This window comes from Pinus tabuliformis, chromosome 3_1, assembly GCF_031772625.1.
Source record: "Pinus tabuliformis cultivar Carrire ecotype Pingquan chromosome 3_1, CPIR1, whole genome shotgun sequence".
Classification (NCBI taxonomy): domain Eukaryota; kingdom Viridiplantae; phylum Streptophyta; class Pinopsida; order Pinales; family Pinaceae; genus Pinus; species Pinus tabuliformis.
The window spans coordinates 494638579-494710667 of record NC_142301.1 but is presented as its reverse complement, the minus strand read 5'-3'; the positions used below and the strand labels follow the sequence as shown (position 1 = coordinate 494710667).

General features: G+C 38.7%; 1 protein-coding gene across 3 annotated transcripts; it reads left to right on the top strand.

Annotated features, from left to right (window-relative positions):
• Positions 1–15310: 15310 nt before the first annotated feature.
• On the top strand, positions 15311–66170 carry LOC149187964 (ABC transporter A family protein). 3 transcript variants are annotated; one of them, XM_089411518.1, is made up of 3 exons: positions 15311–15623; positions 15934–16032; positions 65289–65694. In XM_089411518.1, the coding sequence occupies exons 1-3, from the start codon at positions 15495–15497 to the stop codon at positions 65301–65303; spliced, it is 243 nt and encodes an 80-aa protein (XP_089267644.1). In that variant the 5' UTR covers positions 15311–15494; the 3' UTR covers positions 65304–65694. The 3 variants fall into 3 exon arrangements, with proteins under 3 accessions (XP_089267644.1, XP_089267643.1, XP_089267645.1); XM_089411517.1 differs by lacking the exon at positions 65289–65694 and adding an exon at positions 65936–66170 and having other exon boundaries at positions 15314–15623; XM_089411519.1 differs by having other exon boundaries at positions 15334–15623; positions 65616–66170.
• Positions 66171–72089: the final 5919 nt, after the last annotated feature.

The following is a 72089-nucleotide window of genomic DNA, read 5'->3' as shown; positions in this document are numbered from 1 at the left end:
TGCCAATCCACCACTTTTGGAAAGCATCCTGCATCAACATCATGCTCAACAAGTCGTCCCTTGGAACCTAGTCAACACTTGTGCCTATGGTGAAACCTTGGGCTATTACCATTCATGCATGCTAATTGAACGGTAACTCTCTTGCCCAATGCTAGAGGCACTCACTTTCCCACCCGGGGAGCACTTCGGGCCTTGATGCTCGCTGGGTCATTCTCCCTAGCCACATTTTGTGGCCCCTAGTCAATACTTGACCTATATATATCATGACCTAGGGAGAATGTCTACTCCTTAATGCAACAACATCGAGATTCCCTCTCAATTATTCCAAGCTTGTCCCTGAAGTATAGAAACTTCCCCCTGGGAAGAGGCTTGGTGAGAATGTCAGTGGAATGTCCCCAACCTACTCGTTTGTAGAGATTCAATAAAGCTTCACTGCTCCCTTTTGTACCATGTCTCGGATGTGATGATACTTGATCTCGATGTGCTTTGACCTATCAAGAAAAAATGGATTTTCTAAAGCTTCACACAACTTTGATTGTTGCAATGTATCACTGTCGGATCATGCACCTTACCAAGCAATCTTGCAAGTAGCTTCTGAAGCCATACTACTTCACAACTTGCTGAACTAGCTGCAATATATTCTGCCTCTACAATGTTAAGTGCAACAAATGTTTGTTTTTTGCTCATTCAATATACCATAGCAGATCTGAAACTGAAACAACATCTTGATGTGCTCTTCCTGTCTTCCGCACTCCCTGCCCAATCAGAATATGAGAATCCCTACAGTTGTACTCCATCGTTTGAGACATATCTCAAACCATAATGGTATGTGCCACGTAGATGTCCCAATGGATGCTTTGCTGCAATCCAATGTACATGCCTTGGTTCCACCTGGAACTTACTCAAAGTGTTTACTGCAAATCAAATGTTTGGTTTGGTATTAACCATACACATCATTGAATCAACCAAACATCGATACATAGAGGGATCCACCAAATCTAACTCATAGTCTCTCAACTTCTTTAGGTTTGTCACCATGGGAGTAGACATGGACTTAAATTCCATCATTCCAAATCTTTGAAGGATCGTAATGATATACTTTCCTTGACCAAGAAAGATCTCTCCTGGCTTCTGCCATATTTCCAATCCCAAGTAGTAATGCATCAAGCCTAGATCCTTCATATCGAACTCAACAGTCAACTGCCTCTTACACTGGTCAATGAGATTCTCTGCTCTTGTCATAAACAAGTCATCAACATGCAATAATAAAATCACAGGATCACCTCTATAAACCTTGTAGTAAAGGTTTGGATCAACATCACTCTTGGTAAAACCAAGACTCAATAGATATCCATCAATTTGAGAATACCAAGCTCGAGGTGCCTGCTTGAGTCCATACAAGGCTTTCTTCAGTTTGCAAACATGAGTCTCCCTCTCATGTACCTCAAAACCTTGAGGTTGTTCTATGTACACTTATTCTTCAATCAACCCATTGAGGAAAGTTGTCTTCACATCCATTTGATGCAATTTCCAACCCATAATAGAAGCAATAGAAATGATAGTTCTAATAGAAGTGTACCTAGAAACCAGAGCAAATGTTTCCTCATAATCCTCTCCCTCTTTCTGGGAGAACCCTCTTGCTATGAATCTTGCCTTGTACTTCTATATGTTGCCATCCATTATATGTTTGATCTTGTATATCCACTTGGAAGTTACTACTAACTTCTCTTCAGGTCTTGGCACAATATCCCACATGTCATTCTTCATGATGGACTAGTATTCCTCTAACATGGCATCTTTCCAAACTTGTTTATTTGTTGCTTCCTCATAGTTAGATGGGTCAAAATCAATGATACGACTCGTCAATTCAGCGTATCCTAAGTAGTTCTTAGAATGCTTGGTTTATCTAAATGTGCTACGAGGATTTGCATGCCCTTCTACTTCCTGCAAAGTACTTTGAAGCTATGCATGTCTCTTCTTAAATTTTGGAACAACAACCTTGGGAGGGCCCATTGGATCATTTGGCCTTTTTTTCTCTTCCTGAGGTTTTGAAGAAGGATTCACTAGTTCAGAAGGCCTTGTACCAACATTCTGAGGAGTTTCATGTTCTTCATCATCATCAACATCCTTGCATTAGAGAATTTTTGAGGTCAAAAATGGGCCTCAGAACAAAAATGTACAACCAAAATCAACTTTATAAGAACCAATAGAATTGAATATGATGATGTCAACCATGGGGGACGATTCACCATTTTTGGAGTAAAAAGGCAAAATGATAAATAAAATAAAAAATGAAAAAACTACTTTTTTCGACTTGTATTTTGAACTTATCTCCCTATGAATTTACTCAAATTTTGAGCGGGAGCACTCGTTAGATGCATAATTTAATTTTGCATCCAAGGAATATCCATGTTGAATACTTTTGACAGAACCCAATACACGAAAAATGAGAAATACATGAAAAACATGATTGCAATCATTTTTTCATGTATTTCTCTTTTTTTGTGTAGCAAGACCCATCAAAAGTATTCAACATGGGTAGACTTTGTATGTGAAATTGAATTTTGCATCCAACAATGCTCCCTCTTGAAATTTGAGTAAAATCGTAGTAAAATAAGTTGAAAAATAGTTTTTTTCTTCTTCTTTTTTTCACTCCAAAATTTGGTGAAATAATCTAATCTTATTTTATTCTTTCCATTATTATTTTATAATTTTACTTTAGAGGCCCATTTTAGAACTCAAAATTTCTCTAATGGATTTCCTGAAGGTTGCATATAAAGATAACGTCTCCACTGATTTCAATCTTTCGTTGACTTGGAATATAAATTCTACAAGCGTTCAATGTCTCACTATACCCAACAAATGTTCCCTCCTTTCTAGAAGGCTCCAGCGTTGACCTCTTCTCCTTGGGTACATGAATGTAAACATGAAAACCAAATATTCTCAAATGCCCAACCTCTAGTTTCTTACTCGTGAAAACTTCTAGAGGAGTCTTGAATTCCAAAATACACTGAGCACTTCTATTTTTCTCATAAACTGTTGCCTTGGATGCTTCTCCTCATAAGAACATGGGAAAATCTTGATCACGGATCATTGCCTTGGAAGCTTCTACAATAGTTCTATTCTTCCTTTCGACAACTCTGTTATGTTGAGGGTTGTAAGGGACTATTAACTCCCTCTTAATGACAACTTCTTTGCAAAAATCAATGAGTTCATTGGAAGTGTATTCTCCTCCATTATATGATCTAATAGTCTTGATATTTTTTCCTGTCAAGTTATCTACCTCAACCTTGAATTCTTAAAACCTGTTAAAGACTTCATATTTTGTCCTCATGAAATAGAGCCAAGCTTTTCTGAGAGAAATCATTAATAAATGTCACGTATTACAAGAAACCACTCAAGGAAGGTGTCATTGTGATTGGTCCACACACATCTGAATGAATTAGTTCCAAGATTTCCTTGGATCTGTTGCCACTGCTTGGAAAGTATCCCTTGGAATTCTTGCCAAGTGCACAACCTTTGCAAACTCCTTCATGTTGTACTTGGAGTTCTGGAAGACTTGTAACAACATTCCTTAATACTAACAAAGCCTTATAATGAATGTGAGCAAATCTACAGTGCCATAATTCACATAGATTGGTGTCATTGAGTACTAATGCTTGAGTTGACTGTCCAAGGAGTTTATACAAGCCTCCTTCTCGAACACCAATTACTTTGGCAGAATATTTGCTAGAGCCCTTTTTACAAGCAAGAACCTATCCATCAACAAATGCAACTCTATATCCTTTATCTTCTAAATATGAAGTAGAGACTAGGTTCTTTTTCAAACCTAGAAAATACAATATGTCATTTAAATAAATATTTCTTGCGGTTTCCAGCTGAAATGATGTTGACCCAACACCTTTGACTTCATATTTTCCGTCATCACCAAGCTCCACCTTAAGTGTTGACTTATTTTCTTCCAATTTTGTGAGACCATTGCGATTACTTGTCATATGTTTGGGGGCTCCACTGTCTACCAACCAAATATCATTGTTACTTGTAATAACACTTGAAAGAGCTGAAAATAAAACATAATATTCTTCATTTTCATTCTTGAATTTCTTTTGACTAGGATGCTCATCATCAATGGCTGCTGTAGAAGCATGTTGTTTGCCCTTTCTTTTCTATCATCCTTCCTTTCAGTACATTGGTTTTACAGTGACCAAACTTGTGGCAATGAAAGCATTGAATTTTTTATAAATCTTTCTTTGCTTGATCATGATTAGGAGCAGGTCTCCTTCTTGAATTTCTTTTCTGAAATCTTCCAAAATTCGTTCTTCCTTTACCATTCTTTGCATGGGCTGCAAAAGCTTGAGATTCACCATCTAGAGGTCTTTGAATATTTCCCTTGGATATCAATCTAGATTATTCTTGAGTACATGAGGTCCATATTTCCTCAAAACTTGGAGTTTCCTTCCTGCCACAAATACTAGATGCAAACAAATCCCATGAGTCAAACAAACCATTAATTATTGTAGTCACAAGTTCTTTATCATAAATATTTTCATCAATTGCTTGAAGTTGATCTCTTAATTGAGAGATCCTAATGAAATATGAAGCCACAATATCATTTCTTGTCATTTTGACATCATAAATCTCATTCTTCAAACTCATTACTTGACTAATGTTGTTGATGGTATATAATCCAACCAGAGCATCATACATCTTCTTTGAGGTGTCAATATTTGAGACATATGGAATCAAATGATCTTTGATAGAATCCATAATAATACTCATGGATGTGAGGTCATCCTTCTTGTATTTTTCTTTCTCTTCATTATCTAGAGGTTCGATAACCTTCTCCTTCACAAGATCCAAAACATCATTCTTTGCAAGAATAAGATCAATCCTTGTTTTCCATGCTCCGAAGTTGTAGCACCTTCCAACTTGTTTTCTATTTTAGTATAGGAACCCATGGCCATGGATCTAGTTGAAGAATTAAATTCGTAGAAGTGGATGAATTCAAAAGTGATCTCAATGTCCTCCTCCCTTCACCAAAGCTATGATACCATTTCGATTTTACAAACACAATAAATACAAGCACTTATTTCTAAAACTAATAATTTTCCAATGATATGGCAATTATCTTTAGCACTTCCATCAAATCATTAAGCAATTATACTTTAGAATTCCGACCATAAAGCATTAGGACAGTAAAGAGCACAATGAATAATGATTCATAAAGACAACACAAGATTTACCCTAAGAAAACCCACTTGGGGGGAAAACCCAACAACCTTTTCCTTCAATAAATTATTCAATTCAACAAGAGATACAACTGATCTTTTCTAGTAAAAGTAAAGTCAAACAAACCAACAAGAGAACCCTAGTCAAACTTGGTTAAACTGCCTTTTTATCAAGTCAAAATGATCCAGGTGGATATTGGTGGCCACCTGCCAAGTCCACTAGGACCCCCACCATTGTTTCTCTTAGCTTTTTCAGTTTCCTTAATTGTAGCACAACTTACTATTTTTAGCAGTTTTTCGGGTCCTGAACTTCCAAAGCTGTTTTGAGGCCCTAAACGACATTTTTTTGGGAAAAATTGGAGTTTCTCTTCCCAAAGTTGTAGTTCTCGTATAGATCTTTCTAACGAGATATTGTGTGCATCAAACGGAGATCATATGCCAAAGTTACGACCCTAGGAAGTTGATGTACCAATTTACCCAAACGGGGCCCACAGTTTTACGTTTCATCTTCTAGGGTTAGGTTTTTGGATGTTAAGGGTTTTCCATTGTTTCTCAACAATAAATAGGCCTTCGAGCCTCATTATAAGAGAGTTTAGAGGCATGTAGCCGCCACATCTCTTCTCAGAGATAAGCTACCATCGCCCTCGCTGGTTTATTTCCATTTCTGTTTGTAAGCATATTTCAGTATTTTACATTAATGAAATGAAGTATTATTTCCGCTACATCTTTGTGTTTATGGTTATCTCTGTAATTTGTTGCGTTCCTATTTAAATCCGGATCAGTGGTATCAGAGCGGTTTGCTTTTTTTCTCTGTTTTTCTTTGTATGTCCCCAACAAGGTCGGGATATAAGAAGTTAGGGCTTGAACTGGTCGAACCTTTGCAAGACCAGCCTCACCAATCCTGACAGCCTCCCATGGCGGATGAAAAGAAAGACGAGGGAGTAGGAGATCCTATCAAAATCTTGCTCAAAGAAGCCCTCAAGCGACAAAGGAACGCGATGATGGACAACTTTGCCCAGATCCTTCAGCGACTACCCAGAGGCGACGCATCAGCTTCCAGCAGCTCCTCTAGAAATGCCACGCCCTTTAAGGTACAAGTTAATTTGGAAATTCCCATCTTTGAGGGTCAAATAAAAGCAGATGCCATAGATAAATGGTTAAATCTACTAGAGGGCTATTTTTCTATTCATGATTTTTCCAGTTGGGAAAAGATTATTTTCGCTCTTCTCAAAATAGCCCCCCACGTCAAGGACTAGTGGGAAACCTACTACGAGCTGAAGAATGAAAGTACAAGCTCACTATTTTCAGCCGCACCCACTTGGGATTCATTCCAGGATGCCATCAAGGAGCAGTACTACCCTGTCGGAAGCTATGAGGATCAATACATAAAGTGGACCACATTGCAGCAAGGAAGGGACCAAGACGTGCCGGAGTTTACCAATATTTTCCATACCCTTCGCACAAAGTTGGGTATAAAAGATTCGGAGCAGCACTTGGTACTCAAATACCGCGGCTGCCTGCACAAGTACATCCAAGAAGAAAATAGAATTCTTGAACATCCCCTCGCTCGGCACGGCATACCGATATGCCGTCAAGGTCGAGCAAAAGTTTAAACAGAAGAAGCAAGAGTTTGGATTTGCGAATTTGAAGCAAGGGAAAGGTGCCCCCAAACTGCAGAACAAAGGACAAAGCCGAGGCAGGATGGCCTAAGACAACCCGTCAAAGCTGCAAGCAAAGAACAGCGCCGTGAAGCCGAAAAAGGACACAGGAAAGTGGTGTGAGTTCCATAAGAGCTCCACTCACAACACAAGTGACTGTCAGGCCAAGCAGTCACTGGTGGCTAAGCTAAAGGTTTCAGAATCAGATGCATGTTCCGACTCTAAGTCAGAACCCAACAAGGGGAATGACAAAGGGAAGCAGATTATCGATGCGGAGCTGAACGCCACCATTGCCACCACGAAGATACATAAGGAGGAACCCGAAGATCCAGAGGAGGAGGAGTGTCTCTTCCACTCCCAGATGTGGGTAAAGGGTTTCCCACTACAGTTCATTGTCGACAGCGGGAGCCAAAAGAACCTCATTTCGGCAGAGATTGTGAAGCGGTTGGGCTTATCGACCACAACACATCCACAACCGTACACCATCGGGTGGCTTCACCAAGGATGGGATCTTCGCGTGAGCTAGTAGTGTCGCCTTCCATACAACATCAAGCCCTTCACAGATGAGGTATTGTGTGACATTGCTCCCCTTGAAGTTTGTGATGTATTATTAGGACAACCATACTTGTGGAAACGACATGCTATATATGAATCAAGGCCCCGTGTTGTTATTGTTACATTAGGAAATAAGTTGTACAGGATACCGGAGGTAGCACCACCTACTGCCATCTCTTTGGTTACTACAAAACAATGTAGTAAGCTCATTTCCAAAACCGTGAAATTTGTTTTCCTAATGATAAACCCTCAAGGAAAGAAGAAAACGGTGGCCACGACCTCCAGACAGGGCCCCTCCGCACGACAACTACAGATGGACAAGGTCGTGGAGGAGTATGAGGACATCTTCACCTCCCCTGCAAGGGTTCCTTTGCACTGTCAGGTCAAGCACTCCATCGATCTGACCCCAAGTGCACCGCTGCCTAATGGACCAATCTATCGGCGCCCCATTCTGGAGAACGATGAAATCAAGAGGCAGATTCAGGAGCTGCTGTAGAAAGGTCACATCCGTCCGAGTTCATCGCCCTGTGGGAGCCCGATCGTGTTGGTATAGAAGAAGGATGGGACTTCGAGACTCTGTATTGACTATCGGGCGCTAAACAAGATCACTGTCCGTAATAGGTACCCGATCCCGTGGATTGATGACTTCCTAGACCAACTAAAGGGGGCAAAATATTTCAGCAAGATCGATATGAAGTCAGGATATCACTAGGTACCAATTGAACCCTCTGATGTGTGGAACACTGCCTTCAAAGCCAAGGAGGGCCTTTTCGAATGGTTGGTTATGCCTTTCGGATTGACAAATGCTCCTGCAACCTTCATAAGGCTAATGGATGACATCTTGCGGCCATTCACCAACTCATTTGTAGTGGTATACTTGGATGACATCCTGATCTTCAGCCGGAGTTGGGAAGAGCACCTCCACCACATCCGACAGGTTCTCCAAACACTGCGACAACACAAGCTATGTGCCAATTTGGAGAAATGCACTTTTGGCATGACCTAGGTTCAGTATCTGGGATACATTATTGATGAACAGGGGGTGCATGTGGATCCAGCCAAGATCCAAGTCATTCGGGATTGGCCATCTCCAACCACTCTGACAGAGCTCTGCAGCTTTCTAGGTGTTGCCAACTTCTACCGCAGGTTCGTGTTGGGGTTTTCTCATATCACTTGGCCCTTGAGTCAAGTCACCAAGGGAGGAGCGAAAGCAAAATTCTTTTGGTCTGAATCTCAACAGAAGGCATTCACAGAGTTGAAAGATCGCCTATGCACGACACCAGTGCTCACGTTACCAGATTTGCAACAACCATTTGAGGTCGAGACAGATGCCTCTGACTATGCTATTGGGGCAGTCCTTACTCAACACGGGCATCCAGTGGCATATCACAGTGAGACACTTTCAGACACAGTCCGGAAGTATCCCACTTATGAAAAAGAGATGTATTCCATTATGCAGGCCTACCAACAATGGAAGCATTACATTTTGGGGAAGGAAATGGTCATCCACACAGACCACCAACCCCTGCAGTTCATACAGACCCAAGGGAAATTGTAGAATGATTGCCATCAGAAGTGGTCTGCATACCTGCAACAGTTCCATTTGAATATCAAGTATAAGAAGGGTAGCACCAATAATGTTGCAGATTGCCTCAGTTGACCACCGATCATGGCGTTAACCATCGTGCTCAACTCTTGTGGGCATGGGACTTCTGATTGGCCACTTCTCTACAAAAGCGACCTAGAATTCGGCCACACATACCAGACACTCTTGGAGGGTCAACATGTTCCAGATTTTCACCTCTAGGATGCCCTGTTATGCCACCTGGGTCACCTTTGTGTTCCTTCAAGTGAGCGTGCCAAGATGATTTGGGAAGCACACTACAGTCGGGTTGCTGGGCATTTTGGGGTCGAGAAAACGGTGGCAGTACTGCAAAAGTATTTCTATTGGCCGAATCTTCAACAGGATGTTGGGAAGTACATCAGATCATGCACTGCCTGCGCCATTGCCAAACTAACCATCAAGAAGTAAGGCCTCTATACCCCGCTGCCTACCCCTAGTCGACCTTGGGAATCCATCTCCATGGATTACATGTCAGGCCTTCCTTCCACTAAGCATGGAAACAACTGTGTTTTTGTGGTCGTCGACAGGTTCTCGAAGATGGCCATTATGGCAGCCTGTAAGAAGAATATCACAGCAGAAGCCACTGCTAAACTCTTCTTTAAACGAGTGTGGGTGCACTTTGGGATCCCATAGTCTATCATCTCAGATCGGGATAGTCGGTTCCTCAATACATTTTGGTCTAGTCTCTGGTCAATGCTGGACACCAAACTCACTAAGTCCACAACCTTCCATCCTCAAACTAATGGCCACACAGAGGTTGTCAACAAGATGATTGTACACATTCTGCGCATGTACAACTCAAAGCATCCACGCACATGGGACGAGAGCCTCCCCTATGTTTAGCACAGCTACAACCGAGCTCTTCACAGCTCGACTGGCCACAACCCTTTTCAGGTGGGCTTGGGATTCCAACCATTATGTCCCATTGATGTGGCCATGCCATTTGCAGCTACTCACACAGATTCGGCTCATGTCCAGTCCGAAACAGATAAGGCAACCAGCTTCATTGAGCACATCCAACATATTCGCCAGCAGGTCCATGACATTCTGAAGAAATCAAATGCCAAGTATAAGCAGCGACATGATCAACATCGGGTGCCACACAAGTTTCAGGTGGGCGACAAAGTCTGGTTGCATTTGCAAAAGGAACGCCTTACCGAAGCCTATTGGAAACTGAGACCACTCCGATATGGTCCTTACACCATTACCAAGGCTGTGGGAGATAATGCATTTGAGCTCAACATTCCCCCATTCCTTGGCCTGCACCTAGTGTTCAATGTGGACCGCCTTCGGCCATACTTTCCACCATTACTAGACACATCCGACATTGCAGAACAGCGCACACCCACAAAATTAAATCCAGATTGCATGGAATAAGCTGCAACTGATCGGATCATGGACACATAGATCAAGCACACTCGCTAACAGAATATCCAACTATATCGAGTTGTCAAAGCAGGCCAACTCCTTCACCAGGGCAAGTGGCTCACCAGGGACCAAGTTCAGCAAAAGTTTCCTCATCTCATGGAGGAACTCAACGCAATGGGGACCATTGCTTCCTAAGGGGGGAGGAGTGATCCAGGTGGATATTGGTGGCCACCTGCCAAGTCCACTAGGACCCCCACCATTGTTTCTCTTAGCTTTTTCAGTTTCCTTAATTGTAGCACAACTTACTATTTTTAGCAATTTTTTTGGGTCCTGAACTTCCGGAGCCGTTTTGAGGCCCTAAACGACGTTTTTTGGGAAAATTAGGAGAAGCATGGGCCCGTGGACCGATGTTGCTCTTCCCAAAGTTGTAGTTCTCGGATAGATCTTTCTAACGAGATATTGTGCGCGTCAAACAGAGATCATATGCCAAAGTTACGACCCCGGGAAGTTGAAGTATCAATTTACCCAAACGGGGCCCACGATTTAGCGTTTCATCTTCTAGGGTTAGGTTTTTGGATGTTTAGGTTTTCCATTGTTTCTCAACAATAAATAGGCATTCGAGCCTCATTGTAAGAGAGTTCAGAGGCATGTAGCCGCCACATCTCTTCTCAGAGATAAACTACCATCGCCCTAGCTGGTTTATTTCCATTTCTGTTTGTAAGCATATTTCAGTGTTTTACATTAATGAAATGAAGTATTATTTCCACTACATCTTTGTGTTTATGGTTATCTCTGTAATTTGTTGCATTCCTGTTTAAATCCGGATCACAAAATGTTACCCAATAGACTCAACATGGTCTGCTCTGCTAGGTTCGAATTTTAGCCTCCTCCCACACTAAAAAACTCAAATGTGCTACCAGATATACTGAGAAACTTGTCCACACATGCAAAATCAATAAAGAGAGAAAGACACGCGTGTGAAGTGAACAGAGATAGAAATACAGGCGTGTGAGGTCAAACCAGAGAGAGAAGATGTTGGATTTGTCTTCCTCCTTCTTGTCCTTTTTCTCCTTCGCTTATATTAGAAGATGTTACGTCTTGTGTGATTGAATGGTGCCAAGAGGAGGTCGAATGCCATATATATAGACTTCTTGGGAGGTCGAGCAGGTGCCACAACAAGGAAGGGACGACTTGATCATGTGGAGGGATGGATTGACTTTCTTAATGCCTAAAATATTAAACATAAAAATTCAAATTCTTTCTTTTAAAAATGTCATGAAGAACGTGTCTTGAATTTATCATTATATATATCTATATATATATATATATATATATATATATATATATATATATATATATATATATATATATATATATATATATATAATGATAAAATGTCATGAAGAACATGTCTTGAATTTATCATTATATATCTCTCTCTCTCTCTATTTCAAGGGCTAAATTATAAAAATATGAAGACTGACCATAGCTACAAAAATCCAACACCATTGTCATCTCTGTGTTCTATAGCCTTTGGCCAATATTTTTCTTTGCTTGGGATTTGACTCTGTCATTTGAATTCTTAGGTCGGAGTGCACTAGAAAGCATGCAATTCTTCGGGGGTATCTTATCTCATGGTGGGCAAAGGTTGTCTCCTCTCTATGTGTTTCGTGTTGTCTTCTACATGGTTTGATTGCCTTGGAATATGACAGTTGTAGCCCCCATTTCGATTTGCCAAGTCCTCAACAACGATCACAAAATAATAACGGGTTTCTCCCTACCTACAATTTGTCAATGTGGGCCAACAAAGATAAAATTCTGAGAGCAGGGGGTAAAATTGGGTACAACAACTATTATCAACAAATTGAATCCCTTTAATTGGAAATCATGGATACAAATTGGAAGTTTCAACAGCATATGTCAACCTCCATCAACCTTATGGAATAAATTCAGGCTTTGAAGGATAATTTAGCATGTCAAACTAACGAGTTGGATGGTCTTCGTCAGTAGATTGAAGATCTGAAAATGCAGTTCTTTGCCAGGGTAAATCAAAATTCGAATTCCAGTGCTTCTACTCGACATGTTGGCAGAGCTTTGCCCAATATCAAATAGCCTCCAAATGATGATCTCCATCTTCCCCTATGATGTATTCTCACTGTAAATGTGTTTTGTTGCTAGGTTAGTTTTGCAAGTTTTACTCATGTTGCCTTACAATAGTAGTCATATTTCAACATGGCATTTTTGAAATATCAACAAGCTACTCCTTAGAGGACCCGCTCTTAGAAGCATATATGTAAACATCTTCCTGAGTAACTATTGCATCCAGGCGCATATTTTAATAGAAAATCTACTCCTTTTTGTAAAAAAGAAAGTTGCCAAATCTTTTGAACCCAAATTTCCATTAATCTCCTTTTCATTAGAGTCGATGCCATATGATGAGAAGAAGAAACAATATAACTTACTTCATGGTTGTTCTCCAATTTCTCTATGAAATGGAAGGGTTACAATTTTTAAATTATTTTTCCCAATGAATAAACTGAACATAGAAAACAAACATCTCCATATCAAAAGGGGGGGCCAACCCCTCATACATTTGGATTCATTGCCACATGGCCTAAACATATTACAACAATAGGAAAGAATTAGGATTTCAATAAATAAAAGCTTTATGTTATGAGATGAAAAACTTGTATTCCGAAATTCGAAATTTCATATATCAAATTGATATATAAGCGAAAGCTTTATATTCATAAATTTGAAATCCCATATATAACTACAATATGGTTTTAAATTAAATTATTATTATTATCAACCTAGATCCATCTTAATTCCGGTTCTACCAAATAAAAAGAGGATCAAATAAATTATTATTATTTTTTAATTTGACTTATTTTGACTAAGTCAAAATGTTAAACATTACATCTCCCTTGTATTGGGCAGGAGAGCCCCAAAGTAATTATTATTACTAGCCTAGATCCATCTTAACTCTGGATCTACCAAGCGCTGAGAGGGGCCAAATCTCTTTTCACTCTTAAAGAGGTTTGCATATTAAGAAATTTGATCGCTCTCGACGCTTGGTAGATTCGAAGTTAGGAGTTAAGATGAATCTAGGTTTGTTTAATTCCCCACTTTACACAGGCTATATTGCACATGGATACCGTGGGTTCTCAATACCATGGGTCAGTACCATGGAACATTTTTTATTTTTATTTTATTTTTATAGGATTATTTCTATTTTTATTTTATTTTGATCGAGTTAAAATGTTTACATTACATTTTTGTTGTTGTAAGCAAGCGTGTTTAGATTATATTAACTGAACAAAATTTAAATATTGTACAATCATGAAATCTAACTCTACCTCAGAGTGAGGAAACAAGAGTGTATTATGAAAAATTCTCTGCTCCTGGGTGGGGAGACTAGAGTTTACACTGTCCATAGAGTTCAACATATGAAAGATAGTGATAATTAAATCACAGAGGACTGAGCCTCGCAGTGCCTTAGCGGAAAACTAAAGGACAAGGGTAGTGGCAAACTGCGCCACAATTGTGAGTTTCTCTGTGGCAAACTAGGTACACTTAGGCAAAGTAGAAAGAGAGTAGTTGCATTGGTGATCATTTAACCAAAACACGGTCTCTCTGTAAGCTATGAGCCAAAATGAGAATTCAATTACCAACCTGTTGCTTGTCATGTCGTCGGAGGATAGCGAGCATTGTTGTGGAGCCACATCATAGTCGAGTTGGAGCCTTTGTGAGCCTGGGTGTTGCCTTGAAGCTGCACTATGCTGGGGTCCTTGGGGGTCTCCTCCAGGAAGTAACATCCGAATGGGTTGGGCGAAGGGGGGAGGTAGGAGGAGCATAATTCACTGGAGGAGGAGGAGCTGTGCAAGGGGAGGGAAAGGACACACTGTCATGAGGGGAGTGCAAAGGGGACATAGCGGGGGGTGGGAGGTCGGGGGGTAGGTAATGTCGAGATTGTTGGCCAGTCTCTTCAGTGAGGAGGAGTGACTGAAATGCTCGAAGAGCTCCAAAATCCAATTGGTTTCCTTGGCCTTGTCCTGCTCTTTGTCCTTCAACAATTGAGCCAGGAGATTTCAGAGAGCCAAAAGGGACATGTGTGCCCTGTGGGTCTCCTCTTCCTCCATGGCAACTACTTTTCGGCGAATGTGATCGGGGAGATTGTGGTCGAAGAGGGTGGCTATGGAGGCGTCGTCCAAAGTTGTTGGGGGTTGCCCGCGCCCTCTGCCACGGTCGGGGCGATGTCCCCTACCTCTGTCACTGCTCATGAATGCGATGCAGGGGTTGAGCGCTGCAAAATTGTGGTCAGGTGGAGTAAAGTGGAGAGTAGAGGATGACAAGCAGAGGAGAAAAAACCGAGAGGCCAAACTATTGTAGAGAATGAAGCCGTAGAAGAGTAAGTGGTTTGTGCATTTCAAGGCAGAGGAATGAATGTCAAAGTGTGTGTTGGTGTCTGCTCTCTATTGAGGGACATTCACCATGTGCCAGACGCTGTCAAAAGGAAAAGGTGATCTGCCTCTGGTCACCCAAATCTAGGAGTTTATATTACATGACATTAATCTTTTTATTTAATTTAAAGTTTATTTTTATGTAATTTGACATCGTTAAAATATTAAACATTACATTACAACATCTCTAGTATACTAAATTAGAAAGTACCTCTAAACACATTTTTTTTTTTTTTCATTTAATTTATTTTGAATAAACCAAAATATTAAACATTATATCACCCCATATTTTACTTGGAGAACCCCTGTAATAGCAATCATAGTGAGCTGAGCCCGTCTACGAACAATTATTATCGACACTACCAATCAATCGAATTCCCATTTGAAAATAAAAAATTCTCTACATGGTTAACTTCGGCCCTAAGAGTAGCGAAGTATAAAATGAAAAGTGCTCTATGTGCTTAACTTCGGCCCTAAGAGTAGCGAAGTATAAAATGAAAAGTGCTCTATGTGCTTAACTTCGGGGCTTATAGAAACGAAAAACACAGTTGAATTACTGTGAAACCTGATCCAGAGCAGACCGTGTAAATAGCGAACAATGGGTATAGGATACGTGTTTAGGGTGCGAGCGGCGTCATTTTTTGCAGGAGCCGCAACGGCTTCTGCTTTAGGTTTATACGTTTTACACGGAGACTATCAAACCAGCCATCAAATTCTTTCACAACAGGTAAGTCAGCATCACATTACATTTCCGCATACTATTTCTAAAACAGGGTTTCATCTTCTTCGCATTCTTCTCATTTTAGATTTTTCTTTTGGGTCGGTGTTGGGTACGTGATTCGAAGGTCAAACGTTCAATTTCCTTACCAGTAGAACCTATCATTTATCCACTTAGTGAAAATAAATTTAACTTTTTTGCAAAAAAACCTTAATATTCAGGGTAACCAGGCCCATATGTCATTTCATTTATTCAATAAATTTTTTCTGAATGCTATTTGCAGTATCTTTTTAATATTCAGCGAAAATGTTGTTGCCAGGCTAAGGAATTGTTTAATACCCTCGATGGTCGAATCTCAGAATTGGAAAAGCTGAAACAGAATGCAGCATCATCATCTCACCAACAGCCCTCTGAGCAGGTATGTATAAAGAGGTGATTGAATGAAGCGTTGACTCTATTTATTTATTTTAGACATTTTTTAAAGGTTATAGATGACCTTGTCCTGGAAATGGGTACATGGCTTCGTGTACTTTTGACCTGTACAAGTCTTGCAAAAATTATGTCCGACAAGGCACGAAAATATTGAACATCGGGCAAATTTGGTAAAATATTGAAAAACGGGGCAAAATTCATCTGAGCAATAAAACTTATAAATTTATCTGGGTCCTGGGACGAAATCAGTAACGAAAAAAATAGAAATGAAGGACAGAATCGATTGTATAGCGAAGTTGACGCTGCTTTAGCCATTTATTAGGAAAAGTGATGATTATGTCTTTGAATGTGCTGCTTCTTTTAAATTCAAGAGAAGCATTACAATTGGCTCGAAAAGGTCAAGCATTATGGGCAAGACAGCACTCTGGCGAACTAATGACAACAGGTTATTTCATTTGGGCAAATCATTGCAGTTGGCCTGAAGAGGTCAAGCGCCATGGGAAATACTGTTGTCGTTCTGACTAATGATAATAGGCTCTTTCATTTGGGCAAGCTGTAGAAACAGGTGGGTACTATTCGCTTAAGCTCACTTTGTACTTGCACTTGCCCAAACCACTTATTCGTATCTCCATAGAAATTGAACTTTGGTGGATGGCTTCACATGCTATCATCTTCATTGCTAAACCACAGCTCCATGCCAGAAAAGTCGACGATTAATCAGTTAGCTTGCAATTTATTTAAGAAAATCATGATTTTAATGCGAACAAAAGTTCACTTATATTTTGAAACCAAGTTCCTGATTTCCATTTTCCTAGCGATTATCTTCTAATTAATTGCCTATTTTTGCAACCTTGGCCTGTCCTCACACTTAAATGATTTAATGGGATGGACTAATGGTGCTCACATATGATGTAGCCAAATTAGGGATTCCATATTCATTATTTAAATCCTAACTCATCCTTTCTTCTTCCAGAATTAGAGGAAATTATATATTTATAGTAATGCCTAGATACTATATCTTGTTGGGTCCTCACATTTCCGCTTATGATCAAGACACAAGTTGAAATTGCAACTTCTATCCCAGAACTACACTAAACTTGAAGAAAACAAGTGTTTATATCAAAACTGTTATCTGTTGGATCTTTGGTGAGGAAATTGTCCAACAATTGTAGAAAATCCTATATTGCTACCATTTGATTGTCTGTTGGGTATATGAAGGTGTTGGCTAGTGCTTTCCTGTTTTTTCAAGAGGACTTCAGTCTCCAAACTTGAAGAGAAACTCAGCCTCTTCTTGATTGTTATGTCAAAAGTGAAGGTAATATCCAACAAACTTGCTTCATCAAAGTGTGCTTTCTTCAAGATTTGTCTAGGGTTTACAAACCCTAGGACTATCAGATATTCCAAGAAGGGGTTACATTCTAGCACAAGTGTTATAACTCTTATCTTCTCAGCTCGCTCTCTTTCTGGAGCAAATTTCAATCAAATTGATAATGTCTCAAACATTTGAAGGGAAAACTGTGTCATATACTAATCTGTTCTGGTAATGGTTAGAGTCAAGCAACGACTTCATTAGCATATCTATTATAATTACAATAGAACAATGCAAAACATCCTTTGAATCTCTGACAAGAACCCTTAGTCACACATGATTTTTTTCATAGTAGTCCAAGGTATATAGCATTAAAGTCTGCAATTTCAAAACAATACTTCTGTTAATGGACACATGTCTTATAGTATGATGCAACTCAGGTTCGAACAAAGACATCAATCCAAACAATCTCTTTCAGGTCTTCTAGGGTTTTACAAAATCCTAAGTTTATCATTTGTTTCAAGAATGAGAGAGCCTTTTATCACAGTTTCTTCTGACTCAGCATGTACAAGACATTTTGTTAAGAATTTTATTGGCAACATTTTCAGATCAGCCTTCTTTAGGTGTCTTGACTTTATTAGTAACACTATTCTTGATTCTGCTTCTAGATGGCCTTTTGAACCAGATTCAACGCAGTCCTTGGAGGCTGTTCAAACAAGTCTAAAAGAAAGTCCTTGTCTAGGCACTCATACTTTACTAAATATTTCCAACGTAACATACTACTTTCTGCAACCAGAAACGATATCCCTCTTCACAGGCTTGTACACAAACATCGACCCAACATTACCTTATCTTACCTCAAGATAAGATCATCAAATTTGTACAAATTTTTCTTGCTGTAGCTGATATAGATAGAACACCATAAGAGGATCGAATATGCTATGGAGATCCATTCCTTAGAATTGAAGTTGTCAACATGGTTATAATGACAAACAAGGAAGTCCAAGTGAATGAATAATAATCCTTTGACAAAATATTGCAAGACTTCCATAGAACTTGTTCTATAAACAGTCTTCAATTGAAATTGTTTTTTGCAAGCATTGAATTCTCCTTTTATCGGACTTCACATGGAAAGACTTCCTGTCTGCTCATGTCTTGAGGCTCTTCAATCTTCCTTCAACCTGACTAAGGGATTTTCAGATCTGAACTAGGACTTTGACCCTTTCTCTTAGACTCTCCGCCGAAACAATATATAAGGTTTTCCTTTTATTTATCAGATGATATCATCATTGATTTGTTCTCTAGAGCAGAATAGAGTGTAGATTTTTCTAGGGCACAAACAAGAAGGCAGATCCTGGCCTGCTTTTGGAATATTCCTTGTGCTTCTTTGGACTAGGGCTTCTAGGTCTAAAAGTGGCTTCTTCTTCAAGGCTGTCCTTTTCACCATAGCTCTGATACAATGTTGATTTTTCAAGGTCTTCTAGCTTATAATTACTTCTAATGATTTTTACTTTAAATCCTCTTGTATTCACATTTCATCATTAAGCAATTACATAGAAGATCTTCAACAGTAGAACAAAAATTGACAGTAGGATCATAAAGAGAGCCAAACACAAGAGACAAAATATTTTATCCTGGGAAAACCCGCTTGGGGGAAAAACCCAACCACCTTTTTCTTAGAGAAATCATTCAATTCAACAAGAGATACAATCAGAACTTCCAGTAAAAAACAAAGTCAAAATGACCACAAATATACCTAGGTCAAACCTGGTCAACCAGAGACAAATTCGGCCTCCTGCCTGAGGAATCGTTCTGCTGCTGCCTCAGGGAATTTTGGTCTGCTCAAAGATGGTCTGCCTAGATTTGTTCTGCCCAGAAACTTGACTTTCTCTTTCACTTTGATCTGCTCTTATCTGACTTCTCCTACACTTGAACAGAAGTGATCTGAATTGCCTCTTAATTGATGAAGTCTAATGAGTATATATAGTAAATGGATGAACCTGAATAAGTGGGTCTATAAGGGCAGGCCTACATGATATTTCTGGAGCCAAAAATTCAATTTTAAAAATTCAAAATTCCATCTCTTTGGAAGCCGACATGAAGAACATGTCTTACATATATTTGAAGGGCTAAAACATTTAATTATGAAGACCGACCATAGCTTCAAAATTCAACACTAGGTGACTGTTCCAATATAATGCATGTATGACCACCATATAAGGAACTGTACGCTTGCCCTCGTAAACATTTCTATTGTGTTTCACCCAAGTCCCCGAAGCCACCACCAAAGGGATTACACGAAACTTTTTCCTAGCTGGCCTCTCTATGAAAGATTTCAAGCATTTATCTACCAACAATTGTTCCCACAAATTCAAATTTGTAGAGTTGACCAATGCCTCTACCTGCTGCCAGACTTGTCTTGTTAAGGACAATTTACAAATAAGTGTGTAGTGTCCTCATTTGTTTCACGAGATAATTTATGATTCCCTGGACCTTCAAAACTTTTATAGATCATTTTGGACCAAGTAAGTACATGATTTTTTAGGATCAACCATAATAGGAGAATGCATTTTAATGGAGCTTTAGACTTCCACAATTTTTTGAACCACCAATTTATCTTGACCTCCTTATTTGCTTTCAATGATTGGTAACCCAATTGTGTAGTATAATTTCGCACAGAGGGTTGAAGACCCATACTGGCTCATCATCCCAGGACCCAAACCCTGATCCTGATATATCACCAATCTTAACATATTGATATATGTCAATGATTAAAATATGTTAAAGAGTAGAGCTTATGTTAGACTATGAATTGTTGCCTTGGTTCAGGAATTTCACCAACACTTTGCATGCAAACTACATATCCTTGACTTATAGATTTCTACAAACACTATTCAACTGACTTCATGTCTTTGGTATATGAATTTTTACAAACATTTTGTATGGAAACTTCATGCTTTTTACACACCTTTTTACAGACACTTAGCATGAGAACTCTATAATCCAAAAACCAAAGAGATTTCGTGAGCTTGATCGTGGTAAATGCATCAAAGTGATTGAAAAATAAGAATGTGTTAAGTGTGCCCATGAGTCTGCCATTAACTCCCTTGAAAACCCTTAAAAAAATTGTTATTTCATACAAAACATGCAAATAAAGCAACAAAGAAAAACGTCCTCGAGGCCACAATAAATTCTTTTGAAACCCTTAGAGTGAGAGAATCTGAAACATTGCAACAAAAAGAGTGTGAAAATGAGACAGATGTTTACCTCAAGAAGAATGTGTGTGGTTTCCATGGACTGCCCTTTTTCATGTGCGAATCGGCTTTGCAAATTTTGAATAGAATCACACCTCTAACAGTTAATAAAATGCCCCAAAAAACCCTTAAGAGAGACTCTTCAAGAACCCCAATAACCTTACTTAAAAAAAGAGTGGAGAATTGCAAGAGAAAACAAGAAGGAATGAATAGTACTAAGAAGATTGTGATGCTTTTGCCTCCCTTTCCTGCAAAATAAAACACATATTTTTGTGTGGAAAACCTCCATTGATTTTCAAATAATAGCAAAAGGGATGATGGTAAGAACAATTAAAAAACCTTGATTTTCTAACCCTCTCTCCATCTTCTTTTCTTCTCCACATTCTCTTCTCATGAAACTAATAAGAACCTGTTAATTTTTAGGAAACAATGGTATGTTCTATACTTAGAGCAATTTTACTTCAATTTCTTTATTAGCCCAATATCAATAACCCGTTTAGCAATCACATTAACATGATCGTAAAATGCAGATAGGACATAAACAATAACAATAGAAGACTAGCCAAGACAAGAGGACACAAGATATGGCACCAGCCAGGGACAAACCCCAATGTGGGGAAACCCTTGATCAATTCTTCTTATAATTCTCCAAAAGTTCAGCAGAGAGAGAGTACAATGTATAATATTCACTTGCCCAATTGCAGTGAAAATCTGATCAGTCAAATAGCAGAAACATAAAGCCCTAACCAGAAAGTCAACACTGGTCAACAGGGCATAATTCTTCCTCAATTCAGCTTGGTCAAACCCAGTCAACTTCGGCCTCCAATAGCAAGTCTAATCAGCCCAAAAACAGTGCGAAAAAGTCTAGTCAAACATGGTCAACAAAAGTCAACGCTCCAACCAGCCCTAGCACAGTCAACGCTCCAACCAGCCCTAGCACAGTCAACACTCCAACCAGCCCTAGCACAGTCAACGCTGGTCAAATAGAGGTCAGATTGCCTCGGATTTTGTGCCCAGAACTGCGGCCTGCTCAAACAGAATTCCTCCACCCAAAACCACACTCAAAATAGGTCAACGGAGTCAAAAACAACCTCTGCAATTTCAGTCAACTCTAGGCAACGACTGGAACAGAAAACCCTTCCTTTTCCTCACACGTGTGGAGAACAACCTCTGAATTTCGTACCCAATCAATGAAGGAGAGAGAGAATTGTCAGTGAGTGAAGTGTTCAAATGAGGAGGAGGCGCCATGTATTTATATGCAAACGTTGAGGATGAATAGATGTGACTGTTGGGCTTTTGAACCTACATGATATCGCTGGCCGACCTTGACAATTTGTCCATAATCAAAATAAATTCATAATTTCATTTGTACATGTCAGAATGAGATGATTTTTCGATCAATTCTACACCTCTCGGAGAGAGGAATCTAAAAAAAATATGAGCTGCCTCACATGAGCTGTCCAATGTGAAGTTTGGCCCTAGTTGCCAAAATTAACAGAACCAAACCCTAAGAACACTTCTAATATGCCCTCTAATAAAATTTATTTAATTATATTTTGTGACTTCAAATTCGAAAGAAACAAAAAAATTTCGAGTTAGGTTAGTTCAAATGTTCCTTTTTTGCTAATTGTTAACCTTACTATCTTTTTATGGTTAAATCATTATGAAATGCCCAGTGTTTCTTGCCAATTGCTTGATTTGTAAATGTTAATAGTTTTTTTTTGTTTGGTTTTTTGTTTTTAATTTTTTCTTCAAAATTTTTGTGTTATTTTAAATGTTGCTTGTAATTTATATGGTTATCGTTTTCCATGAGTTATATTTTTATTATTGCTTATTTTAATTACCATGTGGTAAAAAAAGGGAACTTGTAATTTTATTTTTTCAGCGTGATGAGAACAGGCCTAAGGGTACTACCATATTGACTAGAAAAAAATATAGCATAAATGTTAAAATTGGCAACTAGGGCCAAACTCCATGTGGGTCATCTTATTTATGGCAGCTGATATTTTTCTTGGATCTCTCTCATCGAGAGGTGTAGGATTGATTTAAAGATCATCTGATTTCGATAAGTATTCATGGAGTTATGAATTTATTTGCGTTATAAGACAATTCGTCAAGGTCGGCCAACAACCAAATAAACCCCACATGTGCTCAACGTTTTAGTATAAATAGAGGTGGCCTTCAAGTCATTTCAACACACTTGGGATATCTTCCTCTCTCTACTTGTCTTTGGGTTTTAGTAAGAGGAGAGATTCTAAGGAATAACATTGCCCTGATCTAGAGGGCAGAAAGCCGGAATTGTCGAAAATGCTGGAACTATCGGAAAAAATAGAATTGCCGGAAAAGCCGGAAAAGCCGGAAATGCTGGAAAAGTCTGAAAATCCGGAAAAGCCGGAAACGTTGGAACTGTCGGAAAAGTTGGAAAAGCGGAAACTGTCGGAAAAGATGGAACTACCAGAACTGCCAGGAACTGTCGGGAATAGCTGGAATTGCCGGGAATTGCCGAAACAGCCGGAGCATTTGTCTCCGAAGGAGAGCAGCATGCAAGGGATAGGTAACTAACATTGGGACAATTGTATGGTACTTAGCAACAAATACACCAAGCATGCAATGTTACAGCTAGCATGCAAGGGACAACTAGCATGCACCAACAAGCATGCTAGGGACAACAAGCAAGCAAGGTGCAACCAACACATAGGTCAGGATGGCAACATGGTGCAGCAATGGCGCATAATGCAGTACAGTGATGGGTACAATCATGATTAATGAAGCGTGATGAGATGAAACATACTGATGATGGGTGCAGCATGGTGGAGCGCAATAAGGTGCAGCATGATGATGAAATGCAGCACAACAATAGGTGAAGGAGTCACCTTGCAGAATTAGTTGAAGCAACATGTCTTCAACTGATCTCATGTATCATCTTCTTAGAGATGATCTATGCTCTTATCTAGATAAGTCAAAGTGTTGACTTCTGTTGTAAACGTACTATTTCTCTCTCTCTCTGCTGAACTATTGAAGAACATATAAGAAGAATTGATTAAGGGTTTCCCCACATTGGGGTTTGTCCCTGGCTAGCGCCACATATTGTGTCTTCTTGTCTTGGCTTGTCTTCTGCGATTTATGTTTATGTTCTATCTGCAGTTTACTTTAACGTTGATGTGATTGCTAATTTGGAAACGATATGGAGCTAACTGTGAAAATTGAAATAAATTGCTCTTAGCATAGAACATACCTAAAATTAACATTGAATCGGAGCTGAGGTGAAGACAATGCCCAAGCAAGAGTGAAAGAGCAATCACCAAAGACAGTTGGGAAAGGACAAAAGGATCAGTGGATTCCTCATCCCTCTTCAAATTCACCGGGTGAAGTCGAAGCAGAGAATATTATCAGAATGGCAGAGTGAAATATGGCCTACCTAAAGATCACTTCATTGGAAGACCGGATCTCAGGGTGGAAGGAAAGGCAGATAACTAGTTTGGCCATTATGCGAAGGAGTGTCCGAATGGCAGGGACACATCACTTGATGATGATAACAATCATTCCAGGGACATCTTCAATGATCAAAGGAATGACAGATAATGCAGGTCATCAAAGGAAATGGCCGACTCTTCATAGGAAGCAAGGAACCCCAGGTATGAAGAATCAAATGTTGTTTTTGATAAGATAAAGAAGCGTTATCTTGTATTGGCCCTCTCCTTCAGATTTTTTGGGAATCTGGCTTATTGATTGTAGTGCTTCAAGGCACGTCATCAGATAGATGGGTGCACTCTCTAATTTGGTAGAGATGGAAACAATCGCAGGATTATACTTGGAGCCGATGCCACCTATCATGGAAAGGGTGTAGGGAATGTTACCCCTCAATTGAATGAGGGTAACTCTATTCATTTACAAGAATTTGTTTTATGTACCTAATCGCAAGAAGGACCTGGTGCCCATCTCGGAAATGGAAAAGGTTTCAGGGTGGCATTCATTGATGGAAAGGTACGTGTTAAAAGGTAGAATTTTCAAAGATACCTTTTTTCATGGGTTCAGGGTTGGCAATTTGTATCAAGTTGCAGGATGGTCCATTGGGGATCATGTCAATTGACATATCGCATCTATAACACTGGAGGTCTACCTATGGGGCCCTACCTGATGTGAGTCAAATGGTGATAGGGATGTCTGAATTCAAGTAGAGCATGAAGGTACATGTCTGAGATGTACCGAAGGAAAATCTTATAAGGGGACCATTCCCCTCATGCAGCAGGTCCACAGGTTTGGAACAACCCGAGGAGTTTGAGATTCATGATCGGGAATCTCATGTATACAGGTGGAAGAAAGCCCTCTATGGCTTGAAGCAAAACACCCTGGGCGTAGTATGAGAGGATTGATAGCTGTCTGATGAAGCTGAGATTCACTAGGAGTGAAACCGATCCAAACCATTACCCAAAGGTTGTGGATGATAGACCTCTCATACCGACACCTTATGAGGATGACCTATTTCTGACAGGTGCAGACCCTCTCATTTGCAGAAGTAAGAGGGAGTTGGATTCCGGATGTGGAATGATAAACTGCAAGCTTGTGACTACCTTGAGGATCTTAACTTTCAGAAGTTATATGGTAGTGATGTCGGACCAAATTTGGGAAATGCCTCTGAGTTTCATAAACTCATTCGTGTTGATGTTCTTGGTGAACTTCCGTCCGGACATATGTTTTGCAGTTAGCATGGTGAGCTCATATTTGGTTGAGCCTCACTAGATTGGTGCCAAGAATCTTCTAAGATATCTTTGGGGCACAATCTCTCATGGATTGAGATACACTGCGGGAAATATGAAATTGCATGATTATTCGAACGCTGAGTGGGCAGGCAGTGTGGAGGATCACTAGAGCACTTCTCAGTGCTGGTTCTCTTTGGATTCTGCTTCGATATCATGGATGAGCAGGAAGCAGAAATCGGTTGCTATAAGCACCGCCGAGACTGAATACACAGCTACGAGTATGATCTCGTGTGAAGCTACATGGTTGCAGAAGCTCTCAAGTGAGTTGTTTGTACACGTGATGAATACCACTGTGATTCTCTGTGACAACCAGAGGTGGGATTCGATTATTGAGGAATCCCGTATTCGATGATTGCTCTAGTAGATAGACATCAGATATTGCCTTATCTGGGATATGGTAAGTCGATGAGCGAGGAGGCTCCATCACATTGAGACTGATGTACAGGTTGTAGACATTTTTTGTCAAAGCCCCGGGGAAAGGTCAAATCTGTAACTTTCCCGAACGACTTGGAGTCGTTGAGAGACCTTCTTATAAGGGTTCGACATGTTGCATGCATTGAGCTCTGAGAGCTTTGGGGGGCTTGGGGTACTTATTGGAGCAACATACGACCACAGGGCGACTCACCCTCCCCTGGTGGTGTGCTACGGAACAGGATGATTCATTTTCTTGTGGGCCAGGATGATTCGTTCTCCTATGGCTAGGATGATTCGTTCTCCATGGCGACTGTGGAACATGATGATTCGTCCTTTGTGGCGACTGTGGAACAGGATGATTCGTTCTCCTGTGGGCCAGGATGATTCGTTTTCCGTGGCGACTGTGGAACAGGATGATTCGTTCTCCTGTGGGCGAGGATGATTCGTTCTCCGTGGCGACTGTGGGCTAGGATGATTCGTTCTCCGTGGCGACTGTGGGCCAGGATGATTCGTTTTCCTGTTGAGGCATCCTACCCATGCAGTCTGGGACTCATGGGAAGTACCTCTCATCTGATCAATGAGCAGGGAAATGAGGATAGGGACCATAGTAGTTCTATCGATGGACGCATCGTTGTATCTACCGTAATCCCTATGCTAGGATGACCTCCATTGATCTGGGATCAGTATGAGTGGTTTGAGACACTCTCTTGTGATATTGATTTGGGATCAATAAAACTGACTTCGGGTCAGTAAGAGTGATGTGACACACTCTCTTCAGATGAAATTGACTTCGGGTCAATAGAGAATGGTATGAGACATTCTCGATCAATTCTTCTTCTTCATGGTTCAGTAGAGCAGAGCAGAGCAAAGCAGAGCTCAGCAGATCAAAGCAGAGCAGAGCAGTGCAGGGCACTGATGGCAGAGATAGTACAGTCGGACATATGGATCAGTGGATGGAGTTCTCCCTAGTTGAGAGGGAGTGTTAAAATTGGCAACTAGGGCCAAACTCCATGTGGGTCATCTTATTTATGGCAGCTGATAATTTTCTTGGATCCCTCTCATCGAGAGGTGTAGGATTGATCTAAAGATCATCCGATTCCGATAAGTATTCATGGAGTTATGAATTTATTTGCGTTATAAGACAATTCGTCAAGGTTGACCAGCAACGAAATAAACCACACATGTGCTCAATGTTTTAGTATAAATGGAGGTGACCTTCAAGTCATTTCAACACACTTGGGATCTCTTCCTCTCTCTACTTGTCTTTGGGTTTTAGTAGGAGGAGAGATCCTAAGGAATAACGTTGCTTTGATCCAGAGGGCAGAAAGCAGGAACTGCCGGAAAAGCTGGAAAAGCAGGAACTGCTGGAAAAGCCGGAACAGCTGGAAAAGTCGGAATTGCCAGAAAAGTTGGAAAAGTCGGAACTGCTGGAAAAGTTGGAACTGTCGGAAAAGACAGAACTGCCGAAAAAGCTGGAAAAGCCGGAACTGCTGGAAAAGCCAGAAACGTTGGAAAAGCCGGAAATGTCGGAACTGCAGGAAAAGTCGGAACTGCCGGAAAAATCGGAGTTGCCAAAAAAGCTGGAACTGCTGAGAACAACCGGAATTGTCGGAACTGCCGGGAACAGCCGGAACTGTCGGAACTGCCGAAACAGCCGGAGCATTTGTCTCCAAAGGAGTGCAACATGCAAGGGACAACTAAATAACATTGGGACAGTTGTATGGTACTTAGCAGCAAATACACCAAACATGCAATGTTATAGCTAGAATGCAAGGGACAACTAGCATGCAACAACAAGCATGCTAAGGACAACAAGCATGCTAGGGACAACAAGCAAGCAAGGTGCAGCCAACACATAGGTCAGGATGGCAACATGGTGCAGCAATGGCACATCATGCAGTACAGTGATGGGTACAGTCATGATTAATGAAGTGTGATGAGATGAAACATAGTGATGATGGGTGCAACATGGTGCAGCGCGGTGAGGTGCAACATGATGACGAAATGCAGCACAACGATAGGTGAAGGAGTCACCTTGGAGAATTAGTTGAAGCAACATGTCTTCAACTGATGTCATGTATCATCTTCTTAGAGATGATCTATGCTCTTATCTATATAAGTCATAGTGTTGACTTCTGTTGTAAACGTACTATCTCTCTCTCTTTGCTGAACTATTGAAGAACATATAAGAAGAATTGATCAAGGGTTCCCCACATTGGGGTTTGTCCCTGGCTAGCGCCACATTTTGTGTCTTCTTGTCGTGGCTTGTCTTCTGTGATTTATGTTTATGTTCTACCTGCAGTTTACTTTAATGCTGATGTGATTGCTAATCTGGAAAAGATATGGAGCTAACTGTGAAAATTGAAATAAATTGCTCTTAGCATAGAACATACCTAAAATTAACAATAGCAAGTCAACTATAGTTAACCATGGTCTTTGTAGTCAGTGGCATAAGGTCAAAAGACAATGTTTTGTGGCCGTACCAATTACCTCTAGCACTTATAGACCATGCAATCAAGCGGTGTAACTCTATATGCTGTAGGAATTTACATGGTAAGTTCCTCAGATAGAACACCAAAGGACACCGCTCACAAAAAGATCACAGATTAATACACCAATAATCTTGATGTCGTTAAAACCCTCAAAGAGGAAAACAGTGCACGACCTGAGCCAACAGAACCACTTTAGATAATCTATTAATAAAAGAAAGAAAATTTACATAAGCTTCTCTCATGAACGGTCACCCTACAAATGACCCTCCATGCTCTTTAAGTAGAGATCATGGACCAATCGGGTGTTAAGCCACGTATCAAGTGTCGGTAATACCGAGGAGAGAATGAACTGTTGGATCATTTCATGTCTAGAACATATTGTGACTGTCGAATTGTAAGTTACAAAAATACATAGTAAGGAAACACACTTTACCTAACTCTACACTAAACCAAGTTATACTTAACTATTTCCTATGTGTCGGAATATTCTAACATCCCCCCTTAAGAATAACTTGGGATAGGATTGAAGGATGTACAAATATGACACAATAGGAGAATGAAGGAGGCATTAGAACCATCCCCTTAGTGACAACTTCCTGAACTCCAACCATAAATCGAAGTTTAGTAAACTTCGCCTCTGTGAGAGCCTTTGTAAATGTCTGCAACTTGATCATCGGTTGAACAATATTGCACTTCAAGAACATGGTCATGAATGAGCTTTCTGATGAAGTGCATGTGTAGTTCAATGTGTTTGCTGCGCTAATGTTGGACTGGATCTTTGCATAGTTTAATGGCACTTTGATTATCACACCAAAGTGTAGTCAGATGCTGCTGTTGAAAGCCAAACTCTGACAGGATTTGATGAAGCCAGAGGGCTTCCTTACTAGCTTCTACGGCACCACAATACTCTGTTTCTGTTGTAGAAAGAGAAATGGCACTTTGTTTTTTGCAAGCCCATATAATAGGTCCAAAAACAAGAGTGAAGACATAATCTGCAGTAGACTTCCGATCATCAGGGTTACCAGCCTAATCGGAATCAGTGAAACCAACCAATAGAGGAGATGTTTATGCACTGTAATGAATCCCAAACTGAACTGTACCTCGAACATCACGAAGTATTCTTTTAGTTTCTTTCCAATGACTTTCATGTGGGTTTTGCATAAACCGAGCAATAAGGCCAACAACAAAGGAAAGGTTGAGATGGGTATGGGTCAGATACAAAAGTTTTCCTACAAGCTGATGGTATAAGGTAGCATCAACTTCAGGGGAAGTACAAGTGACTGAAAGTTTGGCTCCAGATCAAAAGGGAGAAGGGGCCAGATTACAGTCTTCCATGTGAAAGTGGCGTAGAAGATCACAGGCATACTTGGACTGGGAAAGGGAAATACCTTCCTTGGATTGCAAGACTTGAAGACCAAGAAAATAATGCAAGTGTCCTAAGTCTGTCATTTCAAATTGCTTTTTAAGGTTGGACTTCACATGGTTTATAAGGTTGGGATCACTACCAATAAGGATAAGATCATCAACATAAAGAACAAGAATGATAAGGGACTTGCCCACTTTCTTGGTGTAGACAGTATTGTCAGAATGATACCTAGAAAAGCCAGTATATAAAAGAAAGCTATCCATTTTGGCATACCAAGTCCTAGGGGCTTGCTTGAGACCATAAAGGGATTTCTTAAGTCGACATACAAGGCTGGAGTCTGTTTGTATAAAGCCAGGAGGTTGTTCCATATAGATTTCTTCATGCAAGTCCCCATGCAAAAAGGCATATTTAACATCCATCTGATGGACTTCCCTTTTGAAAGAGGCAACAAGGGAAAGAACAAGGCAGATAGAGTTCATTTTGGCAACAGGGGAGAAGGTTTCAGGATAGTCAATGCCTTCAACTTGTGAAAAACCCTTAGCAACAAGACGAGATTTATGTTTATCAACTTTTCCATCTGGTCCATACTTGGTTTTGTAAACCCATTTACATCTAACAAGTTTTCGTCCCTTTGGAAGAAGAACAAGATCCCATGTATCATTTGCCAACAATGAACGATATTCTTCATTCATAGCTGCGTCCCAATCTGGATGGCTTGAAGCTTCGGCAAAGGTGTCAGGATCAGAATTTGCTGAAGCTTGAGCCAGTGAAGAAGAGGCTTTATCGAACTGAGAACGTGTATGTCGCTGATGTGTAGGATCACCTGCAAGAGCACCTGTTGCATCCCGAGTAGCACGGACCCATTTTGGAAGCTGAGGAGCTGAAGGAGGATCCTAAGAAGGTGGGGGAGGATTGTCATCCTCACTATCATCATCTGAAGAAGAAATATTTTCAGAAGTAGAAGGGATAGAGAGAGGTGGCACATCCGCCGAACTAGGCTTGTAGGTCGATATATTTTCAACAAACTTTACATCTCTTCTAATGATAACATTTTTGGACTTAAGTGGAATAAGTCTATATCCATTGAAGCATACAATTAGCCATTTCCTTTAAGGTGCGATTCTTCCTTTCAGCGACACCATTTTGTTGTGGAGTATATGGAACAATATGTTGCAATTGAATTCCATGCTTAGTGCAAAAGTTGATGAATTTGTTGTTAACATATTCTCCGCCATTATCAGATCTTAGCTTAAGAATTTGATTTCCAGATTGTTTCTCAACAAAGGCCTTAAAGGCCAAGAACATGTTAAATACTTCACTCTTGAGTTTTAAGAAGTATATCCAAGTGCGTTCTGAGAAATCACCAATGAAAGTTAAGAAATACTTGTAGCCAGAGAATGAAACAATTGGAAGTGGACCACATAAATCACTATGCACAAGTTGTAAAGGGGTTGAGGCGTGCCAAGAGGCACATTTTTCAAAACTATCATGAAGATGTTTTCCGAGTACACATCTAGAACAAACATCATCTCTGCAAGATACCATAGGAAGACTTGTCACCATATTTTCTTTACATAGATTTTGAAGGGAGCAATAGTTTAAGTGACCAAATTGCTCATGCCAAAGTTTGCTCACTTCATCATTATGAGCAACAAATACCGAGGGAAGAGTTGATGACCCAAAGTTGTTAAACTTATACAACCTTGTAGAATCATCAGCAATGCCAGTAGCTAAAGTCTGTCTATGATCTCTTAGGTCCTTAATTACAACATCATGAGGTGAAAATTCAACGATTTTACCTTCACCTGAATGAGTTATCTGATATACAGATAGAAGGTTGCAGGATAAGGTTGGAACACATAATACGTCATTAAATTGACCATTGTCTAGATGAATAGTTCCAATCCCTACAACACCAAGAGATCTATCATCACCAACATATATATTTTTGGTGTCACAATCATTTAAAGAAAAAAACATGGCTTTGTTTTTGGCCATGTGATAAGAAGCTCCAGAATCAATGAGCCACTCATGAGAATGAGAAGATACATCTAGTGCATAACCAGACCGAGATGCTTGACAACCACATGTAGAAAGTGCTATTCCTGAAGATGAAGTTGAAGTTGAAGAATGCTCCAAATGGATGTTATGCTTCTTCATTACTGCTTCCAAGGCTTCTTGATTACAAAAGTGGCCATCTTGATTACAAAAGTTGTAATGTATATCACTCTTCTTCCCTTTGTTTTTATTTGCCTTATCATTTTGTTGAATTGATTTTTCATTTTGAGACTGAAATTGCTTAGGACCCTTGTTTGGTTTAGGACCATTCTTTTTAGGATACTACTTCCTAGGATTCTTTGAATTTGGTTGTTGTTGGGCGGCTAAGGACTTCTTAGAAGAGTTTCCAAGATTAAGAAGACCAAGATTTAAGAGTTTTTCTTGTTCTCTTATTAAAGAATCACAAAAGGCATCAAAAGAGGGGGAACTTGTAGTCTTGTCCTTGAGAAATGAAGGCTTCTCTAGTAGAATGGAATGTGGAAACAAATACAGAGTAGGTTGGTCCCAACTTAGTAAGAATGGAATAGATAAGGCTACCATCTTCTTTCTTAACCTTAACACCTTCCAAGAGAAGTCTAAGGGTCTTGAATTTGGACAAAAAATCTTCAATGGAAGAAAAATTATTGGGGTTCAACATAAGCAACTCATTTTCGAGTTGATGGGCTCTAGTTTCATTTTTAATTCCAAAAACTTTAGTGAGCTATTTCATTGCTTCATTAGGGGTATCAAGTTCTGCGATATGGAATTTAAGCTCTGGAGAATATTAACCCACATGCTTGATCTTGCCTATTTTCCCATTTGGCTGCCTTATCTTCATATTTAGGTTTAGTTTCTTGGCTTGAGGCTATTCTGTAAAGACCTTTACTTCTAAGTAAATCCACAATGTAGGACCACCATTGGAAGTAGTTGGTGCTGTCAAGAATAACTTGGCATGGACTTTCCATTTTAACAGAAACTGAAGCTGCAGATGCTGAAACTAAGTGTTCCAATGGAAAGATCTTGAAAAATTAAGCCGATTAAAAAAAACGGCTTTGAAAGCGGCTTTCGGATGAAAAAGTTATGGTTTTTTGAAGAAAAGTTGTTGAAGATGCCGACGAAGTGCGTGAATGTGCGGAAGTGAATGATAATGTTATATTTAAAAAAAATCTCCCCCCCCCCCCCCCCCCCCCCCTTTCCAAACTTAATCTAATTAGCTCACTTTAAAAAAGATTTTTATGTGACCCATTTTTATAAATAAGTGAAAGACACTTTTACAATGGTGCTTTATGAGCTACTCACTAAATTGTAACTTGAATAAAAGATAAAGAGACTTTAGAATTATAAGTGACTCACTTTCTATAATGGGTGAGAACACTTTTACATAAAGTAACTTTAAAACATAAGTTACATGTGCTTTTTGAAAAAGTAACTTAACAAAAGAAAAACTTGAACCCAAGACCTCTATTCTCATAAAGTAACTTTGGAACAAGTGAGCTAGTTTAAAAGGTTAGTAATTTTTGGAAAAGAGAAAGGTTTTTGTTTTTTTGTTTTGTTTGTTTGTTTGTGGTTTTTTTTTTTAGCCACTGAAGCTTTGGGGTGCGTGCTTACTTGAAAAAGCTCTTTTTCCCTACAAAACAGAAAACCACACAACCCAACACGGACATGAAAAAAAACCTTATGGCTTGGAGTTAGCTTTCGTCGGAAAACGTTCCTCAATGTTTTTGATTTTCCGAGATCACACTAAGGCGCGGTGGAAAAGAGCATATGCATGAGAAAAATCCTTCCTTTCTGGTTTTTGATTTGCCCTGGTCGCAAAGAGTTGCGGGGCAAAGAGCATACACAGAAATGATAGTTATAGATCCGGTAATAAAAAACAGAAAACTAAATAAACCGAAATAAACAGAGAGATGAATAACTAAAACTGCAAATAAAGACTGTATACCTCCAGATTTAAAAAATGACAAGCTAGGGCTACCAAAAACCTTTTCGTGTGAAACGAAAGGGGTTCCTCACTGGAACAAATGCTTCTAACACAATAGAGTAGTCCTCTCGGCCCGAAAGCGGTCAGAAATAGTAGATCTAGGAAACGATAGTCGGATGTAGTTGTACTAGCTTCGGATTTGGATCACCAACGGAGGCGGCCCTCAAATAGTTTTGATACCATGTAAGAATTTACAGGGTAAATTCCTCAGATAGAACACCAAAGGACACCGCTCACAAACAGATCATAAATCAATACACCAATATTCTTGACGTGGTTAAAACCCTTAAAGAGGGAAACAGTACATGGCCTTAGCCAACGCGGCCATTTCAGGTAATTTATTAATAAAAGAAAGAAAATTTACATAAGCTTCTCTCATGAACGATCGTTCTACAAATGACCCTCCATGCTCTTTAAATAGAGATAATGGACCAATCGGCTTTAACCACGTCAAGATTATTGGTGTATTGATCTGTGATCTATTTGTGAGCAGTGTCCTTTGGTGTCCTATCTGAGGAACTTACCCTGTAAATTCCTGCATATGCTTTGTAATTGAGACACATGAGAGGTTGGAGTTAAGTGAATTGTTGTCTAAGGCAAGATAGGTTAAGTGAAGATCTGAAAGAATGTTTGGTGTCGGATGTCATCCTCCCTAAGGAAGTCTGCAACTCAACTATATGTCCTATACGGTGCTTGGAAAATCACCGAGAGGAGACTGCAAAAGCACCCTTGAATGGACAAAGGGACAAAAGGAGAGATGTCCATTGAAAGAGAAAATAACTAATATGACAGTGGAGGCAACCACTAAAGGATTTACAAAAATTGTAAGTCCATCAGCTAGTCAAGTTGCGATAGTCTAGTGTGTGTCAATTCCTTGAGCAACCTAGAAAACTAGTAATGAATTACATTTCTAACAGGCTGTAGGGATTGTTGAGGTTCCCTTGCTCACATGATTCCTAATCCTAGCTTTGATTTGTTGTACTCATTCTCTTTGGAATATGGTGAGTCAAGACAAAAGAGGTTGGAGTAGGGTGTTGAGAAAGATAGGTGCAAGAGGTGTAGACATAATTGCTCATCGAAAGGCAACAAATTTCATAGTGGAACCTCCTGATTATTGTTGTTGTCCTAGTAACTACTTGAAACTTGACATCATATCATACTTCAACTTACTTGAAACTTGTTTTGTTGTTGTTGCTATTCTCAAAGCTCTTTATTAAGAGTTGGAGTAGATTGGAGCACAAACATTGAGAAGCCATGAAGTCAGCTACATTGGGTTGAAGACAATACAAAATAATAAGATAATTTTATGAATGTGCACATATGACCAAAGTAACAAGTTAATGAGACTAGAAAATACAAGTGACAATCATGATGTGGGGAGTGATAAAATAAAAAGTGATACAAAGTGAAAATAAAAGATGCCATGGGATGTTGAGAAGATATTGCAGATTGCATGGATCAACATCAATGTTGTCAAAGTAGTGGACATGTGATATGCATATAGAAATGCACAGAACCCATGGAAACAACAGGTATTACCACGATTGTGTAAAATAAATGATCTGATAACAAAAAGCTTTCAATGAACTAGGATATCATTTGACAACTATACTGCAATGTTGGAGAACCAGGGGATTATAGAAGTGGTGTTATGGATTCCAAGAAGAGGTGGTGTTTAAAGCATAGTTATGAAAAGCACACAGTGGCGATTTTAATCCTCAGCTGATTTTATTGCCAGTAAAAATCGACAATCTTTACCAAGCAAAAAAACACAATAATATCATAAAATCGTGACAAGATCTTAAAAATTGCCAGCCATGCAGACAAAGGTGCTTTAAGTGGTGTCTTTTGACTTATTTTGCAAACAAAAAAAAGGGTTTGAAGAGCAAAGGAGGCGCAGACTGGTTTTCTTCTTCTTCTAGAGGATGTCAGAGTCCGACACCAAACCCAGGGCCTTTTTCCTCTAGAGGAAAAGCTATTACCTTTTCCCGGACAAGGGATAGAGGAAACCACTAGTTTATGTAGCTAATTTCATCGTAGATGACTCATGATGGTGAAATATATTTCTTATATATTTTGTTGATATTTTGAGGCTGAGACAGGACTCAAGCAAGATTCAAGAGATGATTCAGTGTTGATGTGTGATATAGCACTAGACATCTTATACATTAGTTATGTTTCCATACTTATGTGGCAATGCATTTATTGAATGCTGTTGTTGCTTTAGATGTTAAAAAAATTGGAAAAAATGATTTTTTTTTTCTTTTCAAATTTAGGTGATTTTTACTGATATTTTCTCAATTTTTTGCTTTTCCCGACCCTTGGACCCTGTCAATTTTATCACGATGCCAATCTCAGCAACATTGATCAAAAGGCATTGTTATAGTGCACCGGAGCAAAAGTGAACGTAATTCAACATAGAATGGATAACACAAGAAACTTCCATGTATCACTCTGATTGACTGATTCGTAAGTTCAATAACTCAACATACAATGGATGACAAAAGAACTTTAATGTATCACTATGATAGACTGATTCACAAAATCATTCATATACCAAGTCCAAAACTGAATTTTAACGTTGAAATTTGAAATTTGCCGAATCCAAAACCAAATCGAATTTGTTAGATTAAATTAGTTGGAAAATTTCAAATTGAACATAAATGTGAACCTGAAAATAATATTCAAATGGGTTCAGCAAGGGTTTAATACTATTTAAAATTTGTTCATTTAAATTCGTTAGCAAAATTCAAATCAAACACAAATGTGAACTTGAAATTAATATTCAATTGGATTTCACGAAGATTTAACCCATATATGCAAAAAAGTTATTTACATAACTAAAAGATTTTTAATAATCATAATTTAAATTAATATATCTCATTTATTTATCACAATAGTTAGATAATAATATATAAAAAATTACACAATAATTAAATTTTTTTATATAATCATAATTTAAATTTATAGAATTTATTTACTCATCACCATAGTTTTTCCTCAAGGAAAAATCGCAATTTTATTCATAATGAACAAAATTACATATTGTAGATGCTAAAAAGCATATGCATAAAACAACAGATCCTAGTGTCCAAGATCAATAAAAACTCATCAGAGAGATAACACTAGTCTACTCTTTTCTACCTTTCTCTTTTTCCACTTTCTGCCAACCACTAGAATTGGGCGTGGAGGATACAATAGTCATTTGATTCTCTTTTATATTTACTAAGATTTCTTTATCAAAATCCGAACTTTCTGATGCATGAATTCATTTGGTAAAACTTACTTATTTTTTAGATGGAATCTTCTCAATCTGCTACTGTTGAACTGAAAGCATTGGAACTAATCTAAGTAACCGGATTCGTTATATAGGGGCCATGTGTCTGAATCCTGCGAATCAGACACGATTCGCTGGGGATTCGAATCCCAAAAGGGGACACGTCGTGTCCTAACGGGATTCGTACGAATCCCGTTAGGACACAACGTGTCCCAATTCTGCAGGACATATCTTCACTCTGCAAGCCATTCTTGAAGATGCAAAATGAAAAAAATGGGAAATTTACTATTGCTTTGTACCATATTGTAAGGTTTTGACATAGTTCCTACACAAATATTTTGAAGGTTCAAAGTCCTGGTCATTTGTTACAAACGTTTACAAACCTACTAGATAAACATACTTGCAGAAAGGATGTGCACAAATGTATTTGAAAGAAGCAAGTAATAATGCAACCTGCAAGTGAATTAGAAAAGCTCACAAATCAATGAGAGATGATAAGGATGGATGAGATACAACAAGCTATCAAGAGAGAAATGCAAGAGGAGATCACAATTAGGATCTGCTTTAATGAAACTGCAAATGTGAAATGTGCTTGTATCTAATTTAACCAAATACCATTTGTCAATCAGGATTCAAATAATAAAACAGTGATAGCAATACTTCCCTGTTGCCTATGTGTGCTTTATTAGGATTTCTCTTTTACTTACCAGATTATCAAGTAGAACAAGAGAAGTCTTCAAGATTTCTTGAGCACAATCAATAGGATAAGCTAATCATGTAATGAAATGCAAGAGAGAAGAAATGTGCAATTCAACTAGTGAAGAAATGAGAGAGGGACAAATAGTAATCCAACAAGGCTATCTTCAAGAATCAATGCAATCTGTTGTCCAATATATTTTCAACATGACACAATAATTCATGAGAAAACCAATGAAGGACTAATGAATGCACCAAACTTTAAGATATACCAATGTTAGTCCACTGTCAACAAGAGATCAGACTGCTGCAGTTTATTGCCAAGTATATAACAGTCAATTAAATGATGAGATCAGCCTTAATGATGACTTAATGAGAAAACTATAGCTGTCAGTGTCTATCCTACTATCCTGTATTTGTAAGTTGTCTTTCATTTATGAATCATGATTTATGTAACCACTAACATGTATTTGAATTTTGTATGTATTATGCATGCTATAGATGAAGATCTATGTTTGAAATCAATGAATTTGTATCGTTAATTAGAATTTGTGTAAGAAATACCTAATTTTTAATATATATATTTTTAATATATAACGAATCCTACGTGTCCTGTTCCGGGGGTCAACGTATCCGAATCTGACACTCGAATCCCCATATCCTACGAATCCCGAATCCCTGTGTCAGGTGACTTAGGAACTAATGAAGAATTATGCTCGGCCTCATTCTTCTGCCTAGTCCTGGGATTTCTGGTCATTAATGTTTGAGGTGTTTTCTGCATCTTCTGCATCTACTTCGTGGGTTTATGAAAACTGCCAACCTTTTGGCTTTCGAGCTTCTCTTTTTTCTTTTTGGGTCTTTTTTAACGTGAGGACACATGTTTTGAAGATGGCCGGTCTGAAGACATGTATGACAACGAAATGCTGTATTCTCATAGTCAAGGGGCTGTGACCACTGCATATTGTTGTGAAACAAAAAATGCAATCAGGTAAACCTTTACTAAGGTCTACTTCTACACAGATTCTGGCAAAAGTGAAAATGCCTTTTGAGACTCGATCTGCATCCACCTTTAAGAACTTCCCCAAAGAGTTCCCTATTCCTTCTAATACTTTGTGATGCCAAAAATGCAATGGTAGATTATGTAACCTGACCCACACTGACATTTTGGAGACCACCATGGTGTTTGCATCAAAACTCAGAAACCAAGGTATCATGAATAGACCTGCATTGCCCCAAAACCATGGTCCCTCGTTTAATACATAATCCACATCTTTTGCTCTGTCAAACTTTACAATGAAAAAACCCCTAGAACATGGATGGATATCACAATTTTCTGTTCAAATAGAGAAAATCTATTGATATAGAGCCTCCGATTTGGGCTAGAATCCATTAAATCTGCATATAACTGCTCTTGCATGGAAATCAACATAAAGCTCATTTACCTCGGGCAGGTTGATTGTCAAAGCTGGCACCTGGGTCATCTGTTCCACAATATAGGGACTAGGAAGATTGGGAGGTTGTTCTGTATTTTTTTGTGGCTTCGCCTTCCCTTTGACTGCATCCTTGAATGAAGTTGGGCCTTTTGAGCTCCAAGAAGTCTCATGTTAAGGATGATGGTTGAGTTGGGAACAATGCCATAGTCCTGCAACTTGTAGTCCTCTTGCAATGATTTCTTTGTATAAATCAGATTTTGAAATCTTGCTGGAATACCCAACTGTTCTTGAATCTTTTGCTTAAGATCTTGTACCCGATCCTACATCCAAACCCTCGTACACTGTTTTCTCGCTCAGGGTTCTAATAAAAATTTGGATCGGGGTTCCTTCAAGCAGATTTGAGGATTGACCTTCAAGATCCGTCTTTTTATTGGTCTTGACCAGTCTGCACTCTCCATTTGCATCCAAATCGTGCTGAAGCTTGTGGGCGGCGACAAACCTGTCTCTTGCCTCCCACAACCATATGAATACTGCAACCCCAGAAAAGCAATAGAAATTGCCCTCAGCAAGAAACCCAACATCAATAAAATACCGGATATCACGAAACTGGAAAGAAGTTTGGAGACAAAAATGCTGTTTTGCAGACCCAGCATTAAGATCTGGTAGTGAAAATGATGGATATAACCCATACGAGGGCTTAGAGCCTGCGTTCATAAAAGGAAAACTAGATCTGGAGAAAAGGTCGTCGCGGAAGGCCCCTCTCTCCTTTTTAGAGGAGAAAGACCAAAACAACAGGAGATCCATGGAAGGGAGATGTGTTTGGTGTTTTTTGCAAAAGATCTGTTGCCTGAAGGATACCATCCACCATCGCTTGTCTGGATCTGAACTCGAGAGGTCGAATAATGCCGCGTAAGGTGAAAATGGTTTGGAGCTCTGTGGCAGTGAAACCCACAGCGTAGAAAACCCTAATGCTTCTCTTCAGATCCATCACAGCGACCTATTCATCACCATAGTTATATGTATTAATATATAAATTTTAACATATTTATAAAATTAAGTTTTAAATGTTAATAATTTGAATTATAATATATAATTAACATTAAAATAATTTAATTTTTAATTACAATATGAATGTTATTATATATATATATATATAAACTTGTCCAACTTCGAGTCAAATTTTATCATCTAAGTTTTTATTGTCGATTTTTTTTTTGAATTTCAAGGTTGTTGAATTCAAACATGAATTCAAACCAGGTGACTTAGTTCATATATAACCCAAAGTATAATGAACTTCCTTAGAACGAGGAAACAGTCCATTTTGATCAGTTTAGGCATGTCCAGATCTCTTGCCTTTTTTTCCCTTGACCTGTGTATCAGTCCATTGAGTTGGGACCACTTTTGGTTGGCCCCACTGACCAGTCAACTAATGAGCTGACCTTTGACTGTCGATTGGATGTCTCCAGAAGATCTAGAGGTGAGATGAACCTGCTATTCCAGCATCCCTTTGTCAGAGCATCTCTTTGGAGAGTCAGGAGGTGAAATTACCTCTGTACACCCCCCATAATTGTAGCTTCCTGAAGCCCAAGCATAGCCTGAAGTCTCACAAACTTAGCTTCTACTAATGGCTTCGTAAAGATATGAATGATGTTATCATTGGTCTTGCAATAAACAGGAGACACAATAGTTTCTAGTGCCAATTGTCTCAGATAATGATCATGAAGCTCCACATACTTCGTCTCACAATGAACAATGGGGTTGTTAGCTACTTGTTGCACTTTGATTGTCACAAAATTACAATACACTATAGTTGACTCATGGGGATCCAAGCTGACCCATGTGGTTGTGAACCAACATTGTCTGTGTGCCATTATTAGCTACACCTCCATGTTCAACATTGGTTGTTGAAAGAGAGATCACCTTTTGCTTTTTACAAGACCAAACTATAAGTCCAGGTCCAAGATTAACACACAGCCAAAAGTCACCTTTCTGTCATCTCCATCTCTGCCCCAATCCAACTCGGTATAACCAACTAACTGGTTCATATTCTTATTGCAATCTGATATACCAAGCTGATAACTAGCTTGCTACAGTGAACAATCCTCTCTGAAGCCTTCAAGTGGCTCACCTTCAGATCTTGCATGAACCTACAAATCACACTAAGAATGAAGGAGATATCAGTGTGATCGTGAGTTATATAAATTAGGCTAACATCAAGCTGTCTATATAGAGTGTCATTGACTTTAGAAGAATCACACTCCTTAGTTAGTGTCACTCTTGTCTGGTAAGATGTAACACATGGTTAATAGTCTTTCATTTTAAATCTCTACAATTGATTGTCATATATTAGTTTGAGAAACTAAGATATTGTCATCCATTTGCAAAATTTGGAATGCCCAGAAAGAAATGCTACCCATTGAGATACATCATTTCCAATATATTTGCTAATTGTTTCTTGAAACCCAAAATTAGATCAATGCTACCTCAAGAAATAACTAAAGCACCAACATATGGTGCAACAATCAAAGTATCATAATTTATATGCAAAGCATAAATACAGTGATTTGAGTCATTATGTTTGAAACCAAAATCGAGAAAAAACTGATTGACCTGCTCATGCCACACCTTGAGGGCTTGTTTCAAACCATACAAGGATTTCTTCAGTGAACACACAACGTTGCCACCCTTCTCAAACCTTGGGGGGTTGCTCCGTATAATGCTTCTCAGTGAGATCGCCAAGTAAGAAAGCACCCTTGACGTCCATTTGATGTACCTCCCATCCAAAATGAGCAACAACTGAATGAATCAATTGAAGAGTTCATCTTTGCAATAGGGGCAGAGGTCTTAGTGTAGTTGATAGTTGTTGAAAAATACCTTGTTACTAGGGAAGCCTTATGCCTTTGGAATCTGAACAACACCTTGAGATGTAAATTTGATCTTGTAGACTTATAAACATTTCACCACATTCTTTCCTTTTGGTCAAGGAACTATGTCCCAAGTTTTATTCTTCATCAAGCAACTATTTTCATCAGACATAGCATTCTCCCATCTAGGTCGACCATGCATTTGCATATGAATCAGGATCACATGCCTCTAGCACAATTGCCATCAAAGCAACACTGTTGTTTCTGACCTCTAGTTTTCCTTGACTCATTCACATATCCTGCATCAACACAATAGAGTGAATCGTCTTTGTTGGCCATCTAGGAAGACAGTTGTCCCTTGTAGAGGGAATTCCTGCATCAAATTCACCATTAGTTGAATGATGAGGTGGTCCAAAGCTTGTGGTCAGAAAAATTCAAATTCTAAACAAACCTGATCATTACCAATCCTGAACTCGAACCCAAACGGTGTGACATAATTGTCCAGTCAACAAATTAGTCAACGCACAGATTGATGTAGCATAACTGTTAATTGATCCATAATTCTTTATAATTTCTAAGGGATCTCTACTTAACAACCTGAAAGTGGAGTTTGTTTTAGCAACACACCCAAAGAGCTCATTAGAGAGAAGATCCCTCTTGTAAATAAGTTAATAACTCCTTGTTTTATTGGATAAAACAACTTGTAGGCTTTTGACTCATCAGAGTAGGCATGACTTGTTGCATCCAACTTCTCTGTTATCACTGGAATATTGGTAAATGCTATATATCCAAACATTCTTAGATGGAGTCTGATTGAGGTATCTTTCCATTCCATTTCTCAAGAGATATCCATCACAACTTTGGTCAAAATCATGTTCAGAAGGTTGTTTGAGTAGTAAACCTCTGCCCAAAACTTACATGGCAAATCTTTGAGCTGAAGCAAACATTGTGTCACTTCAACCAAGGTACAATTCTTCCTTTCTGCATCACTCTTTTGCTAAGATCTTTTTCAAGAGATACCATGCTGTGACACGTAGCTATCAAGGGCCTTGTTCACAGGTTCTCCTCCATTGTTTGATCTTAAACATTTCACAAGGTGACCAGATTGGTTTGTAGTGAATACCCTAAATTCCTTGAAATTTTCAAAGACATGATTGTTATTCTTCGAGAAATATACCAAGGATGCTTAGCAAAAACAATGAAAGTCAAAACATACCTTGTACTTGCTAAAGATGGCTTGTTCATTGTACATAGGACATTATGGAAAAGTTCTATTTAAGTCTGTGCTCTCCAAGCCTGCCCTAACTCAAAGGCAGCCTAGTGATGCTTTCCAAGAACACAACTTTTAGATTGCTATCAAGGGGAACAACCATAGGTATTCCATTAACCATATAAAATTTTACCATGAATTTCATACTTAGGAAGTTCAAATGTCTAAGTCCTTAGTGCCAAATTCTACTCCGATTGTTGATCCTTGCTAGTGAATGCAATCAGTCCTAGATCATGTTAAGGAAAGTCATAGAGCTTATAGAATCTACCCTTAGGGTCAAGAATAAATTGGCATTCAAACTTAGTACATGATACACATCACTGATCACACCATTTTGACATTTAATCCTACCACAGGTAGCAAGAATAAGTGTAGAATCATTTGCATCAATTATTTCTTCTTCCATTGCATCTCTTAATCAATGTTATTAGCACCGAACCAGTGATCGAACTGAAAAACCTTGTGGACCGTGAACCGGATTGACATACATATTCATGTGCATCCCATATGAATCCAAACCATTTATATACAGAGATGCAAAACTTCTCATTTATATAGCAAGTAATAGTGCATATAACCGAAATAGCACTTCGTGAAAAACATCTCTGAACCAAAAAAATCAAGAAGCAGGTTTTAAAAGGCCTTTATAGTCCAAAATAACATGATAGAATGATACTATAGTATACAATACTACAACTACAACCTACAAGTGCTAATTGTTAATGTCTTTATCGGAATCATCATCCTGATCATCCTCCTCATCCTCATTTAAAGAATGAGTAGCATCCAAGTCTGCAATCATTGCTTATATTGGGATCTTTGTCATCAATATAACCCTCTAATCATTAAAATAAGATAGAAAAAGCTAGCATGTCAAGTCAAGGTTTTGTTTAAGTGATCGGTACATTTTTAGTAGAGTCATGATAAAGGAGTTTGATGACCATTGCCACTAACATCAAAGTACATAGAGTGATTGGTGCGCTTTGTTAAATACTAGTTCCTTACCATTGTACATGACACAATCCAATGGAAACATTGAAATCCCCGCAATCTTGATATCTTAAAAAATTGTTAAGTTTGCTAGATTTTGAGTGAAATTTAAAATTCTACTTTCTCTGTGTGAAATCCAACAAGGTTGGAACCACTCTCAAACATCCTAAGTCATTTCATTTTAATGTTCAATTTAAGTATATCACTTTTACTTTAAGAATTTAACATTACCATGAAATGCATAGCAATAATAGGACCATAGGATTGAATATTAGGTTGAGGACCATAGGCTTGAATATTAGGTTGGCCTAGGGGAGAATTAGAAGTGGGCCAACCAAATGAAAAAAAAATATAAAAAAGGCAATTTTTTTACGTTGACTTGGGAAGGTACAAACTGTATAAAATCGGCCTTGAATCGACTAGTTCGGTACCGAACTGGCCTATTCCAGTACGGAGGCCCGGTTCGGACCGATTTTGGGCCAAAAACCGTCGGATCAACCAGTTCTGATCAAGTTCTGATAACATTGCTCTTAATTAAGAAAAGAGAGAATCATCCTTAGCCATATGATGGTACAACCAAATCTGACCATTCACCCAATTTTAGCACTGTGAGCATACAATGTTTGAGAACTACTAATAGAGGAAGTGTAGTTATCTCCCTTGTCTTTAAAAAGTTGGCACTACAACTTGGTAGAAAGATTAGTTGATACCTCACCTTCAAGCGTTTTGATCTTATCCTCTAGATATTTAGTCTTCTTCCAACAAGTTTTCTTGACATGTCATCTCTTTTCACAATACTAACATATGTTCTTTCACCATTCTTAGTCAAAATGTGATAAACATGCTTCTTTTAATCAGTTTGGTCAATACAATATTTTATTTCTCTTGATTCTATTCTCAACCTTTTCTCTAAAGTTTTATTGTTCTTTACCCTTGTTGAGAAGGGCCTATTGTTTAATCTCAAGTTTACCTCCACGAAGCAACTTTTCTTGTGCCTTGATTAGCAAATCACATAGAGAATCAAAGCTATAGTCCTTAACATTTTCATTTTTTGAAGCCCAATTAGCATAGAATGTCAAACAAAATACATCATAGGTTGTCTTTAGATTCATTGAGATCAATTCTATAAGCTAAACATCTTTCCACCCTTCACCCGAGCCATTTTAATTGTAACAAAGGAGAGAGGATTAAGAAGGATTAATTCTTTCTCAATCTGCATAACCTAACTCTCATTGATCTTGTTGAATAGAGTCTTTAGCTTCTTCTAGACTTGATTTGGATAGTTGATCTTGCTTGTATGAAAGCAAATCTCTTCGGAGATGTTGTAGGTCATTATAACTTTTATAATGTCAACCTTCTTTCCATTGATGATGGACTTCTGCTGATTATTCTTAGGACCTGGAATTGTAGTGTTTGTAAACTACGAAAGCACTTTACTATTCAACAATGTTTCCATATCTTGTGCCCACATACCATAATTGTGGCAATTCAGAACTACAAGTTCTTGCTTAGAATTCATATTCACTTTGTAAATTTGAACCCTGATTCGGTCATCAAGTCAATGTTGAAATATGTAACTAGGTTCGATCTTCATAATGACATATGTAATCATGATTTTATGTATTTGATGTAATGAGAAAAATAAATTGGTTATTGTTTTCTCGAGGCATGGGTTTCATGTTCAAGAGGAATTTATTTTTATAGGTCAAAGCTCCCATTGAGAGCTTCTAGGGCCTATGAGTCATTGTCATATATGGAAGACCCTTCTTGGGCATGTTACATATTGTAAGAAAAATGCAAGTCAGTCAAGTAAATAAACCCTCCAAGACCTTGTCAAATGCAAAATGATCAAGCCAACCTTCAAATGAGCAATCAACCTCTCTAGAAGTTGATGTCCCTTATTTTGAGGACTCAAGAAGGACTATATAAAGGCAAGCTCGACCTCACTCAAATGACACTCACTCAAGCATCATCAAGTGTTCGATCAAGAAGATGAAAGGAGCCTAACTCCTAGAGAAGGAAGGAGAAAGAAGAGCGAAGTAATTGCTAATTTGTTTTTGGGCTAGAAATATCTCACACGTGTGAAGAGAATTAGGGCTCTCACTATTGCAAATTTGCAAGAAGACCAAATTTATTGTCATCATAGAAGTTCGAACTTGGGTAGCAAAGGAATCATCTTGAAGGTCGAATTATTGAAGAAGTATCTCACCAAGCGAAGAAGAAAGGAGGACAATTTCTCCATGATCTTGTCCACATGTTTGGCCTAGGGTTTCTGTAGTTAGGCTAAATTACAGTCAAGAAGTTGCAGGTCCGAAAAGGAGATCAAAGGAGAAGCTTCTACTACAGAAAGGCTAGGTTGACTTTGTGGAAGGAGAACTCATTAAGGAAAGGCATTGACTTGGTCTTGGAGGGGTTATTGGTCAAGGGTCTAGGTCTTGGAATTCGTTAATTGAAGATTCTATAAGAAGAAGAATTTTGTGGGTTTTCCTGTCATGATTGGAGAGGTTTTGGCCCTGGCTGATCGCCTATATCTTGTGTCCTTTGTCTCATTGTTATTTATGATTTGACAGTTGTTTAATGATAAAGAACATTAATAATAAATAAAGAAGAAGTTAATCAAGTGAAGTAAAAATACATCACAAGTAGTTATCATTTCAAGAGAAATCATCTTATCTCACTGCCCTAGATTTCTCAACATGGAATCAGAGCTAAGGTGACAAGTCAAGGAAGGGCAACTCAATAAAGGACATTCAAGGACCAAAGTTTTAGAAGATTATCAAAGGCATCAATCATGAAGAAGGACCACTTACCTCAAGAGCACCTCAAGGACAAGAATCACATCATCTTGAAGGAAGTCAAAACCCTAGTTCGTTCAAAGAAGGCATCTGCACTTGGAACCTTCTTGGGATCTTTGCTCTATCATCACATCAAAGAAGAAGATATCAAAGACCCTATATCTACTCAGGGAAAGGAACAAAAATCGAAGCATCTTAGAGTCTACTCATCTAAGGGAAGCAAGATCAAAGGCATAGTCATCATCAAGATTTCAAGGTGATCTTCCCTCCTTGAAGGATCATCTTTTGAAGGAAGAAATCTCCATCCAGAAGTCATCAAAATCAAGAAGGCAACTAATTGAAGGTATTGTCATCAAGGACTTTTTCACAATTATATTTATGTTTACATCTTAATTTATCAAAATGTCTTTTTGCAAGGAAAGCAACAAGTTGGTTGGGGCTTCAAACTTTCTTGCATGGAAGAAAAGGACAGATCTAAACCTCATATAAAATGAAGTCATGGAACATGTTAAGGGATCAATCCCTAAACCGCCAAACGAAGAAGCTCAAGCTCTTGCAAAATTCATGAAAGGGGAATTAAGGCCTCAAAGGATTCTCATAGAATCCATCAAGGATCCCCTCATTCCCTATGTATCAAAATTAGAAACATCAAAAGAGGAAGAGAAGAATCCCATGTCACCGAAGAAGTGGAAGAAGTTGAAAAGAAGAGATCCAAGAAGGAAGAAGTAAAAGATCTCTACTATGATTGAGATAAGTCTTCTCCACCTAGTTCTTTTCAGTTTTTGTAAAATATGGCTATCATGGTAGGAATCATTAAAAGCATGATTAGATGCATCATCTTAGGAGATGGCATCATAGTAGCATATGATTGAAGCAAGAGCTCAAGACATCGTTATAAGAAATTTGAAAGATAGCTAAAGTAGGATTCTATAACAGTCATCATTAGAAGGAAGTAGCTCTTGGTAACCTCATTAGAAGCATAAGTAACACTTATGGGTAGAAGTAAGTCATCTAGTATAGAACTCATCATACATCATTGGGAAGGAGCATCTGCAAGATGAGGATAATCAGGATCCTCTGCTAGAATCTTCATTAGAAGGTTCATCTCTTAAAAGATGCCTCACTAAGAATTCCATTTGGGATGGGATTCATTGTTTAGAAGAATGATGGTGAGATGACAAAGGAATGCAACAATTCAAAGATAATTGAAGCTCTCTCAATCAAGGATAGGAAGCTGCTGAAGGAAGCCTAGATGACCAAAGAAGAAAAGAGGTATGTATGCATATGTTCAATAAGTCAAGTCATGTCTTAGATAGTTGCAGATAGTAAGGATGCATGCACTACCTTTTGAGCATGATCAAGGGAAAATGATCTCTTTCATTAAATGGACAGATAAAAGCATGGGTCACATATTAACTAAGATAAAATCAACATAATATGTCCTCATATGGATATGAGGTGGTTGACAAAATGAAGGGACTATGGTTGGGAGTTCTGTTGATTTTTGAGTAGCTTGGGAGGTACTCCAAGACCTAAGGTTCGGGGTTTGGAGGGTGAAGCGCCACAAAAGTCATTTGTGGGCTTGGAACCCAAGGTTGGGGATTTGCACCCAACGATGTTTGGGCCAAAACCATGGAGCATTTTGGATATGTGATGGATGAAGATGATAGAGGGCGTTGAGGAGAATCCAACACAACAAGAATCGTTGAATTCCGAGTTGTCTATGATGAGATGAATTTTTGAAGATAATGGTGGGCTTTTGGACAGTCAAGTCATGTAGGCTTGAGGTGAACTTGTCCAAAAGACATGTCTCTTCAAGAAATTCGTTGAACCCTTCTTTTGTGTATAAATAGAAGGTGATGGAGTTCATTCTAACACATCCAATATTATAGATTTGATATGAAAATATATGATAATAGAAATAAACCCAAGATATAATAAGGTAGAAATATAGAAATGCTTCACTTTATTGATCAAACCCTTCAGGTAGGGAAACACCATACATTCACTCCTTAAGGAAGGAGAACACTCCACAAGCCATATGCCTGTTCATACAATATTCCTTGACATCTCTCAATGTGGAGTCTCTAGCCTCTATATAGGCCTCATACATACAATACCATGGGTCATTACCATGGTTCCCTCAATACCATCTATCTAATACTATGGGCCCATTACATTATTACTAACTACTTGTGGTCCCTTACATGATACGGGTTAACCACCTTATTTACTACTATGGCCCATCCCATTATTACATTATTCCCTTGGGTACCTCCCTTTGTACCCCATATTATCCCCCCTAGGTATATAACATTCCACCCCCCTTAGCATGTTTCATCCCTGAAACATGGGAAGAACACAAATAATAAGATCTACTCAAAAGAGTAGTCCACTGGTACCATGCACGTGCATCTAGCCATCCAAGAGAAAGTTGAACCCTCGATCTCGCTGGTGCCTCGCTCGCTTGAGATGGAAGTTGACCGTGGCAGCGCTTCTATGTTGATGTGTAGTAGGTGGATCTTCTCTCCTCTCTATCTGACATGCGGGGGTTGTTATCCTTGTGGCTAATTGGTTGACATCTTGTTGGTTGTTTTCTTACGCGGTGATGTGGGTGATGATATGTTGAAGTTTTAACTCACGGTGTCTTTTTCTTTAATTCACCCTACTTGTGGTCCCCTACATGATACAGGTTAACCACCTTATTTATTACTATGGTCCATCCCATTATTACATTATTCCCTTGGGTACCTCCCTTTGTACCCCATATTATCCCCCTAGGTATATAACATTAATGTAGTGTACCTAGGGGGATAATATGGGGTACAAAGGGAGGTACCCAAGGGAATATTGTAATAATGGGATGGGCCATAGTAATAAATAAGGTGGTTAACCCATATCATGTAAGGGACCACAAGTAGTTAGTAATAATGTAATGGGCCCATGGTATTAGATAGATAGTATTGAGGGAACCATGGTCATGACCCATGGTATTGTATGTATGAGGCCTATATAGAGGCTAGAGACTCCACATTGAGAGATGTCAAGGAATATTGTATGAACAGCATATGACTTGTGGAGTCTCTAGCCTCTATATAGGCCTCATACATACAATACCATGGGACATTACTATGGTTCCCTCAATACCATGGGCCCATTACATTATTACTAACTACTTGTGGTCCCTTACATGATATGGGTTAACCACTTTATTTATTACTATGGCCCATCCCATTATTACATTATTCCCTTGGGTACCTCTCTTTGTACCCCATATTATCCCCCCTAGGTATATAACATTCCACCCCCTTAGCATGTTGCGTCCCCGAAACATGGAAAGAACACAAATAATAAGATCTACTCAAAAGAGTAGTCCATTGGTACCATGCACGTGCATCTAGCCATCCAAGAGAAAGGTGAACCCTCGATTTCGCTGGTGCCTCGCTCGCTTGAGATGGAAGTTGACCGTGGCAGCTCTTCTGTGTTGATGTGTAGTAGGTGGATCTTCGCTCCTCTCTATCTGTCATGCAGGGGTTGTTATCCTTGTGGCTAACTGGTTGCCATCTTGTTGGTTGTTTTCTTACGGGGTGATGTGGGTGATGATATGTTGAAGTTTTAACCCCACAGTGTCTTTTTCTTTAATTCACCCTGCTGTGGTGCCTTATCTTCCAATATTACTTCAACCGCTGAGCCCTCATCTGATGTATCAGCCCCTGTAACTTTTTTTGCTTCAACCTCTGTTTGTGTTTGATTGTCGATTATCAAAGGCTCATCATCTCATATGTCAGTCCCTGGAACATCTTCTACGTCAACCTTCATGGACTCTACCTGTTTGTTGATGGAAATATCCTGTAATGTAATTTTCTTCTTTTTATACCAGAGCTTCGGGAATTTCTTTTGCACATTAATATTGATAGTACCTGCGGATTCCATCCAAGGATATCCCAAAACAACATCCATATTATCCATCTCTGAAGTATAAAAATCACCATGCAACACATACTTATCCATAGAAATCTTCAAATCCTTATGCACTTGAACATTCTCATCATCCACCTGTGTGTTTTCAATGTGTCTGGCTAGAACTTGCAATTTTTTTGCCAAATTAACTTTGATAAAATTATGCTTACAACTAGGATTTATAGACACAATGATCTTCTCCTTCTGAATCAATTCATGAATCTGCAATAAGGAGATACCAACAGAAAATAACCCTTTAGGTTTCTTGGTTTCTTTCTTTCCTGCGAAAATAAAATCTTTGCTAGGTTGTGTGCCTGTCTGTGTGAGCTTAGTAAGAGGACCCACAAAACTAGATTTACGGTCAAAGTGGTTACAAATAGATTTTGCGAACATCCGCCAAGTAGTTGTCCTTGGATGGCATTTTTGATGACACTGCCACCATTGCCATCTTTCGTGGTCCAAGTACATGATTCCCACACTCAGCTGAGTCACATCATCTATGATGTAATTCAATGTGAAATATTTCTCCATTTGTGCTAGCCATTTGGCTGGATGAGAGCCATCAAATTTATACAAGTCTCTCAAATTCTAATCTAGGCCCGCTATCACAAAAAAAATTGGCGAAAATTTGAAATGGCCACAATTCAGTCAATATTGCTCAGAATCCCTATTATGACCTGTTTTCAGAAATGGAACAACCATTCTGCATCTTCCCATGTGGTAGAAATCCCGATCTAGGCATTGGAATTGCCGATCCACACTGCAACTGTCTTGCCGTCACAAAAAATTGTTGAAAAATAGCTGATTTTAAATCAGCGATATCTCCCTCACTCGGGCTCCGATTTGACTGATTTTTTTTTTTAAATCGGGTATTTTTCACAAAGAATTTAGATCCGCAATTAGATTCTGCAGATTTTGCACTAGGACGTCTAGATCTGTGCCGCAAACTCCCTGCCTCAAAAAATTGTCTACAACACCACTGATTTTTAGATCAGCGATCTCCCTCATCTGGACTCCGATTCGGCCGATTTTTTTTTGAACTTGGGTATTTTTTCACAAAGAATCCAGATCTACAATTAGATTTTGCAGATTTTGCCTCAAAAAGTACAGATCTGATCTGCAAACTCGCCGCCCCAGGAAGTTCCTACAAAAATAAAAATATTCTCCACTTTTGCCCAAGAAAGTGCTCTGATACCACTTGTTATAGATTTGATCTGAAAATCTATGATAATAGAAGTAAACCCAAGAAATAATAAGATAGAAATATAGAAATGCTTCACTTTATTGATCAAACCCTTCAGGTACGGAAACACCATATATTCACTCCTTAAGGAAGGAGAACACTCCATAAGCCATATGCCTGTCCATATAATATTCCTTGACATCTCTCAATGTGGAGTCTCTAGCCTCTATGTAGGCCTCATACATACAATACCATGGGTCATTACCATGGTTCCCTCAATACCATCTATCTAATACCATGGGCCCATTACATTATTATTAACTGCTTGTGGTCCCTTACATGATACGGGTTAACCACCTTATTTATTACTGTGGCCCATCCCGTTATTACATTATTCCCTTGGGTACCTTCCTTTGTACCCCATATTATCCCCCCTAGGTATATAACATCAAAGAACATCAAATCATAAAAAATATATCCCTGAGGTAGCCAAGTTAGAGAGAAGGCATATTGAGTTTGTTTGAGGCTAGTTGTGTGGCTGTATTTGTCTCTTACAGGGCCGAGATTCTGCAGGAGGAAGCTGCAGGCTTGAGGGCATGTTTGGTGGTGTTTTAGGGACTGTTTTGGGTGGGTGTGTCTCCTAGGAGGAGGCTGCAGCCCTAGATGTAACTTGCAGGGAGGTCGCAGGCCTATTCTCTCTTGGAAATGAGCGTCGAAGGTTGGTAGAGGCTACAGGTGGGGTCGCAGACCAGAACATTGACTTAGGAGTTGTGTGGAGGCAGTTTGCTAGCCCAAAATTGCAGCAAAGGAGTCTTGGAGGGAGGCCGCAGCCAAACAGAGGTAAGATAAATGTAAAGGAAGGGCTGTAGTAGCATTTTGAGCAAGCCCTACGCAGTGACCATATTGCAGAAAAATATATCAGCCTTCAGGGATTGCAGAGGTACGTAAATGATGATATATTCGTGTTGATTTGATGCTAGGTGGAAGGTTGTCCTAGTGTGGACAGATTTGTTGCAGCCTGTGGGAGCCAATTGGAGGGCTTAACTTGGTGGTTAGAAGCCCCTCCTAGGAGCAGATTTCACAGTGGAGTTATTGGGCACTTAGTGGTTGGTGGAGGGCAACAAGAAAGTGTCCAAAGTGGCTCTAGGTCAGTGTGACAAGGACATTGACAACTGTGCGTTGGGTGAAGGATTGAGCCTAATGTGTAGCTCTTTGTTGGATGAAAGAAGCTACTAGATTAGGAGATCGAGGCTTAGGTATTGGCCAGCTTAGAGGAGCAGATTGGATCAGCCCATGTTCATTGGAGCAAAAGTGACTTGCAGTAGTGATAGGTGACAACCCTCTTGGAGTCTCTATGTGTTGCTTCTTGATGGACTAAGGGGCAACTAGAGGGAGTTTGCAGGTTCAGAGGGAGACTTTGCAGCCCAAGAAGAGCATTGGTCAGTGGGGAGCAATGTAGGAATTTACAGGGTAAGTTCCTCAGATAGAACACCAAAGGACACTGCTCACAAACAGATCTCAGATTAATACACCAATATTCTTGATGTGGTTAAAGCCGTCAAAGAGGGAAATAGTCCATGGCTGAGCCAACACGACCACTTCAGGCAATTTATTAATAAAAGAAATAAAATTTACATAAGCTTCTCTCACGAACGATCACCCTACAAATGACCCTCCATGCTCTTTAAATAGAGATCATGGACCAATCATGTGTTAAGCCACGGATCAAGTGTCGGTAATATTGAGGAAAGAATGAACCGTCGTTTTACTTAATGTCTAGAACAAATCGTGACTGTCGGATTGTAAGTTACAAACGTACATAGTAAAGAAACACACTTTACCTAACTCTACACTAGACCAAGTTATACTTAACTATTTCCTATGTGTCAGAATATCCTAACACCCCCACCTTAAGAACAACTTGGGATAGGATTGAAGGATGTACAAATATGATACAATAGGAGAAGGAAGGAGGCATTAGAGCCTATCCCCCCTTAGTGACAACTTCCTGAACTCCAACCATAAATCGAAGTTCAGTAAACTTCGCCTCTGTGAGAGCCTTTGTAAAGATGTCTGCAACTTGAGTATCGGTTGAACAATATTGCACTTCAAGAACATGGTCATGAATGAGCTTTCTGATGAAGTGCATGTGTAGTTCAATGTGTTTGCCACTCTGATGTTGGACTGGATCTTTGCATAGTTGAATGGCACTTTGATTATCATACCAAAGTGTAGTCGGATGTTGCTGTTGAAAGCCCAACTCTGACAAGATCTGACGAAGCCATAGGGATTTCTTACTAGCTTCTACGACGCCATGATACTCTGCTTCTGCTGAAGAAAGAGAAATGGCACTTTGTTTCTTGCAAGCCTATGTAATAGGTCCAGGACCAAGAGTGAAGACATAACCTGCAGTAGACTTCCGATCATCAAGGTCATTAGCCCAATCGGAATCAGTGAAACCAATCAATAGAGGAGATGCTTCTGCACTGTAATGAATCCCAAACTGAATTGTACCTCGAACATAACGAAGTATTCTTTTAGCTACTTTCCAATGACTTTCACTTGGGTTTTTGCATAAATCGAGCAATAAGGCCAACAACAAAGGAAAGGTCAGGACGAGTATGGGTCAGATACAAAAGTTTTCCTACAAGCTAGCAGTATAAGGTAGCATCAACTTCAGGGGAAGTACAAGTGACTGAAAGTTTGGCTCCGACCGAAAGGGAGAAAGGGTTGGCTTACAGTCTTCCATGTGAAAGTGGCGTAGAAGATCACAGGCATACTTGGACTGGGAAAGGGAAATACCTTCCTTGGATTGTAAGACTTGAAGACCAAGAAAATAATGCAAGTGTCCTAACTCTGTCATTTCAAACTGCTTTTCAAGGCTGCATTTCACATGGTTTATAAGGTTGGGATCACTACCAGTAAGGATAAGATCATCAACATAAAGAACAAGAATGATAAGAGACTTACCCACTTTCTTGGTGTAGACAGTACTGTCAGAATGACACCTAAAAAAGCTAGTATCTAAAAGAAAGCTATCCATTTTGGCATACCAAGCCCGAGGGGCTTGCTTGAGACCATAAAGGGATTTCTTAAGCCGACATACAACGCTGGACTCTGTTTGTATTAAGCCAGGAGGTTGTTCCATATAGATTTCTTCATGCAAGTCCCCATGCAAGAAGGCAGATTTAACATCCATTTGATGGACTTCCCATTTGAAAGAGGCAGCAAGGGAAAGAACAAGGCGGATAGAGTTCATTTTGGCAACAGGGGAGAAGGTTTCAGGATAGTCAATGCCTTCAACTCGTGAAAAACCCTTAGCAACAAGACGAGCTTTATGTTTATCAACTTTTCCATCTGGTCCATACTTGGTTTTTGTAAACCCATTTACATCTAACAAGTTTTTGTCCCTTTGGAAGAAGAACAAGATCCCATGTATCATTTGCCAACAATGAACGATATTCTTCATTCATAGCTGCGTCCCAATCTGGATGGCTTGAAGCTTCTGCAAAGGTGTCAGGATCATAATTTGCTGAAGCTTGAGCCAGTAAAGAAGAGGCTCTATCGAACTGAGAACGTGTATGTCGCTGATGTGTAGGATCACCTGCAAGAGCCCCTGATGCATCCCGAGTAGCACGGACTCATTTTGGAAGGTGAGGAGCTGAAGGAGGATCCTAAGAAGGTGGGGGAGGATTGTCATCCTCACTATCATCATCTGAAGAAGAAATATTTTCAGAAGTAGAAGGGATAGAGAGAGGTGGCACATCCGCTGAACTAGGCTTGTAGGCCGATATATTTTCAACAAACTTTACATCTCTTCTAATGATAACATTTTTGGACTTAAGTGGAATAAGTCTATATCCTTTGAAATCTTCAGAATATCCAACAAAAATACATTTTTCACTCTTAGGTTCTAAGGCTTTATGTTTCTCATTGGGAATATGGGCCCATGCTTCACTTCCAAAAACACGAAAGTGACTTACATCTGGTTTAATTTAGCTCCATGCTTCTTCGGGAGTGATATTTTGTAAAACCTCGGTAGGAGTGCGATTTACTATGTAATTTGCACAGTTAATTGCTCCTGCCCAAAAATTAACACTAAGTCCTTTAGGTTGAAGCATACAATTAGCCATTTCCTTTAAGGTGCAATTCTTCCTTTCAGCTACACCATTTTGTTGTGGAGTATATGGAACAGTGTGTTGCATTTGAATTCCATGTTCAGTGCAAAAGTTGATGAAATTGTTGTTAACATATTCTCCGACATTATCAGATCTTAGCTTAAGAATTTGATGTCCAGATTGTTTCTCAACAAAGGCCTTAAATGCCAAGAACATGTTAAATACTTCACTCTTGAGTTTTAAGAAGTATACCCAAGTGCGTCTGGAGAAATCATCAATGAAAGTTAATAAATACTTGTATCCAGAGAAGGAAACAACTGAAAGTGGACCACTTAAATCACTATGCACAAGCTGTAAAGGCGCTGAGGTGTGTGAAGAGGCACATTTTTCAAAACTATCCTGATGATGTTTTCCGAGTACACATCCGGAACAAACACCATCTCTGCAAGATACCATAGGAAGAACTGTCTCCATATTTTCTTTACATAGATTTTGAAGGGAGTGATATTTTAAGTGACCAAATCACTCATGCCAAAGTTTGCTCACTTCATCATTATGAGCAACAAATACTGAGGGAAGAGATGATGACCCAAAGTTGTTAAACTTATACAACCTTGTAGAATCATCAGCGATGCCAATAGCTAAAATCTGTATAGGATCTCTTAGGTCCTTAATTACAACATCATGAGGTGAGAATTCAACGATTTTACGTTCACCTGAATGAGTTATCTGATATACAGATAGAAGGTTGCAGGATAAGGTTGGAACACATAATACATCATTAAATTGACCATTGTCTAGATGAATAGTTCCAGTCCCTACAACACTATGAGATCTATCATCACCAACATATATATTTTTGGTGTTACAATCATTTAAAGAAGAAAACATGACCTTGTTTTTGGCCATGTGATAAGAAGCTCGAGAATCAATGAGCCACTCATGAGAATGTGAAGAAGATACATTTAGTGCATAACCAGACCGAGATGCTTGACAACCACATGTAGAAAGTGCAATCCCTGAAGATGAAGTTGAAGTTGAAGAGTGCTCCAAATGGATGTTGTGCTTCTTCATTGCTGCTTCCAAAGCTTCCGTCTTCTTAAAGCATTTGGATTTTAAGTGGCCATTTCGATTACAAAAGTTGCAATGTCTATCAGTCTTATTCCCTTTGTTTTTATTTGCCTTATTATTTTGTTGAATTGATTTTTCATTTTGAGATTGAAATTGCTTAGGACCCTTGTTTGGTTTAGGACCAGTGTTTTTAGGATACTGCTTCTTAGGATTCTTTGAATTTGGTTGTTCCTGGGCGGCTAAGGCTTTCTTAGAAGAGTTTCCAAGATTAAGAAGACCAAGATGTAAGAGTTTTTCTTGTTCTCTTATCAAGGAATCACAAAAGGCATCAAAAGAGGGGGACTTGTAGTCTTGTCCTTGAGAAATAAAGGCTTCTCTAGTAGAATGGAAGGTGGAAACAATCACAGAGTAGGCTGGTCCTAATTTAGTAAGAATGGAATAGATAAGGCTATCATCTTCTTTCTTAACCTTAACACCTTCCAAGAGAAGTCTAAGGGTCTTGAACTTGGACAAAAAACCTTCAATGGAAGAAAAATTATTGGGGTCCAACGTAAGCAACTCATTTTCGAGTTGATGGGCTCTAATTTCATTTTTAATTCCAAAAACCTTAGTGAGCTGTTTCATTGCTTCATTAGGGGTGTCAAGTTCTGCGATATGGAATCTAAGGTCTGAAGAAATGGACATCCCTAACAACCCACGTGCTTGATCTTGCCTATTTTCCCATTTGGCTGCTTTATCTTCATCTTTAGGTTTAGTTTCTTGGCCTGAGGCTATTCTGTAAAAACCTTTACTTCTAAGTAAATCCACAATGTAGGACCACCATTGGAAGTTGTCCGTGCTATCAAGAATAACTTGGCATGGACTTTCCATTTTAACAGAAACTGAAGCTGTAGATGCTGAAACTAAGTGTTCCAATGGAAAGATCTCGAAAGATTAGGCCGATTAAAAAAACGACTCTAAAAATGGCTTTCGGATGAAGAAGTTATGGCTTTTTGAAGAAAAGTTGTTGAAGATGCCGACGAATTGCGTGAATGTGCGGAAGTGAATGATAATGTTAAATTTATAAAAAAATTCCCCCTCCATTCCAAACTTAATCTAATTAGCTCACTTTAGAAAAAAAGATTTTATGTGACCCACTTTTATAAATAAGTGAAAGTCACTTTTACTCTGGTACTTTATGAGCTACCCATTAAATTGTAACTTAAATAAAAGATAAAAAGACTTTAGAATTATAAGTGACTCACTTTTTAAGTTTTTATAATGGGTGAAAACACTTTTACATAAAATAACTTTAAAACATAAGTTACATGTGCTTTTTGGGAAAATAAGTCAACAAAAAGAAACACTTGAATTCAAGACCTCTATTCTCATAAAGTAACTTTGGACTAGCTCTAAAGGTTAGTAATTTTTGGAAGAGATGAAGGGGTTTTTTTTAGTCACTGAAGCTTTGGGGTGCGTGCTTACTTGAAAAAGCCTTTTTTGCCTACAAAACAAAAAACCACACAACCCAACACGGACATACAAAAAAAACCAGAACCTTATGGCTTCAAGTTAGCTTTCGCCGGAAACTAAATATTTTACTCTATGTTTCTGATCTGATTTTCCGAGATCACACCAAGGCGCAACGGAAAAGAGCATACGCATGAGAAAAATCCTTCCTTTCTGTTTTTGATTTGCCCAGATCGCACAGAGTCGTTGGGCAAAAAGCATACAGAGAAATGAAAGGTATAGATCCGGTAATAAAAAAACAGAGAGAAATAAACAGAGAGATAAATAACTAAAACTGCAAATAAAGACTATACCTCCAGATCTTAAAAATGACGTAGCTAGGGCTACCGGAAACCTTTTCGCGTGAAGCGACATGGGTTCCTCACTGGAACAGATACTCCTAACACACTAGAGCAATTCTCTCGGCCTGAAAGTGGTCAGAAACAATAGATCTAGGAAATGACAATCGGATGCAGTTGTATCAGCTTCCGATTTGGATCACCAACGGATGCGGCTCTCAAATAGTTCTAATACCATGTAGGAATTTACAGGGTAAGTTCCTTAGATAGAACACCAAAGAACACCACTCACAAACAGATCACAGATCAATAAACCAGTGTTGTTGACGTGGTTAAAGCCCTCAAAGAGAGAAATAGTCCACGGCCTGAGCCAATGAGGCCACTTCAAGCAATTTGTTAATAAAAGAAAGAAAATTTACATAAGCTTCTCTCATGAACGGTCACCCTACAAATGACCCTCCATGCTCTTTAAATAGAGATCATAGATCAATCGGGTGTTAAGCCACAGATCAAGTGTCAGTAATACCGAGGAGAGAATGAACTGTTAGATCACTTAATGTCTAGAACATATCGTGACTGTCGGATGTAAGTTACAAAAGTACATAGTAAAGAAACACACTTTACCTAACTCTACACTAGACCAAGTTATACTTAATTATTTCCTATGTGTCGGAATATCCTAACAAGCAAGGGTGCTCCTATAACTGCCAAGAAGAAATCATGGAGAGAGTGGAAGACATTTCAGGAGAAGAGGAAGAAGCAGGATGCTTCCAGTGACAATGACACTTCTGAGAGAAGCGTAGTTCATGCTACAAGGATTGCTGCAGTTGTGAGCGCCAAGGCTTCCAGTGACAATGACACTTCTGAGAGAAGCATAGTTCATGCTACAAGGATTGCTGCAGTTGTGAGCGCCAAGATTTGGGCGAGTGTTGCGAGTAGTGATGATGATGATGATGAGTTACTTCTTAGTCTTGGAAGTACCTTACTCGCTAAGAGAGAGTGTTGATTTTTGAATAGCTTGGGTGGTACTCCAAGCCCTAGGGTTCGGGGTTTGGAGGGTGAAGAGCCACAAAAGTCATTTGTGGGCTTGGAACCCAAGGTTGGGGTTTTGCACGTATCGATGTTGGGCCAAAACCATGAAGCATTTTGGACATGTGATGGATGGAGATGATAGAGGGTGTTGAGGAGAATCCAACGCAATAAGAACCGTCGAATTCCGAGTTGTCTACGATGAGATATGATTTTTTGAAGATAATGGTGGGCTTTTGGATAGTCAAGTCATGTAGGCTTGAGGTGAACTTGTCCAAAAGACATGTCTCTTCAAGAAATTCGTTGAGCCCTTCTTTTGTGTATAAATAGAAGGTGATGGAGTTCATTCTAACACATCCAAGAGCATAAACTCATAGAGAATATATCCATGAGGCAACCGAGTTAGAGAGAAGGTAAATTGAGCTTGTTTTAGGCTAGTTGTGTGGGTGTATTTGTCTCTTACAGGGCCGAGATTCTACAGGAGGAAGCCGCAGGCTTGAGGGCATGTTTGATGGTGTTTTAGGGACTGTTTTGGGTGGGTGTCTCTCCTAGAAGGAGGCCATAACCCTAGCTGTAACTTTCAGGGAGGTTGCATGCCTATTCTCTCTTGGAAAGGAGGGTCATAAGGCTGGTAGAGGCTACAGGTGGGACCGCAAACCAAAACAGTGACTTAGGAGCTGTGTGGAGGTAGTTTGCTAGCCCAAAATTGCAACAAAGAAGTCTTGGAGGGAGGCCACAACCATACAGAGGTTAGATAAATGTAAAGGAAGGGCTGTAGCAACATTTTGAGCAAGCCCTAACCAGTGACCAGATTGCAGAAAAATACATCAGCCTTCAGGGATTGCAGAGGTATGTAAATGATGATATATTCGTGTTGATTTGATGCTAGGTGGACGACTGTCCTAGTGTGGACAGATTTGTTGCAGCTCGTGAGAGCAAATTGGAGGGATTGACTTTGTGGTCAGAAGCCCCTCCTTGGCTCAAATTTCACAGTGGAGTTATTAGGTAATTAGTCCTTGGTGGAGGGCAACAAGAAAGTGTCCAAAGTAGCCCTAGATCAGCATGAAAAGAAGGACATTGACAACTGTCTATTGGGTGAAGTATTGAGCATAATGTGTAGCTCTTTAATGGACAAAGGAAGCTACTAGATTGGCAGATTGGAGCTTAGGTATTGGCCAGCCTAGAGGAACAGATTGGATCAGTGCATGTTCATTGGAGCATAAGTGACTTGTAGTAGTGATAGGTGGCACCCCTCCTGAAGTCTATATGTGTTGCTTCTTAGCGGACTAAGGGGTAGCTAGAGAGCAAATCAAAAGCAAAGGACTGGTAGGACGAGATATGACATAGATGTTGAGATTGTAGTGAGGTTGTCATTGTATCTTGTATTCTTGTACTTGTGGATAACGGAGGGCCATTATCCCTTGTACGAGAGCCCTAGATAGCTTTATTATATGTTGATTAATATAACGGAGTTGGGTTGAAAAATTTGTAAAAAGTTGTCAATAATTGTGCATGTGTGATTTACTGTTGTTTATATTACGCTGTGCAAAGTAGCTTTGTTGAGATTCTTGGTTTGGTAGTGTCAAAGATTTTAAGATTCTATCCTCGACACCAGGGTCATGGAAATTCAACAAGTTCCTGGGAAGCAAGATGTGAATAAAGAGAAAGGAAGAGATCATGAAAAATGCAACTATGGAGAAGGCAATCAACATCCTATGAGAATTGAATATGATACATCCATGGGAAAGATTTAAAGACCTTGGAAATGTTCGAAAAAGAAGATCCTTGACAAAGAAATAGCTTGGAGATGTGTCAATATGAATGTAGGATGTTGACGTTGCAGCAAGAAGATGTCATAATGAAGGGCCATCAGAAAAGGTAATTTTCGATTTGATGTTCATTTCTGCTTTTTGAACAATATTTGGATGGGGTAATACAAGGCTACCGAAAGAAAGGGGTGGACGTCATCTACAACTGCTACTTCTTGTAGTGGGATGGAAGATCCTGAAGGATACATGATGTGGAAAAAGTAGTTGTATGGGGAAAAGCCATATATGGTCTAATGGATCACTCTCTGATAGAAGGAAGAAGGACATGACTACCCGGATTTGAGAAGGAAAATGATGAATGGATGATGCCCTACAAAGAAGTCCCAAAGATGAAGGCTCCATAATATTAAAAATGAAATTCATGACATTGAATGGAGGAGCGCTACAAGCAGTTGAAGGTCCCATGATCTCCACCAATGAAGAAAGAGCTGCTACTGGAAATAGGTCCCTAATTAAGAGGGAGCCTGGAAGCAAGTTTCTAATTAAGAAGAAACTTGGAAGCAAGTCCCTAGCTAAGAGGGAGCTTGGACAAGTCCCTGGATAAGAGGGAGCTTGGGTACATTCCTTTTATAGGAATGGGTACATTCCTTCATTGGAATGGGTATATCCTCCCTAGTTGAGAGGGAGAGATAGACACATCATTCTTGTCTTCACTTGGGAAGAAAAGAATGGAGGATTGGGTAAGCATCTAGCATCCGATACTCTTTGAGGATGTGGTAGGGCATTCAAGATAAGAGTAGTCGTAAAGGATTGATATTCTTTGAGGATTGGGAATCCAAGACAAGAATAGTCCTGGAAGGACATACCCAATGAACACCCGCGTGGGGTATGCTCCTGGAGAGCCAATGATGAAGGTGTCTATAAATCATTGGTCTTGCCAACATTGTGTATTAATCTTGTGGAGAGATAGAGTTGTTAATCAAGGCCTTGCTATGTGACAATGCTGGATGATATGATGTTATACAGATGGGTTGTGAATCCGACTCTTCTTATGAGAATTCTTCAGATTGAGAATGTCCAAGTACCTTGTATGGATTATGAATGAATACCTCTCTATTTAAGAGGGAGTGTTGAACTATGTAACTAGGTTCGGTCTTTATAATGACATATGTAATCATGATTTTATGTATTTGATGTAATGAGAAAAAAAACTTGTTATTGTTTTCTTGAGGCACGGGTTTCATGCTCAAGAGGAATTTATATTAATAGGTCAAAGCTCCCATTGAGAGCTTCTAGGGCTTATGAGTCATTGTCATATATGGAAGACCCTTCTTGGACATGTTACATATTGTAAGAAAAATTATTTAAGTCAAAGTCAAGTAAATAAACCCTCCAAGACCTTGTCAAATGCAATATGATCAAGTCAGCCTTCAAAGGAGCAGTCAACCTCTCTAGAAGATGATGTCGGCCTATTTTGAGGACTCAAGAAGGACTATTTAAAGGCAAGCTTGGCCTCACACAAATGACACTCACTCAAGCATCATCAAGTGTTTGATCAAGAAGAAGAAAGGAGTCTAACTCCTAGTGAAGGAAGGAGAAAGAAGAGCGAAGTAATTTCTGATTTGTTTTGGGCTAGAAATATCTCACATGTGCGAAGAGAATTAGGGCTCTCACTGCTGCAAGAAGACTAAACTTGCAGTCATATAGAAGTCCGAACTTGGGTGGCAAAGGAATCATCTTGAAGGCTGAATTGTTGAAGAAAAAGTATCTCACCAAGCGAAGAAGAAAGGAGGATGATTTCTCCATGATTTTGTCCACACGTACGACCTAGGGTTTCTGCAGTTAGGCCGGATTACAGTCAAGAAGTTGCAGGTCCGAAAAGGAGGTTGAAGGAGAAGCTTCTGCTACAGAAAGGCTAGGTTATTGAGGTTGAATTTGTGGAAGGAGAACTCACTAAGGAAAGGTATTGACTTGGTCTTGGAGGGGTTATTCGTCAAGGGTCTAGGTCTTAGAATTCGTCAATTGAAGATTCTACAAGAAAAATAATTCTGTGGGCTTTCCCCTCATGATTTTTGAGGTTTTGGCCCTGGCTGATCACCTATATCTTGTGCCCTTTGTCTCATTGTTATTTATGATTTGGTAGCTGTTTGATGATAAAGAACACTAATAATAATTAAAGAAAAAGTCAATCAAGTAAAGTAAAAAAACTCTCAAGAGAAATAATCTCATCTCACTGCCCTAGATTTCTCAACATTCAAAACTTGGCATTCCACTAGACAGAGCTGGCTCACCAAGGGCACGTGCGAATGACATCCTCCAAAGGACCTGTAAACAACAGAGCTGGGTCTCAAACCAAGAGCATTGATACCATGTTGAAGTACCAAGGAACTGCAAAAATAGAGAGTTATGAATTCCTAGAAGAGGTGGTGGCTAAAGACACTGTTACAACATTGAAGCACGAGTGAGCTTAGCTCAGCATACAATGGATTGCACTTCTGTGTATCTCCATGATAGACCAATCTTAGATCATCTATATATAATCCAAAGCATAATTGACTTCCTTAAAAATGAGGAAGACATGATCCTTTGATCACTTTATGCATGCTCAAATTTCGTGCTTTTCTGCCTCAACCTGTGCACCAATCCATTGAGTCAGGAGTTAGGACCAACTTTGGCTGGCCCTACTGAGTAGCCAAATGACTAGTGGGGCTCTCTAGTCTGCTCTTAAGTCGACCTTTGAACTGTTTCTAGAAGATCCAGAGGTGAGATGAACCTTTTGTTCCAACATTCAAGGTGTCAGCATGTTGTGGATCATTTGGTCGACAAATTTGTTTTAGAAATTTTGGATGCGATCCAAAGAGATCCTAGAAAACAAGACAGGAACCCAGAGAGGATCTCCAAGGTCACTAGAATTGCTGTATTTCAAAAACCTTGATGGTAGGTTCTCATACCAACTGGCATGTGCTCACAGGGGAAAGCAAGTGAACGAGGAATAAGAGAGATTTGAGAGTAATTTCTACATATACACTCGTGCACTCTATTATTATTCATTATATGACTAATGTGAATGCAAGAGTCCACAGCAAACAAAATTGGAATGAACAATATGAGCACAAAGTGCTGTGCCTAGCTTGCATGGTTGACATCCCAATAAGAAAAACTGACCCAAAATTAGGGAAATTTGGACAAGAAAAATGAAGAAAAGCTAAAAGCTTCATACAGCATCAGTTTTTCCATTTGTGAAATTATGCACCCTCTTGTCTTTAACTAGACAGTTTAAATATCTCTAGATACAAAATTTGTACCGTCATCTTGACTTCTTATTAATTGATCTTTTTCTGTTAGAGAAGGATCATTCTGAATACTGATTTAACTTTCATGGGATAGGATAATAGTTATTAGATTCTCTTATTTCATTCTTCACTTGCTGGGGAAAAGAAGATTTGCTGGAGCAAATGCCTGCATAGATCACGCTAAATGTTGAGTGTTTCCAGTGACATTTTAAAGAAATAAGTTTCCAATACCTGTAAGGTTTAAAGCAACAAATGAATTTTATACTTTCAGCAAACTGAGTGGACTTCCTTGGTCTCTTCTTGTAAAAAGCTTTTCCTTCATGATTGCTATGATTGAAATACAGTAAATTTACATTATATTCTCAGATGAAATATGTGTCAGTATTTGCCAACAACTTGATGATGAAAATGCTTTTTACAGGTTGGCTAAAAATATTGACCAGTTTTTTTGAAGATGCAGCCACCATTTGGTGTTCAGATGACTACATTGACATGTTGCATTTTTCTTTTATATCTGGATGAATGTTTCTAAAGAGCACCATTTGGAGTTGGCTGGGTTTAGTTTGTTCACTGATGTTTCTGTGGAACAATATGATGGGGAGATTAACACTATTTTTTTTGTTGAACTTTCTGCTTTGGCTAACACACATGAATTATGGAAAACAAAAACGCTTATCTTTTGGTATTAAGTTGAAAGTGGGTCTGAGATTTCTCCCAGCAATTGAATTTGTTGGTTTACAGTATGCAGATGGATTGCCTTGAAGGAAAATAAAACATTGAGAGCACCAAGCTTGAAGGCCCTCTAATTATGATGAAAGCAATAACTTCTTACTGAATATCAATATTTTGGGATGGATGGAGAGCAGTTAAACCCTAAATCTGTCTTTGACTCTTTGTACAATGACTGTATCTAGGTTCCACAAACATAATGCCATGTGAAAGTTGAAATGGAATTGTTTGAAAGAGGTGATAAATATGTCACGAGTGAGCTTGGTATGCTGGTTGGTTGTTATCTGAATGAAGTGTTCAGTAAAAGTTCAATAGTTTTGCTTATTTTTAATATTTCTATATATTTTGTGTAGAGATGTTCTCACTAGACAGCATAAAATCACCAAACGAATTGAGAGTAATCTGAAAATGAAGGCAATGGGCCTTTAAATTACTAACAGGATATTGTAAAAGTCAAAAGATGCAAAAGCTTTAGCGATGGTTATGGTGAAACTATTGTTGAAGCACACAGAGAAACTTTTCATTCAGGGAGTTTGTTTGTCAGTCTAAACTCATTCCCATGTTGGATTAGTGATTGTTTCAGAGTTAAATTGAGTTATAACACCAATGGAGAGGTTGATTCGTCACAAGTTTATTTAACTACGTGTATACTTTTGACTATAAGTGTGATATATGCATCATAGCAAATTAAGTGGGGTATTTGCCAATCTTAGGAAATTACGAGATTATGCACTTTCTTGTTTTAAAACATCGCCGATTTTGCCATTATATGTATTCTACCAGACGCTTTATATATGATCGTGCAAGAAATATATTTTCCAATATGAAAATTCCCTTGCAATGAGATAAAGGGTTGCAAGATATCACTGGAAAATTGATTACATCTAATTTGAATAATGTCAAGGTTATTTTTTATTTTTATGATACCCAACTAAAATGATTAATTCAATGGTTTCTCTGCATATTTCTCCAATGAATTCCTTTTTTCAAACTCTATCTTGCTAGTGTAGTGCAATATCAAAATGGTTTTGAAGTAGCACCAATGCTACTGCACTGGTCCCTAAAAATGGAAGGTGACTTTAGTGTTAAAATTGCTATTTTTCTAGAACGGGACAAGAGTTCTGCTTATGGAACACGTGTCGTACCACAACAATTGTATTTTGGGCTAGAGCAATGAACTTATTTAGTGGCTCATTTTTTTTTAATATATCAATTCACATAAACATTTAAGACTTGTAATAATGAAAAAAATGGACACTGAGGCCATGCCTAACAGCAGAAACAAAATTTAATGGAAAGTATAGGTTTTTCACACAAATTGTCTTGAGTGAACATGTCTGTCCATAAGGGTCCAAAAAAATACCCACTGAGACTCACTAAATTCATTACCTAAAAAACTGTGGAAGCAAACTTGTAAATACATACTAACTTATACAGAATGAAATCATGGCTTCTTCTAAACCTCTTCAATCTAACAATTTCTCTAGCCTTTTCCCTGTGCACTTAGGAGGTTTGCTCTTTGCTTTTCACCTCTAGAGGAACCATGAGGTTTGGCAAGTCCATTGAAGCCCAAGAAGAGTTTGAAATAGAAGAAGAATTGGGTTAAATGGAAGGAACCATAGTTAAATCCAAAATACCATAGTGGGATGCCATTCTCTGTAATCAATGTCTAGTAGAATCAATTTGTAAAGACCTCCATATGTTTGCCAAATTGAAAGCCGATGAAGACCTCCACTTCCTTTTTCCAATTCCTAAAATCTACGTATGCGTAGCAGTGTCAACAGCATTTATGTTTCTTTTAAAGCTCATATTGCAATATTTAACCCCTGCCTCCCTGCAATATTTAATCCCTTTTTTGAATGCCCTCACTTCATAGAGCTCATATTGCAATATTTAACCCCTGCCTCCCTACAATATTTAACCCCTTTTTTGAATGCCCTCACTTTACATGCTAGGCACCCATTGCATGCACAAAATGCATCATTGCACTAGATGACTAGTGAAAAACAACTTGTTCAATTGTGTTTAACAATATAACAATATAATATCATTTATTGTTATTGATTTTGGAATAATATGTTGAATTACTAGTTGTGAGGGAAATTCTAAACACATTTAAAGCCCCAAAAGTAAAATGTTTTCTAAAGGGTTGGGGGCATTAATGCTATTTGTTTCATTTTTGAAATGAAATCATTATGTTCTCAATTTTTTGCATAAACTATAAGAAAAATAATAAGAAAGTTAAAAATTGCTCTATGCTATAATCAACACAATTTTAGTTTGTCTAGAGTTTAATCAAATACCAATTATTTCAAAATAATAAACCAAATGCAAATTCATTAAATAGTTGATCATGAAGTTGATTCCTCCATCCAAATAACTTGATAATGGGGAGTTTGTCTTGTTCTAATTAGTTGAATCATTATTTGTTTTCATTGATTATTTTGTAGCTATGCAATTGAAAGGTATCCATGAGTTTTTCAAATAAATAACCCGAGCACGAAGGAGAGGAGACCAATTGCAAAGGACATACGTAATTGTAGGTGTGCATTATATGGGTTTAGCAGGTGAGATTATACATGGATATATACTACCTTATAATGTAAAAATAAACAAAACATTGAAAAACAATGACCATCAAGTAATTAAGAATACAAAAAATAATGCCTAAATGGAGAAATGGTTTCTTCCACCACATTGTTATTCTTTATATGAAAACATACAAATGAATTAAAAAAAAAGACATTACTGCACATAACATTACGAATATAAATTGTCTAAAATAAAATGAATATAAATAATGTAAATAATAAATAATCAAATAATGATTATGTTAAATAGTTATTAAGTTGAGTGAAAACGCATGTCTAAAAGACATGTCTATTCACGAAAATACACTTACATAGGTATATATATGCAAGTCCTCATTGTAACATTAATCACTTGTGTGTGTGTATATATATATATATATATTATTACAAATACTACTTGTGTATTTTTACGTTAAGTCAACAAGCTATTAATTTTGTTGCTTTAGTGGTATCAGAGCCATGCCGCACAATATAATCATGTGGGTCTTTGAACGTTGTTCGCCACACAATGTGCCATTACGTTCACGTCATGAATTGATGGAGCAATTTAGTAAAATTCAAGAAGCATTTTAGCATTTAGAAAAATCATATGCAAAAGTTAAAGCACGAATAAGGGAAATCAATAATAAGGAAGATGATAACGACAATAAAGAAATGAAACAAGGTGAAGCAGGAGAAGAAGATTTTGATCAAAATGAAAATGAAGATGTTGTAGAAAATTATTAAGATAATGATTCCGTGAAGCTAATATAGATCAAGATGAGGATTATCTTGAGAAACAAGGGAAAGTACAATATCATAACAATGAAGATGTTATCAATGAAAAACTACCATCTGTGACTCTGGAGAAAGAGCAGGCTATTGTAGATATTGAGAAAGAAAAGGTAGAAGATTTAGTCTTGGCCAAAGAAGATGTTGTCAATGAAAAACTGTCATCTGTGACCCTAGAGCAAGAGCAATCTATTGTAGATATTGACAAGGAAAGGATATTAGATTTATCTTTGTTGAAAGAAGATGTCAATGAAAAATGATCATCTGTGTCTCTTGAGAAAAAGCAAGCTCATGAAGATGTGGAGAATGTAAATACCTTCGAGAAAACAAGCATGGTGGGTAAAGACAATTCAATTATTACTGCACCAAAGGTCGAGATTGATCAGAAGAGAAATAATTTTGACATATGTGCAACCCATGTGTCTTATAGGAATAAAGGTGAAAGAGAGGTTGTTGGTATTCATCGAATGAGTTGCCAACATAATCGTCAGGATGGAATTCACATATTAGCTTCAGAATCTAAGCATGATAGTGGAAAGTCTAAAGAAGATATGCTGAGCAAGGTTTCACAGGCAAACCAAGATCATGATGCATTGAATTTCTCAAAAGGCTTAGCTCTTGAAAAGGATTATGAGCTTGATACTTCTCATACTCTTCAACCAGATGCCATTCTCAACCAAAGTAAAATGAACCATGCATATATCAATAAGAGCGTGTCACTGTCAGAGGAATTGGTAGCTGAAAGGGAACTAAATCTGTCCATGGCACCTTCATGAGGAGCATGTGAATTAGCTACTAACATTTCTTGTGTTGATGCCCGAGATGTTAGACACTTGATAAAGAAACTTTCAGATTTCCTTTTGGCGACAGATCCTCCCTTGCAAAGCGACAATCTCTTAGATAATAGTCCAATTGATGACAATGTCGATATGTTTGTTAAAACTGAGTCTTCCCCTGATTGTAAGCAAGAGAAGGAAACTATAGAAGATAATTTTGAAGCAATTGAGGGCACTAGTCACATGGGCAACTCAAGTGATCCTGAAACAAATTATGAAAATCCTTATCTTGTGCAAAAAGGTTCCCCATCTTCTCCACCCAGGGATCAACATGGTATTCATCGAATGAGTTTCCAACATAAAGGTCAGGATGGAATTCACATATTAGCTTTAGAATCTAAGCGTGATAATGGGAAGTCTAAAGAAGATATGCTGAGCAAGGTTTCACAGGCAAACCAAGATCATAATGCACTGAATTTCTCAGAAGGCTTAGCTCTTGAAAAGGATTCTGAACTTGATACTTCTCATAGTCTTCAGCCAAATGCCATTCTCAACCAGAGTAAAATGAACCATGCATATATCAATAAGAGTGTGTCACTGTCAGAGGAATTGGTAGTTGAAAGGGAACTAAATTTGTCCATGGCACCTTCAGGGGGAGCATGTGAATCAGTTGCTAACATTTCTTGTGTTGAGGTCCGAGATGTTAGACACTTGATAAAGAAACTTTTAGATTTCCTTTTGGCAACAGATCCTCCCTTGCAAAGCGATCCTGAAACAAGGGCAACTCAAGTGATCCTGAAACAAATTACAAAAATCCTTATCTTGTGCAAAAAGGTTCCCCATCTTCTCCACCTAGGCATCAACATGGTATTCATCGAATGAGTTTCCAACGTAAAGGTCAGGATGGAATTCACATATTAGCTTTAGAATCTAAGCGTGATAATGGAAAGTCTAAAGAAGATATGCTGAGTAAGGTTTCACAAGCAAACCAAGATCATAATGCATTGAATTTCTCAGAAGGCTTAGCTCTTGAAAAGGATTCTAAACTTGATACTTCTTATAGTCTTCAACCAGATGCCATTCTCAACTAGAGTAAAATGAACCATGCATATATCAATAAGAGTGTTTCACTGTCAGAGGAATTGGTAGCTGAAAGGGAACTAAATCTATCCATGGCACCTTCAGGAGGAGCATGTGAATCAGTTACTAACATTTCTTGTGTTGATGCCCGAGATGTTAGACACTTGATAAAGAAACCTTCAGATTTCCTTTTGGCAACAGATCCTCCCTTGCAAAGCGACAATCACTTAGATAATAGTCCGATTGATGACAATGTCGATATGTTTGATAAAACTGAGTCTTCCCCTAATTGTAAGCAAGAGAAGGAACCTATAGAAGATAATTTTGAAGCAATTGAGGGCACTAGTCACAAGGGCAACTCAAGTGATTTTGAAACAAATTATGAAAATCCTTATCTTGTGCAAAAAGGTTCCCCATCTTCTCCACCCAGGGATCAACATGGTGTCAAAACTATGAATGAGGACAATATTCTTGATGATGTAGACCTAGAAAGTATAGAGGATGGATATTTGGAATTGGACAGGATAGAGTTCACATTGGGGACAATACTTGATGCAATTGTAAGTGAGGGGATGATTCTATGCAAGGAGAAGGGTTTGCAGCTAATACGTGATTCACCAGAAGGAATCACAACAATGTGCATCTATGGTGATCAGTTGAGGCTTCTGCAAATTCTGTCAGATTTTTTGAATGCACTGCGGTTCACTCCATCAGAAGGATGGGTTGGAATTAAGGTTGTTTAATAAAAGAAATCTGTAAAGTGGTGGGAAAGTTCAGACAAACAAGTGGTCTAAGGTTCTGGAGGTCAGGTTTTGCATACATAGTTTAAAAGAATAAAAAAGAAACGTTGTCGTTCCTCTGCCCTCAAGCATCACACCCGGTTAAAGGGTCAACATGTGTGAGGTGGTACCTTGCGTTGTTTCATCTACGAGTATCAATATTGAATCA

What these genes read in the sequence shown, in the direction of transcription:
- LOC149187964 (XM_089411517.1), top strand. Translation starts at nt 15,495, where the DNA reads ATGGGTATAGGATACGTGTTTAGGGTGCGAGCGGCGTCATTTTTTGCA. An exon ending in ATCAAATTCTTTCACAACAG is followed by an intron (nt 15,624 to 15,933) that starts GTAAGTCAGCAT and finishes TGTTGTTGCCAG; the next exon opens with GCTAAGGAATTGTTTAATAC. An exon ending in ACCAACAGCCCTCTGAGCAG is followed by an intron (nt 16,033 to 65,935) that starts GTATGTATAAAG and finishes GTTGGTTTACAG; the next exon opens with TATGCAGATGGATTGCCTTG.